This window comes from Bidens hawaiensis, unplaced genomic scaffold, assembly GCF_021521415.1.
Source record: "Bidens hawaiensis isolate Kalapana, Puna unplaced genomic scaffold, B.hawaiensis_p1.1 tig00028866_1, whole genome shotgun sequence".
NCBI lineage: Eukaryota > Viridiplantae > Streptophyta > Magnoliopsida > Asterales > Asteraceae > Bidens > Bidens hawaiensis.
Window position 1 is genome coordinate 52,423 of NW_027494747.1, and position 72,089 is coordinate 124,511.

The 72,089-nt window shown below is 38.2% G+C and overlaps 4 protein-coding genes and 1 long non-coding RNA gene across 6 annotated transcripts; 4 read left to right on the forward strand and 1 right to left on the reverse strand.

Moving 5' to 3' along the window:
- Positions 1-7,177: 7,177 nt before the first annotated feature.
- On the forward strand, positions 7,178-9,285 carry LOC143577881 (uncharacterized). Its single transcript, XM_077061607.1, has one exon. The coding sequence runs from the start codon at positions 7,249-7,251 to the stop codon at positions 8,863-8,865; it is 1,617 nt and encodes a 538-aa protein (XP_076917722.1). The 5' UTR covers positions 7,178-7,248; the 3' UTR covers positions 8,866-9,285.
- Positions 9,286-12,183: 2,898 nt separating this feature from the next.
- On the forward strand, positions 12,184-13,832 carry LOC143577886 (CASP-like protein 4C2). The gene is made up of 3 exons (XM_077061612.1): positions 12,184-12,476; positions 12,746-12,881; positions 13,570-13,832. Exons 1-3 carry the CDS (start codon positions 12,253-12,255, stop codon positions 13,780-13,782), a joined length of 573 nt encoding a protein of 190 aa, XP_076917727.1. The 5' UTR covers positions 12,184-12,252; the 3' UTR covers positions 13,783-13,832.
- Positions 13,833-17,287: 3,455 nt separating this feature from the next.
- LOC143577882 (uncharacterized) lies at positions 17,288-20,742 on the forward strand. Its single transcript, XM_077061608.1, has 7 exons — positions 17,288-17,348; positions 18,497-18,855; positions 18,956-19,092; positions 19,271-19,366; positions 19,664-19,917; positions 20,012-20,232; positions 20,314-20,742. The coding sequence occupies exons 2-7, from the start codon at positions 18,508-18,510 to the stop codon at positions 20,659-20,661; spliced, it is 1,404 nt and encodes a 467-aa protein (XP_076917723.1). The 5' UTR covers positions 17,288-17,348; positions 18,497-18,507; the 3' UTR covers positions 20,662-20,742.
- Positions 20,743-34,746: 14,004 nt separating this feature from the next.
- Positions 34,747-35,328, forward strand: LOC143577880 (secreted RxLR effector protein 161-like). Its single transcript, XM_077061606.1, has one exon. The coding sequence runs from the start codon at positions 34,747-34,749 to the stop codon at positions 35,326-35,328; it is 582 nt and encodes a 193-aa protein (XP_076917721.1).
- A 3,455-nt stretch (positions 35,329-38,783) lies between these two features.
- LOC143577888 (uncharacterized) lies at positions 38,784-52,018 on the reverse strand. 2 transcript variants are annotated; one of them, XR_013143188.1, is made up of 3 exons: positions 51,604-52,018; positions 39,335-39,959; positions 38,784-38,818 (listed from the first exon to the last, which is right to left on the reverse strand). It is a non-coding gene; the product is annotated as an uncharacterized LOC143577888 (long non-coding RNA). The 2 variants fall into 2 exon arrangements; XR_013143187.1 differs by having other exon boundaries at positions 38,790-39,563; positions 39,885-39,959.
- Positions 52,019-72,089: the final 20,071 nt, after the last annotated feature.

Sequence of the window (72,089 nt, forward strand, 5' to 3'; positions counted from 1 at the left end):
TTCCCAAATAAATTTTTTGATATGTTTTGCGCTTGTTTGGGCTAAGGGTTTTGCTTCTATCCACTTGGTAAAGTAATCGATAGCTACCACTAGGAACTGAACGTTCCTGCTGCTGTGGGAAATGGGCCCGTCACATCGATGGCCCACTTCTGAAATGGCCATGAAGAAGTAACTGGAACGAGTTCATTTTTCGGGCGATGCGTGTTGGGTGCGTAGAGCTGACAGGACCTACATTTTCTGATGTATGCCAGCGCATCCGTATGCATCCCCGGCCAAAAGTATCCCGCGTTGTTTAGCTTATCTACAACAGCGCGTGGGCCTGCGTGTACTCCACAGATGCCTTCGTGTACTTCCCTTAGGAGGTAATCAGCATCTTGGTCGTCCACGCATCTTAGGAGTGGGCCAAGAAAATTACGCCTGTAAAGTATGTCATCAACGAGATGATAGTTCAGTGCTTTACAGCGTATCTTTCTTGCCTGTGTTTTTGACTCTGGTAGTATACCCGCCGCAAGGTAATTTATGATTGGTGTCATCCACGTTTCCGTGCCGGTTTGGATGACACAAATTTCCTTGTGCGGGACTGATGGTGTTCCAAGGAGTTCAATGCGGATGTCCTTTCCCAAGTGGGTGAAGGCTAATGATGCAAGCTTGCTTAACGCATCCGCAGATTTGTTTTCGCTTCGCTTGACGTGTATGACTTTACAATCGTTGAAATCGCGCATAAGGGTTTTTGCTTGTGCGAGGTACAGGGCCATTGTGTCGTTCACAGCCGTGTACGTCCCGTTTATTTGGTTGGCTACTAACATGGAATCCACGTGGGTTTCCAAGTTTTTCACTCCCATCTTATGCGCAATTCTCAATCCGCCCAAGAATGCTTCGTACTCCGCTTCGTTATTCGTACTTGGAAAATCCAGTCGAATAGCGTAAGTGTACTCTTGGCCTGCTGGGTTAGTTAGTTTCAACCCTGCGCCTGAACCCTCGTTGTTGGCTGCTCCATCAGTATAGAGTCGCCAGACATCATCAATGTCTTGTGCTGGAGAGGGTTGAGCCTCTTCCTGACACTCTTTTTCCCGTGAAGCGGGGACTTCTGCAATAAAGTCGGCCAAGACCTGGCCTTTTATGGCTGGTCTTGGCTTGTACTTTATTGCGTATTCTCCCAATTCTATTGCCCATTTGGCTAAGCGTCCTGACAACTCGGGTTTGCCTAGAACGTTTGCAAGTTTGAAATTGGTGAGAATGGTGATTGGGTGACCTTGGAAATATCGTCTTAGCCTGCGTGAAGCCTGTACAAGCGCTAAGACTAATTTTTCCAGAGTAGAGTACTGGGTTTCTACGTCTGTTAAGACGCGGCTAACATAGTAGATTGGCATCTTGATGCCTTTCCGTTCTACTAGTAGGACTGCCCCGGTTGCTCTGTCTATGGCGGAGAGGTATAAGATTAACTCCTCCCCCGCTCCTGGTGCTGTGAGCTTTGGGAGTTCGATCAAGCGTGACCGAATCTCTTGAAAAGCTGCTTCCTCTTCTGGTGTCCAGTGGAAGTGCGTTTTCTTTAAACAATTTCTCAATGTTGACACGAATGGGAACGACCTATCCGCGTGATTCGCCAAAAAGCGGTTAAGTGCGACTAGTCGTCCATTCAGTGTCTGAGCTTGTTTGATGGTAGTAGGTGATTCCATTTTGATAATGGCTTCGACCTTTTCAGGGTTCGCTCTGAAGCCATCTTTGGTAACGATGACTCCTAAGAACTTCCCTTCTTCCATTCCAAAGGAACACTTGCTCGGGTTGAGCTTCATGTTTATCTTTCTGAGCGTGTTGAAAGTTTCTTCGATGTCTTTCAACATCGCTTCTAGCTCAAGGCTTTTGATGACTAGGTCATCCATGTAAACTTCCAAGTTCCTCCCAATTTGGGCATGAAACTCTTTGTCCATCAGGCGTTGGTATGTGGACCCGGCATTCTTAAGTCCGAATGGCATCATTTGATAACAAAACGTGCCATCGGGCGTCCGAAATGCGGTTTTGTCCTCATCGTCAACGGCCATGTGGATTTGATGGTATCCCTTATACACATCAAGGAAGCATTTAAGGCGAAACGGTGCTAACGAATCTACCTTAAGGTCAATTTCGGGTAACGGGTAACAATCTTTGGGGCATGCTTTGTTTAGGTCTTTGAAATCTATGCACATGCGCCATTGTTTGTTAGATTTCGGTACCATGACGGGATTTGCAACCCATGTTTGATATTTACTAACGCGTACGATGCCTGCGTCAAGGAGTTCCTTGACTTGGGTTCTACACGCGTTAGCCTGTTCCGTTCCCATTACTCGACGCTTTTGTATGACCGGCGTAAAAGCCGGGTCACACTTGAGCTTATGCTCTGCCTTACTTCGAGGTACACTAGTCATGTCAGCCGGTGTCCACGCGAAGATGTCGGCATTTTTCTGCAGTAAGCATTTGAGTAAGGTGCGTGTGGGGTCGGTGATTGTTGGGCCAATGGTAACAGCCTGGTCAGGGTATTTGCCATTGAATGCCCATTCTTCTGGTTCTGTAATGGTTGGTTTAGCCATCTTTGGTTTGGGTTTAGATAAGACAGATGCGATGCATACCTGGGGAATACCGGTGATCATCGCTACACCCTCAGCTGTTGGCCACCCCATCATGCCGTGGACTGAAGACACCATGGCATTGAATCTTGCCATCCCGTCTCTCCCGAAGAGAATGTTGTATGTGTGGTGTGGCTTCCTCATTACGACGAAGTCCACGTCTTCTGTGCGGGAGTGTTTCCCGTCCGTGAGAGTGACGGGGAAAGATAGGATACCCAGGGGGTGTTTGTGCTGCCATCGAACCCTTCCATCGAGGCGTAGACCGTTTCCAGGCGTTCTTTGTCTTCGTCGTCTAGCTTGTCGAATAACCTGTACATGACCGTTGACGAAGCGCCGTTATCAGCAAGAGTGTGGGAAGTGATGTAGTGCCCCAGCTAGCTTTTGATGACTATAGGGCCTTCTTTGTTGGGCCCTCCTGGCACTCGCGGGAAGCGCACTTTGGCTTCCTTCCACGCACATGGTTCTGTCGTTCGTCGTTTTCTTCCTCTGACGTTACCATGAACCATGTGGATGCTGATGTCGACGGGCTTTCATCCGTTGCCCTTGTACCGATTATCATTTCTCCCTCCATTCTTGATTGATGCCACAAGGTGTGTAAGTTTTCCATCTTTGACGAATGTTTCGACAATATCCTTCAAAGATGTACACTCCTCAGTGGTGTGGCCCTTTGTCCCGTGGAAGTCACAGGATTTGCTCTGATCAGCGTTATGGTGCTGTCGGATCATTGGAGCTTTTGGCCATGGGAGTTTCTCGGTGGCAAATATCTCTGTGACGCTTTTGGTGAGTGGCGTCCATCTAGGGTTTCGGTTTGATGAGTGCGTGTTATCCCTTCCGCCTAATAGAGGGCGAGAGCTGGATGAGGTGTCAAAGTTTACCCTTGACTGCCAAATACCAAGCTTCCTCTTTTTATTTTGCCGGGCGGTACGGACGTTGTTTTCTCTGGTCCTCTGCATGTAGAGGTTTGTACTCTGGGGAAGATTCCTACCCAGTTGCTTTTTCGTTTCGGCAAAGCGCTTGGCTGCCGTCATGATGGCATCCCATGTGGATGGCATGCCGTCTTTACCCGTCAGCGTGCGGATAAGCTCTGGGTATTCGGCGCCCTGGATGAAAGCGGCGCGAACAAGATCTTCACTTATGGTGCCCAGACTCAGCTTCTTTGAGTTGAAGCGAGTGATGAAGTCTAGCAAAGATTCATCCTCCTCTCTAACGCAGTTGAGGATCGTCCACTGCTCTTCAGTATATTTTCTCTGTTGACTGAAGTGTTGGCTGAACTTGTGCTGGAAGTCCGCCCAATCGTAGATGTGGTGGACCGGCAGACGATCGAACCACGCCCTGGCCGCTCCGACCAGCGTCATTTGGAACATATAACACCACGTGGGTTCCGTCCAGTTGCTGACAGTTGCCCCCGCTATGAATCTGTTCAAGTGATCGTCTGGGTCAGATATGCCATCATAAGTGCCGATGTTGAACATCAGTTTGGCACTTTTCGGGGCGATTGCTTCCGCAATGTCCCTTGAAAACTTGGATGTTCCCGCATTTGCAACAATTGGCCTGAAGGTTTTGAAGAAGTCACGTGGGTTTCCCCCCGCTTTCCTTGGTTTAAAGGTTTCTCCAAAATTTCTTCTCGGCTGGAAGTCCGTTTCTTTACGCTTCCCTTTCGCCCTATGACGAGGGTTTGCGTCGCTGTCGGACTCCTCCCAATCATCGTCTAAGTACTCGCAGTCGTTGCTCATGTTTAGCAGTTGTCGAGTGCTTCCGAATTCGTCATTAGCCTGTTGGAGTGAACGTAAACGTTCAACCAACTCAGCTTGGAATTCTTTCTGACGTGCTTCTGCCCACGCTTTAACTTGATCAAGTGTTTGGCGGGGGAGCCTCGTCTGTTGTTTCTCCAACTGGGTATCAATGAATCCCAGGGGAGGATTGTTTACTGCACTTGCCCCGGCTTGGGTAACCGGGGTAGTGTTCGTAAAAATTGTGTACTCGCCGGTGTTCCCCCCAGTAGCTGGGGTTGTGGTTACCGGAGTTTCTTGGTCACTCGTTGGCCTTGGCATCGGAGTAACCTTAACCATCTTTCCAGAGGTTTTGAAAAAACTGAGAAAAAGAATTAGTTCTAACTTTTATGCACGGATGGCGCCAATGAAGAAACACTAAGTGACCCCGGCAGATTACGGATAATCTTAGGGTTAAGTAGATGTTTCCCACGAGGGTTAGGTCCGGCAAAGATGGTTATTCTTAACCTGCAAAACAGACACCGTGAGCTCGTCACTGAGAAGGGGGGGTTCCTCCTTGTGACCACCCTCCGGCGTGAGAATCAGACTAGGTTGCTCTGGATATAAGTGTATATTAAGAGAAATAGCTAGAGAAGATAAGATAATCATACCGTTCCAAGGTGTTGGAGTATTTATAGCCGAAGGTAGGTTTCCAAGGAGGTACGGCCAGCTGTATAATATTCATTTTCCACCAACTATGGGCTATGTACGTGCCACGATGGGAGTTGGTGGGTAGGCAGCGGCTGATAGTGACATGGCCGGCTGTATACTATTCATTTTCCACCAACTACGGGCTATGTACGTGCCACGATGGGAGTTGATGGGTAGGCAGCGGCTGATAGTGACGTTTTGTACTAGAGCGTGCTCCTCCTCGTACTATTGTCGGTGAGCTGTCACCCTGTGATTGGTTCATGGGCTGCTTTGGTCAGATCTTGTCTATTTTGTCCATACCTTGGCAGGTATAGTACAAAAGATCTTCCAGAAGCGTACGGACTGGCTCTTTTGGGCGGGAATATTCCCGCCTTGCTCATTCCTTCAGGTGACATTGCTGAAGTATAAAAGTTAGTGCCTTATGCGTGTAGCCTTACCGTTAGTGCGGGTAGCCTTCCTTCTTGGCTTGTACCCATAGCTGCGGGAACAGGCAGGGTACTATACCAAGGGAGGCTTTCCTGCGGGAACAGCTGGCTTATGCGTGTAAGGTCTTCTCTCTGAGCATGGTGGGTCCTGCGGGGCCAGTTAGTCTTTGCGCAGACGTACCTCTTCAAGGTGTGTCTTGCGGGTCCAACTGGGCTTTGCGGGGACCTACCTCTTCATTAATGCAAAACATCATGCATTGGAATATGATGCTTTGGGAAACTATAGTTTTGTTTTATCTCGTTTCAATATGGTTTATTTTAAAATTAGTTCGTCAGTCGTTTAATAAAAGGTTGTTTTTATGTTGTCAATTGTGCTTGGTGAAGAATTTGCAATCGAAAGATCTAACTAGTCAAAATGACTACATATTACATTTTTGAAAGTAAAGCATGCAAGTATCGAGTTTAATACATGTGTGTTTATTAATAACCACTTAAAAAACTTTTGGTATCATCTTATCCTCTCATAGTGTACCAACAGTTTGCTACAAGTACGTTTGTTTGATAGATTGAACATGTTGGTTAGGCTTGTGTGTTTATTTAGGTCCGTTTAAAACATTCATTTGGTTTATGATGCAAAGAGGGAGATTACAAGCTTTAACTTTAAAAAATGAGCTAAAATAATCTCACTAAAAACTGAAAACTTAAAAGTTTTAAAATAGCGAAAGGGTGCAAAGTTTGGCAATTAGACAAATTCATATATTTTATCGTCAAGTAATCACACATAAGGGTGCAAACAAACCGAGCTATTCGTGAGCTACTCGATCTCTATCGATAAAAAAGCTTGAAATGAGTCGAGCTTTTTCAACCTCGATCCAAGCCTGAACCTCAAATGAAGCTCGTTTAGTTATAGAGCCCGAGCTTGAGCCTTGTGTATTTTTTAAATTTTGCATCTTTTGGACTTCTAGTATTAACTTAACACTTCACAGCCGAGGATCCAAACTTTGGCTCATTTAAGCCACTTTAAGGTACTAAACGAGCTCAAGCCGTGCTTAGGCTAGTTAAATTTTTTTCTTAATTCTTAAAATATATAAAATAATAATAAAAAAAGTGTGTATAAAATAATTATTAGTATACAATAAAGGAGCCGAGTTCAAGTTCGAGCCATCATAAATCAAAACGAGTCGAAACCAAGCCTAGTCAAGCCAGCTCAGCTCGACTAGGCTTGAGATGAGGTCGTTTACACCCCAAATATTGACACATGGTGGTCTCATATTTATCTTTGAAGCAATGACACATGAGAAATAGAGAAGACGGTGTTAGCACATAACGGCGTGAGTATCGGTCTGTGATAGAGTAATATTTAAACCCGCGGTTTCAACTAGTGCAGGCCCATTCTCTTCAGCGCCAAACCAACACACGGCACCATCTCATCTCTTTCTTTCTAGGGTTATTATTATTACCATTATTATTATCATCAATCAGACACAGTTTCCCCTTAATCTTGTCTTCCGATCAAATGCGTTGTCACCACAGGTACCGTTCAATCCTATCCCTAATCTCATCCCACCATCTTCATTCTAGGGTTAGGGTTTCCTTAATCGTCCCCTTATCACTAAATTAACCCTTATTTCATCTTGATTTTTCTGGGTTTTGTGTAATTTGAATTGGGTATCCTGTGAATTGATCTGGCTGAAACTTATTGTATAAAAAGGGGATCTTGATTTAGTTCTTGATATAATTCTTGATTTAGGTTTAGGGTATGATTGTGTGAGATTATTATTATTATTGTAATTTGTAATTCTCATGCTGTTGACTGTTGATTGTGGTGGGACTAACGATTCCACCCAAGAGGGCACGAATACCATTACAAACCACCACTCGAATCATTCGATAATGCTCGTGACGGAAAAACATGGTGGGGATTTATTGACAACCTTATCTATGGATAATAACCATTTATCAACTATGTTATCCATGGATTCGAGCTTATCGGTGCATGACGAGATGGAGCGGGAGCTGAATCGGGCGGTGGATCTTAGTCTACCGCCTGATATTAATCTCCCGCTTTCAGCGGAGCCTAGCCCGCCTCCGTCTTCGTGGAATGATACTTGTGATATGTTCGATGTGGGATTAGGTCCGCAACATTATGAGGTGGAGAATAATATTAATGTGACGAAGATTGGGAAAAAGTGTGCTAAACGGCTTGATAGCATGTGGGGCGCGTGGTTTTTCTTTAATTTTTACTTTAAGCCGGTTTTGAATGAGAAGTCGAAGAACAAAGTGAGTCGGGAAAACGGGTTTGATAAGTCGGATTTGAAGCTGGATGTGTTCTTGGTTCAACATGATATGGAGAATATGTATATGTGGGCGTTTAAAGAGAGGCCCGAGAACGCGTTGGGTAAGATGCAGCTAAGAAGTTACATGAACGGGCATTCCCGACAAGGTGAGAAACCGTTTCCGTTTAGTGCGGATAAAGGGTTCGTTCGGTCTCATAGAATGCAAAGAAAACATTATCGGGGGCTTTCTAATCCTCAATGTGTTCACGGGATTGAAGTCGTTCGGTCCCCGAATTTAACGGGATTGGATGAGGAAGAAAGAAAAAGATGGATGGAGTTAACAGGGCGGGATTTAAACTTTTCAATCCCGCTTGATGCTAGTGATTTCGGTTCTTGGAGGAATCTTCCCAGTACAGATTTTGAAATCGAACGCCCTCCTGTTATTAGAAACAACAGTTCTTCTAACGGGAATCATCATCCGTCAAAAAGATTGATAAACGGTTCGGGTTTGAATCTTTCAACCCAACCGTCGGAGCATGTTAACGGTGAAGCAAACGGGAATTTAAACGGGATGGATCTTACGGTCGGGTGTAACAGTAAACGAAAGAAAAACTTTTTCCCACATGGTAATGATGACGATGCTTCGGATGGGATTCTCGATATTCATCATGTGGAGCCACATTGGTTGACTGAGTTTTCGGGTGTTATGAGAAACGCGTACGGGCCCGTGACGGGTGCCAAAACTATTTATGAAGATGAAGAAGGATTCTTGATTGTTGTAAGCCTACCGTGTGCTGACTTTCAACGGGTCAAAGTTACATGGAAGAACACTTTGTCACATGGTATTGTGAAGATATTTTGTGTTAGCACCGGATGTATGCCGACTTTGAAAAGAAAAGACAGGACTTTTAAGTTAACCGATCCTGCACCCGAACACTGCCCGCCAGGGGAGTTTATTCGAGAAATACAGCTTCCGACGCGTATCCCTGAAGATGCTAAGTTGGAAGCTTATGGTGATGAAAGTGGGACCACACTCGAGATTATTGTTCCCAAACATCGGGAAGGACCGGAAGAACATGAGGTTCGTGTTTGTCTTCGTCCGTATGATCGCCCGTATGTTGACTTGACAGAAAATTTAATCTAAAAATGTTGCCAGTTTCATTATTTTTGCTAACTTTACCAAGTTACCATATACTTCTTTTGTTCACATGAAACCTTTGATTTAGTGTATGGTGCAATTTTAATGAAACTAAGCAATAGGGTTCTTTTGTAAGTCTTTGTTTCTTGAGTCATTTTAAATGTTAAAAGAAAAGAAAAAAATAACTGTAAAAGTGTCACCTTTTGTTTTTTGTAGGACAATTTGGTAGTGATTTGTAATAGATCATGGTTTGTTGATCTATACTTTATTTGAATATAGTGTTTGTTTGCATCATTTAACCTAAGTATGGTTGTGATGCCACATTGGTTGCCTGAATTAATGGCGGTTTGTACAGGAATGATGGACTCGGTATAATCTTTGGGCATGTATGTGTTTTCTTGTATTACAAAGATTACATTTTATTCATTCTAGGCTTTTGAAAATGTTGGTTGGTTTTATGATCTGTTTCATGTGATTAAATAACCTGCTCACTAGAAAAAAAGGTGTTTTTATTACAACCTGGATGCATAATAATAATCCTTAACTCATGAATTTAGGAGAACCTATACAGATAGAAACAATTTGTCAGGTATTGTTCGGGTATTTGAAAATCCAGTTTCGGGTATTGGAAAACTTGGTTCTTGTACAAAATCGGTTCTGGTTTTTGGGTATTACCGAATACAAATCGGGTCTGAATCCGGGTATGGGTTTTGGTACTGAAATGTGTACCCTGAGTAGGGGTAGGGTAGGGTCAGGTAGTAAAATCCTGGGTATAATATAAAAAAACCTGGTTCATTTTTTGTTTTGCACCTCTACAAACAAACATTAAACTTATTTCTCGCCCATACATTTTAACGAATTTCAAAAGATTGATTTAACTCTTCAACTTCTTCCATTTTGTCTTGCTAGTATTTATTTGCCTTAGGCCCCCTATATTGGACGTGTCAATTAGACGTCATGTACTTCATCACCATCCACGTTATAATCTTCAATGAGAAAGAGAGAAGTAACAACAGTAAAGTTGAAAAATGTGTTTTCGCACATGAGCGGCCTACTTTACTTGGTACTAAAACCACCTGGCTGTTTTTCTTTGCCGTCATTGCTTGGATCATGCTATCATGACCTGGTGTGACTAAAAGTTATCTTTTTTCAATACACCAAAAGTGTGTCCGTCGATCTAGTATTTTTGGACTATTTTCCAAAATCCTTGTTTGTTTTAAGAGTTTCCGATGAAGTGGTCGATAACCACATGTAGGAAGTCTGTGTTAGGAGTTCATCATCCACAAATTGTCTTTTACAAGTAGTTGATCTTTCTATATCTATGTTGAATGTTTGTTTACTGTTGCTTGACAAGTGTTATGGAAATTGAGTTTCAACTATTTGGGTGAAGTGTGGTTGGGGATTAGGAAGATTAAGAAATCTCGAGTATCCTTGGCTTGTGTATCCAAAGTTTGGTGGTTTTGAGAATTGGAAAAACTGCAAGAATGGAGGCTATGTGAGCATGAAAAGGTTTTGATTTATGAGAAAAAAATTTGTGAAGATTGAAAGAAAAAATTGTTTTTAAGCATAATTACCAAATAATTTTTTATATAGTTATTTCAGGTTTTTATAAAATAAAGATTGAATTACAAATTTTGCTCTTTAAATATATGCGATTTATAGATCAGGTCCTCTAAAAAGCTTATTTACGGGCGTTGTCCTTTATATGACAAAATATATTCGCTTTTTGTCTTTCACACTAACTGTCATCCAAAAACTCAGTTAAGTCCAAACATGCCAAGACTTAACTGAGTTTTTGTTTAACATATTTTATTTAGTTTCTTGTTTTGATAATATATTTAATCTGTTTTAATTTATAAATACTTAAATGTATGCGTCAAAAGACTTAAATGCCTCACATACCAAGACTTAACGGGTTTTTGGATGCCAGTTAGTCAAAAGGACGAAAATCAAACACACATGACATGTAAAGGACACCGTTTGCAACTAATTTTTTTAAATGACTTGATCTATAAATTGCATATGTTTAAAGAACAAAATTTGTTATTCTTTCTAAAATAAGTGAACTTTCTTATAAAGGAATAAGTTTGATTAATCAAGCGAACTTGTCTGTCAAGTGAACTTGTCCGTCAAAATGAACCTACGAGCACCCAAAACGCATACGCCTTCTCTCGTCATATCTTAATTGGCCTTCAAGTAGAAGAGAGAAGTGTGAGAGAAGAGAGTGAGGGAAGTATGGACTTTTGGACGACGTCCGGACATGAATTATGACTTATGAAGAAGGAGAGATTAGAGAGAAATGGAGGGATAGGAGGTGATGCTGTGGACGCTCTTATGTTAAAAACGAAAAAAGAAACATGAACAAGGGCCATAGTGGGTCGTTACTACCTCCTCCGTCCTTCCCACACCATATAGCAAATGTGGCCCTAAGTGCCTTTGCATTAAGGATGACTAAAGGGAAGACCACCTTCCCTCCTCCACATCGATAACTTCGTAACCCCATCCCAAATAATCGTACCCCTATGGCCCTATCCCACAAAAAAACGATGTCCTTACTACATGAACAATATGTATGAATACACTACTTATTGAAAAAGGATAAGCCTTTTCACAAGTGAGACCAAACATACATACCATATGTTGATCATACCATTTATGACTCAAAATACATAGATGATGTAATGTAATTAGTAATTACCTTCTCCGAGTAAAAGTAAAAGTAAAAAGGTAATGTGACGGATTAAATAGAAGCGTGTAATTTTTATAAGATGATGTAAAGTAGGAAATATGTAAATTATACAAATTATCCGCGTAACTTTTTTTTCACCTTTCTCTTCCACAAGGTTCTTCACCGTCAATCGAAAACGTGTTTTGCCCTCTCATTAGAGGTTGTCAAAGTAAACATGTATGTAACCATTTATACATTAAATAATTCATATCCTCTAATGATTGACATGTAGAATCATATTATATCCGATAATCATTACATTTCGGATTCAAATTTCAAACCATATTACACACCATATAATGATTACCAATATGAACCATTGTACAAAAAATAAAATAATGGAGTAAAAAACTTATAAAATCAGAAAAAGCAGGTAAGAAAAGGATAGAAAAAAGAAAAAAGCAAAGTCCTGATACCAATCATCATCCTTTCCTTCCATTTTCTTCACAGACTTCAGGCTTCACACTTCACACCCTTCTCCAGCTTTCTTTCACCATCCCATTTTTTTATGTTCCCCATGGAAATCATGCTCCCACCCGTGAATGAATAATAATAATAATATCATTTAAGTAACACAGTAGAATAAAATTCATATTTCATACATATATATATACTTTATATATATACACAACACATTACCACTTCTTCATCATATAACTCTTAACATGACTGGGAACGGAGGTGTCGAGAGCCCGACTCATGGGCATCGGATCCACCCGCACGACACGCCTCACTTCCACTCCACGGTATCCGAACGCAAGCTTCGTCGTTTTAATTACTTGATTTTTGTCCTTCGTCTTGCTGCTTTTTGCTTTTCGCTCTCGGCTGTCGTTTTTATGATCGCTACCAAGTCCGATACCACTCGTTGGTATGACTTCGCGGCCTTTAGGTAAATTTCCTCGACTAACTTACACACTTGCTAATTTACTTATAAATGTACACGAATATTTATATAATATAAATATAATAAAGAACATCTTTACTACACATCTTATTAATATATTTTTTTTACGGTGCACGCTTTATTTAATACCTTTTTATTTCAAGACTGTTTTTTATTTTTTTTAAAGACAAACTACACTGCTTCTAAAATACATTATTTAATCTAAACTAATAAGTACATTCTTTTATTGATGCTAACAAAACAAAACTCGACAGATTCGTTGTGGCGGCAAATGGGATCGTCACTTTATATTCATTATTCGAGATGGTTGCTTCTGCTTGGGAGATTACTCGAGGCTCCACTATTTTCCCTGAGTTCTTACAAGTCTGGTTCGATTTCGGTCACGATCAGGTTCTCTATTTTCATCACTCACTATTCATAAAATTATTTAAGCGTGTCAAAAAAAATATATTGTGTTATTTATACGCTGAAATCTCAATTACCCCATCAAATTTTGGTTAAGCCTCCAATCACCCCATAAAAAGCATTTGGGGACCGCAAATAAAGTACTTTTTCTCAAAATCTTTAAAAACTTCATCTTGAAACATTCAAAATTTTCACTGCCACTAGTGGCGCTATTTTTAAAAAAATATATTTTTATTTTTTAAACGGTTGTATGCATTTAAATATTTGTTAGATGGTTGTATGCATTTAAAAATTCAAAAGGGGATTGCGGTGCAGCTTGTTCGTTTGTCTGTCACTTTATTGTAATCGTTTTATACTTTTGAAACTGAAAACGGTAATGCTTTAATGATTATCACAACGATCACAATAAGTGACAGATAAACAGAAAACAAGTTGTACTGTATAAGTGTATATTGTTTAAGGGGGTGTTCGGGATTCCTTATTTTGCCTCCTTATGACTTTTCATTAAGTAAATAAGTTACAAAAGTGTAACTTATGGAACTTTTCCTCTCACATCAAAAGCAATCCCAAACACCTTATTATTTTTCCAAAAGTTTATAAGTTATAAGTTGATGAAAATACGCAATCCCAAACACCCCTAAATGTATTTTTAATTGAATGTATGTGTCTATAGGTTTTCGCATATTTGCTATTGTCAGCGGACTCAGCAGGGACAGAGATGGCGAGGCAGCTTAGACGTGTTGCGACGTGTAACGCGTTTTGTGTGCAGTCGGACATCGCAGTGGGCTTAGGATTCGCGGGGTTTTTGTTTCTGATGATGTCGTCGTTACTGTCGGGGTTTAGAGTTGTTTGTTTCATAATCAAGGGGTCTAGATATCATGTGTAGGAATATTGTTTTGGGTTTTAGAGACATCAAATTATTGAGCGGGTAAATTATTATTAGACAAAATAACAAAACTAGTCATTTATGTTTGCACGCTTTTTCAATGGTTGTCCTTTAGCAAACATAATGACAGATTACATCTCTTATGTTTAAAAATTCTATCACATTATATCCTTTGGTCCTAACCCTGTTAACTTTTCTCGTTAAGTCTGGTCATGTGCATTGCATAAGAAGGTAGTTTTGTAATTTAACATAATTAATTTAACAAATACAATTAAAAGAATAAATATATTATAAACAAAAACAAAAACCATCTGTCTCTCTCACCCTTTCCAATCCATCCCCCATAATTCCAAACCCCCCAAAATCAACAGCACCACCGTACCCGATACATCTCACCGCCGACCCGCCACCAACAGGACTGCCGCTCCTATTGCATCCCACCATCACGGACGGCCACCATAGGCATCTCAATCATCATCGTCTTCTGCTAGCAATCCACCATAGCTGACCACTTCATCTTCTTTTCCAAATGTAATACCAAGAGTTTGATTAGGAGTTTTAAGAGATAAATCGAGGATCATAGACTGATAGTGATCGCATAGATCTACCTTAGCTAAAAGTCGAAGTTTCCGGCGACCTCCAACACCATCGCCTGAAACCGAAGCCTCCGCCGCCGCCATCAAACCAACCCATTCCTCCTCGGCTAGATCTACAATGATCGAAACCCTAGATCTATGCTAGAACAAACCAAAATCCACCACAAAACCCTATTTTGAATCAATGGTAGTTTGTTGTGTTCTGATTGTGGTGTCGGGTCGTTACTGTTAAAAGGTGATGCAGCGGCGGTTATGGTGGTGGTTATTTGCTTGTAGAACTTTGTATTTACTTGATTTTCCGGGAAACCTTTGATTCTTGTTCATAATTGGTTTTGAGAAATAAGAATATTGATAGAAAGAAGATGTGGATACTGGACATTGATGGTGGATGATTGGAGAGGGTGAGAGAGACAGATGGTTTTTATTTTTGTTTTTAATATATTTATTCTTTTAATTTTATTTATTAAATTAATCATGTTAAATTACAAAACTACCCTCATGTGCAATGCACATGACCAGATTTAACGAGAAAAGTTAACAGGGTTAGGACCAAAGGATATAATGTGATAGAATTTTTAAACGTAAGAGATGTAATCTGCCATTATGTTTGCTAAACGACAACCATTAAAATAGCTTGCAAACATAAAGGACTTGTGTGGCTTGTGTGAGGACTAGGAGTGGTTTGGTTTTGTGTGGCATGTTTATTCGTTTGAATGACTTTATGCCTCGTGGATGATGTACGGTTTTTGAGGTTTCCAATGCTTTGACCAGAGGAGGTTTCAGTCAATTATTACTTCTCTCTTGTGTTAAAAAGTTATAAATTAATATGAAAATAAAAATTAATGTATTCAAGTAATTGTTTATTCTAACGTGACCAATGTGCAGAAGAATATAAGATTGACTAATGAGTGATTTTGTTTTCGAAAATACTAATGTTGATTGATGTTTTAAAAAATAAGTGCTTAAATTTTATTTAACAAAATAGGAAAAAAGGTTCTTCATTAATGCAAGTACTCGTAGATAACCATACGTATAATAAAGGCTACCCGGTGAAAAGATTTGAGAGCAATATTAGATAAAGAGTAGACATGCCAACCAGATGAATAAGAGTAATCACAATTGCATAATTGATTATAAAATTATGTCTTATATACGTTAGGTACCTAATATCGATATGGCTTAAGTTAATCCATTGAAATGAAATGTGACTTCTTAAACTCATCTAAAATACGACCTTAAATATCAAACTCTCAACCATACTTTTAATAATTTCAGGTTTTTAACAAATATAACATACAAATTGTTGAATTTTCATTGTTTATATAATACATTAATATATTCGTGTAATCACACGGATATCACCTAATCTTTACTGCCTCAAAACCAGAAAATTTTAAAATTAATCTTATATGTGGTCTTGTACTTGTCTCAAGTATTCTAGATATCACGTTTTTATGTCATACTCTCTCTCTCTCTCTCTCTCTCTCTCTCTCTCTCTCTCTCGTAACAGCAAGAGATATATCTTTAGGTGACGCCACATATGTCACTGAACCCTGGAATGATGTAGTAACACTAATTTTTATTAAATTAGTTGTTATTGATTCCAACGTTTGATCGTAAAATTGTAACCATTGTCAATGAATATGAATCCAGTCAATCACGGTGTTCAAAGTTAGGTTGAGCTGATTGATTGACAACATTGAATGCTTAAATGCGTAATTAAGAATTAGCAATGTGCATTAAGACGTCCTAGTTACAACTCAACAAAATAGCATTAAAGCTAGGGATATATTTAGTAACCATGTCCCTCACAACATGTAGTTAGGCCCTTGTCCCCTTGAAATTATTTGTGTACTATCATATTCCCACACAGCCACACTCAAATAATTAGCCTACAAGCATGTTCTCATCGTAACATGTATGCATACACACACGTCACTTTGCAGATAACCCACGTCCTAAATGCATAAGCATCATTAATAAAAAAAATGACATTCAATTGAGAATAATTGTTAAATACTGATGTTGGTAATTGATGAAGGCTCAAGTATTGAAGAACGGGCCCATGTTATATTTGAAGACCCATGATCGTATCTCCAATGGTGGCCCACGAAAACGAGTATAACTTGGCCCACGAAGCTCCCCTTGACCTTTGGGTGGGATTTGGGAGTTGTGTGAAGTTCTTCACGGGTATCCTTAGAATCAACGTGAATCGATCTTCGTTATCGTTTCACCGCTGCATTAGTAATGTTTTATTAGGTTTGTTTTATACATCTAGTAAATATAAGTGTTACTGGGTCTGAATCACATTTAAACGTATTATTTGTTACTTTTTATGTACTATTTACCCATCATTTGACATTTTGACTCTTCACGTATCATATAGTTTTCCCATCCATGCTTATACTAATTGAGCTAATTGTCCAAATTATCGCCAATTTAGCGCTAGCTGCCGCGCGTTTCTTTGGCCCAATTTCATCAAATGAAGTTCAAAGAAACCACGTGTTGAGGTCTAGAAGTGAAAAGGAGTATTATAATCTTTCTCATACAACAACTAAATTTTGTTGAATTATGTCTTTATTATCCGAGTCCCGTTTATCTTTTACATGTCAACCCATTTTACTACATGAAAACACTAATATTACATATTTATAATCTTTTTCATGTTACATTTTAGATAATGTATGAAAATATCTTGAGATGGACTTATATTTCATTTTCAATATCCGATAACGAAAGAACCATGAAAAGACGATCTTACCCATCGTTAACCCGGAATAATTCATCAAAGAGTTGCCAAAGTGGACTAAACTAGAAGATCCGACTCGTATTAAAAATGGGTCGGGACCCAAATAGTTATCTTGATCCACACGGATTCTCATTATCAAACTAGTCATAATAATAATAATAATAATAATAATAATGTCCGAATAAATCGTACACCGCCATTGACGACAAACTGCTCTCAAGGTAACAACATCACTGCACCTGTTATCAATTATTATCTATCTAGGTTTCGTGTAATTATTTGAACAATAATAATAATAATATTCTTCCATTATCCGTAATTCACTCTCCAATCTACGTGGAATATTAATTTAATTTGCTAGGTTTTGCGAAACGGACCTTCGTAATTGAAACGAATGGAGCAATTAGGGCTACTATTCAACATAGTTTCAGATTATTATTATACGGATAATAATCATGATAGAGATAATAGTCAGGATGTGATTAGACTTGTTGTTGATGCAAATTTTACCTGTGATTTCTGAGAATATGTTTCTAGTTTGTAGAATTGTTGGATTTGTGTTGTTTACTTTGATACATTTATTCGAACCAGGACGAGTTAGGGAAAATTAAGGCTGTAAACGGAACGAACCGAACAAGGCCTTGTTCATGTTCGTGTTCGCGTTTGTTCATTAAGAAATGAACTTGTTCGTGAACGGTTCACAAACACAGGCGAACCTACATTAATGAACACAGCACTGTTTTATTTGATTTGGCTACCTGAGCATGGTCAGTGGTTCGGTCCGGCTAGCAAGTTTGTGTTGGCGTTTTTTGTAACATTCGTATATGTTAATTTACATATACATTAATCACATATAATAGTCATGTATATTTTTTATTGTATAGTTAGTGTTTTTGCTTAAATACTTATAATGAGATTAAGAAAGCCATTAAAGAATATTAAGAACTTTTAATGAACAACATTAACGCGCATAAACGGATGCAAACGAACACATGATCGAACGCTCGCGAACACAATCGGACGAGCATGGCTTCTGTTTGTGTTCGTTCATTTAGCTAATCAAACGGAATTTGTTGTTCATTTCCGTTCATTTATTAAACGAGCCTGCATAAACGAACTTACCGCCAAACAGTTCGTCTAATGTTTGGTTTGTTTACAGCCTTCGGGAAAATTATTAGTCTTTGGTGAAAATGAATAATGTACAATTGTAACTAAATAATGTTAGAATTGGAATCTATGATGCTAGTCATGCCAATGATGTTTATTAGTTAAAAGGAAACATGTGTGCTATATCAAAATATTATGTGATATATTAGGTTGTTGAATTACTAACATTGATTGTGTGAATGAAGTTTATGGTTTTATGAAGGATGTGAAGTGATGGGGGAGACATTACGCCTTTTGAATACAAATAAGAAGGTAGAGCTGAGAGTAACAGCTACTCAGAATCTGCCCAAAAGTCGTTTATTTGGTTTGGTATTAAACAAGTATTCAAAGAAGACGATTAAATGTGCTACTTCATTGAAAGTAAACTTGGTGGCCAATAGTGCTGGGGATGTTGGAGTCTTTCTTTTGACAACCGCAACCCTAGAGATTGTTAGAAGGTTCTCATCAGCCCACTGCCCGTTTATCTGGCGTGGGCTTCAGGCCCTGCAAATTCTCTGTTGTCCACCGTTTAAATGGATCCAGAAATGGGCCCCTTTCACTGGTTTGGTTCAAGGAATGCAGGTTAGATTTTTTTCATATATTTACACTTTGGTACCATTGTTTAAATTTAATAGACTGATATTGATTTGGGTCATTTGATTGCTTAATAATCTCCTTTCAGACGTTATCAAAGCCATTGTTGTTCCTCTCACTGGCAACTGGTTTATTTAGTGAATCGGACTCCCCAAAAGGAACACTCAGTGGTTCAGGTGCCGAGCTCAGGGAGTTATCTTCACAATTGGTCACACATGACACAAGGTATGCAATTCTTAGTTTTTAGTTTTCCAGCTGCTAAAAACGGCATCAAATTAGTTAGTTTGGTGATATGATATTGGTTTAATTTTGATTTTGAATATGTATTGTGATCAGGATAAAATGAAACTAGGATTGTGCGTAAGTTTAAAATCTTACATATCTCATATGTTTGAGTACACAGGCCTGCCGAAAAGGTTTCTAGAAGTGTTGTTGTGGAAGATTGGTTGATGGAACTCTATGCAGAACTTGATAAGGACGGTCTTACTGTTCCAGAAAGGTACCGTGACTTTTTTAATAAAGTTTACATTACGTGTTTTAGTTCATGATTGGTTTTGAAGAATTAGATCAATTAGCTTCTGAATTAGCTTCTGATTAATGACTATTTAGAATAAAATTGTTATTTATCAAAATTCACATAGCTGCGGACTACATTATTACAGGTCCAATTCCATTTTTTTTTCAGTTTGACTTGTATTCCTGTAGTCTCCTAATGCTATAATGAAACACTGTAATATCTCATAATGTATTTTGGTTGTGAGATGCTTTTTTCTCATATGTTGGATGATTGTTTCAGGATAACTGAGGATGATCTCCGTAGGTTCTATGCCGTATCTGAAGGTGACTTTGCATTGTTTATATCGTCAGTTAAGAAGACTATTCGTTGGAGGCAGACATATCGCCTCTTTTCACCACAAGAGCTTGAGGCTTGGGCCAATCTCGTCTTTTGGCATGGATCTGATACAATGCAACGACCTTGCCTCATTATGCGCATTGGACTAGCAGCTGATTTGGCTTCAAGTGGCCAAGAACAGTTTGTTAGAGCAGTTGGTATGCAGTTCAGTGGATCATATTGCCTTCCCTTTAATCCTATTTCCAACAAGTTAGGTGGTTAACAAAAAGTATAATATCATATTTATTTCAGTTTCCCAAGTGGAATATGGAGTATTAAGCTTGCTTGACACGGAACATTCGCAAATTACCGTTTTGATGGACTGTGATGGACTCTCGCCTTTTGGAATCCCGGTAAAAACATTCAGATCCTGTGCTGTACTTCTTCAAGATCATTACCCAAACCGGCTCGGGTCTTTACTCGTTGTACGCCTCCCCTCTGTTGCCCGAGTCATCACTCAAACTCTATTCCAAGTAAGCATGTTAGATTTTGTACCTGTTCATAATCATTATCACAGAAAGATTAAAATAAAAATGTTTGTATACGGGTTTCAGGTTTTGAAGCCAAGGACACAACAAAAGTTAATGATTGTGGGAGACGACTACCGAGAGGTTCTTGCCAGATACCTTGAACAATTACCACCTTTTCTTGGTGGCAACTGTTCTTGCCCTAAATGTGCAAATGTGGTGGCGACTGTTGGTGAAAAGACTCACGTTGACCTTCATCGAAACGGTGCATCTTCCGATACTGAGCTTTATGTTGGTTCCAGCTTAGATACTAATCGGGAGCATACGAAGACTGTCATGGGTGGTTTACTGATATGGGTATGTGTTGTTTTCATTTTAGCAGTTTGTTATCACCATTCTATGCTTCCTCACTTGTACAACAGAAGTGGTTCTTGAAACCACTTTTGTCATCTAGGCTATATGGTGTTTGGATATATTTTACAATTGGTTTCAGTACCAACATATTTTGCGGTTTTCTATGATATGAGTCATATGACCTAACTGATGCAGATAAAAAGACTGCCCCCATTCGACCCATAATATACGTGTATAAAGACGATCTCTCTTTGAAATGCATATACATTTTCGCTTTTACTCTTGACCTATAACTTATCCGGGTGAGTTTCAATTCTTATTTCCTAACTCGGTTCATTGAACCCAACCATTTGATGACATTTGACTACATCTTAAAATACCTACAAAACGCGTAGTGCGGATTAAACGTTTGATAATGAATAATCAATTTTTTGAGCTATAAACTGAGGCATGTGACACATGGACTCTTGTTTTGTTATACTATATAATGGCAAGTGAGGCACCGCTCATTTAATAGCATCTTGTGAGTCTGCAACGTCTATTTGGGTACTCATTTGTATGGCGCAAATCGCCTCCCACCCCTCGAGTTTGCTCGGTGGTTGAAATGTTAGGGAAAAGCACCAAATTTTGGATCATACTTGGAAGTTATATAGTGAGTTTTTTGACAAGCAGGACGATCTTATAATGCTGGATTGGACAAAATGATATAATTTTAGTTTTGATGATTTACCCATATAGAAATCTTTTTAGAAAGGGTGTAAACATGATTTTCAGCTCTTGCTGTATTATATTATTATATTGACTTTTGTTTAACCGCTAACTTATACAAATTCTAAACTTACTCTTACCTAATCTTTCATTAACCACAAGACTCAAAACTCAACACTTGAATAGGACATGTTTTTCTAACACTGTGATACTAATAGGCTAGAAGCCATTTAATAAGTATTATATTAGTAATATCTGGGTATAACATAAGTCTTAGTATGCTTTGCAGACATTTGATCATCACCCTCAAGACAAACATGGTTTAATTTATGTTTACTGTTTGCTGTATATACTCTTTATTTATGTTGTAGTTAAACTTGTCAAATGTCATCATGCAACTAGCCCACATGGTAGAGGTGCGAGACTTTTAGATAGGAGGCCTTGGGTTTAATCATAAGCAAGGAGTAAATTTGGTGTAATTTAGGAGTGAATTAATATTTGCATTTGGAAAAAAAGAAAAGTTGAACCTGTCAAATACGGAAGTCTAGTATGAAGTCCAAGGAAAATAATCAAAATATTCAAGTCATCTAAAGTTTGGTAAAAGTCTTTTAAGGTTGAATATCCTTCAAATACTCCACAGTACATTGCATTCACTTCCTCCCTATTTATAAACGAATACCGCTTCCTTAATATCCACAAATAACCCCTTCTTTATTAACACATCAAATTGTTTTCTAAAACATATATCCATGATGACCCGAGATTCGGGTCACAAAAGGCCGGTAAACATGGGTAGGAACAAAAGACCAGTAAACATGGGGAGGATCATCAAAGCACCCGTAAGAGCTATATCCAAAATCCTTGATCTATACGTTAAAGGTGTGATCAACTTCACAAATGCGTACAATAGGCCTTTGAGGACCATGGTGGAAGTCCTCCCCAATTCTCACCGGCTTCCTAGGAGCTTCACCACAGGTATTCTACCCGACTATGACCCATCGCCAGAGGGACCCCTCGTTAGATCTATATCCGCTCCTGCTATAGGTGGCAAAGCCACTAATGTTAAGCTAACCAACTTTGAGTTGTACATGATTCAACGCATGCAGTCAAGTGCATCGCGGCCTGGGAGTTCCAGTGTTGGGATGGGGAAAATTGACGAAGATAGAGTTTCTTCTTTTAGATATGATGATATTATTCTTAAATGCAAGCGATGTGTCGATAATGAAGATTCGTCAAAGACTCATAGTGATATTGATTCAATGTTATTCTTAGAATAAGTATTTAGTTCTATACAATAATACAAACACATGAACTTATGGATGAAGTCTCATCATAAGTTTTGTTCAGATAAATTCAAGTTCCCTACTTGATTTATATAAATACGATACTCTAGTATGTTTTTTTTATATGGATGAGTGTCTAACTATAATTCACTAGTTTGCGTAAGTTACTTTGTGCCTGAGCTGGTATTTTTCCGACAGTTTAATTCTCAATTCATGACAACTCATTGAACTCAATCACATGTTTAATTCTCAATTCATGACAACTCATTGAACTCAATCACATGATAACATTCAACTGAGTATTAATATGCTATGCATACTAGAAAATTGGATTTGGATTACACATTATAACGTTCAATAATCAATTATAATGACTCGTCTCTTTTCTTTTTGCGATACATGAAGTGAAACAGGCAAATGCGACTCTTGTTTGGTTTTACGAAAAAGTAGCACAAAAACTTCAGCGTGATTTGCAAATAAGTTTTGACCATCTCCCATAGCATTGCTCTAAGACCACCTGTAGTGGTGGAGAAGTAGAACAAAATTGGAGGGAGAATGGGGAGGAACAACGTCCCGCACTTGAGAAGTGGACCATGAAGTGGGTGGAAAGAGAAATATTTCTTGGTGGAGAAATAATGGGCCCATCTCAATTTTATTCATATAACCACTAAAATTGTAACATATCTTTTTCAATTTCGCTCACACCACTACATCTCTAAAATACAATTCATCTTCTAACTGACTGGGCGACACGCGACTAGGGCTGTCACCTTTACCCGAAACCCAACCCAAAAAAACCCGAACCCGAGAAAAGACTAACCCGAACCCAAACCGATGTAATTCGGGTTGGTTCTCGGGTTTGATATATAACATTTGGGTCAACCCAAAAAACCCGAATAAAATTTTAATTTTGAAATTAAATATATTTTTATTTATAATAGGCTAAGTTTTAACCACTAAACTTATTAGAATCTGGCTCTAATCGACTTTTGTCATTCTAACTATTATGGATCGATTGTTTATTATTAATTTATGTTATCCGTTTATTACTAATAGCAACCGTAATCGAACAACCAAACATGGCCGATTGAATACGATTGTGGTTCTAGTTGGTTTTACTCTTCTTTTGAATTGTTTTATCGAGTTAGATTAGTTTATTATTTGATTTTTTATGTTATAAGCAAAGAAGAATATATTGTTTTAATTTTAGCATTGTAATTAAAAAAAATTGGTTTTGTGTTTTTTTTCTTCTAGGATACTCGAAATCATACAATTGAGGCTAATCTAAGTTGAACATCAACTAGGGAAGATAAGGCAGCTGCCTATAAGGTCAAACATAGTTTTGTTGTGTAGCTTTTGAATGATTCTTGAATGCATGTTAATTTATTTGATGAAGTATGGAGATGGTAGTTATTTAAGTTAGAAAGGGTTTACTTAAATGCATATTGTAGCTAGAATCACCAAAGGTTCATTAATGTTGAAGTATGAAAATATAAGAATTTGAGGTTTTAAGTAATTAAGCAAGTTTATGTCATATGTTGAACTAATTAATAAGCAAAAAATATTGGTAATGGGTTAAAGATGATTTAGATGGATTAAATGATAGTGTCAATAAAGTTGTTCATATCTAATTGTTGTGGGGTTGGGGTTTGGGGGGGGGGGGGGGGGGGGTTCACGACGGAGCCAAGTGATTAGGTGGTGATCACGGAATACCACCCCAAGTCCCCAACCACATCTATCACGGGAAGATGGGTGGTTTTCGTGATGCGGTGATCATGAATGCGATCGAAAAGAATAGCGGGAATATTTCTTGAGAAGTAGCCAAGTGATCAAGTGATGATCACTTACACCGTCCGCGGTCCTCTCTTAGTTCTTATCAACTTTGAAACTACATGTAAATACCTTTATTAACTTCATCCTTTAATAACAAAATATAAAAACACCAAACCAATTACAAGATCAGAAAGGTATGCAACTTTCATAATAAGAAAAAATCAATACGCGTTTAGTTGTTTTTAGTGAATAGAATTTTAAGTATTGTAAGTAATAATAGCGTAATATTATTACAGTTTAAGATAAAACAACAAAAAGTTATTATCAAGGAAGGTGCCTAGAAGAAGCATGTAAGTAAGACCAGGTGTAGTGGCACGTTGTGTCGGACGTTATGGGCTATAACGCGGGGGGTACACCGCCCCCCTGCGTTATGTTGAATTTTTTTTTGCGCGTTGTATCTAAAACGCGAGAATGGCACGCGGATCAAAAAAGTTACCGTTGGTTTGGAGCCGTTGGAGTTTAAAAAAAAAAATTAATTATATTTATACTATATAAACAAACCAAACTTATATTTTTTAACACATTCCTTCCAATCTACCAATTTACACAAATATTTATATCTTTTACACTAATATTTCTACCATCATGTTTCCAAACAACAACCAAAATATTCTCGGTTTCGGTCAATATGCCCTTCAAGCCAACCAAAATCCACAACCGAACCAATCTACCGCCCCGACACCAACCGTACCCGTCCCGCAAATGTATGACCCGCAAATGGCCGCGTACTTTGCACTTCAACAAAACTCTATGCCAAATGCGGTGCCCGGTTTCCAAAACCCAATGACAAACATTTTTGCGGGTTCGGGTTCCCAACCCGCCCCGGAGACCCAACCCGAGGTCGAGTTCGTGCCGAAGACACAACCCGAGGGCGGTTCGAGCCAACGCGGACGTTCGAAAAAACACGCAAAGAAGCCCGCCGGCGAACCTCGGATTAAAAAGATGGTGATATCGTGGAGTATCGACGAGTGCGTACTATGTGCTCGTGCTTGGTGCCAAATATCGGAAGATGCCAAATGCGGTAGGTTTTTAAAATGCATATATATTTTTTTAAAATTTCTTATAACAAACATTAAACTTGTAATGTTTTTATTTTTTTAGCGAACTATCAAAAAATGGGGGGTATTTTGGCACAAAATTATAGAGAGGTTTCACAACCTTGGCGGGGACTCGCGTCGAGAAAAAGATTCGTTACTGTCGAAATGGGGCGACATAAACACCAAATGCATGGCTTTCCATACGGTTTTCTCTCAAATGAATCGAACTAGGAGTAGCGGTGTCTCGGACGCGGAAGTCATGGATAACGCATTGGTTGAGTTTCAACATAAGGTCGGCGGGACCTTCAACTACTTTGGCATTTGGAAAGACCTCTTGAGGTTTCACCCAAAATGGGGCTTGGTGTTGGATGCCGAAGCCAAAGCCGAAGGTGGTCCGCGTAAAAAAAAGTCTAAAACATCATCTTCGGTTGATCCAGACACGCCCCGTTCCGACGCTCGAAACTTCAACTTAAGCGATAATGACCCCGTGAATACTACCGACATGCCTCGGCCGGGGGGGTAGAAGAACCAAAGGCAAAGGAAAGGGGAAAGGGGCCGGTTCGTCGTCGGCAACGGGTTCGAATCCCGAATTGGAAAGTCAATTCCAATTAATGAACTCTCGACTCCAAGATTTACACCAACTTGGAACCAACGACTTCAAGTAAATTTGGACGCCATCGACCTACTTCGAAGGAATGAGATGGACAAAGACATCGAGATTTTATCAAACGAGCTATCCGAAGACGACCCGATAGTCCAATATCTAAAAGCCAATCGACGAGCGGAAATTTTAGAAAAATATAAATGAGTTTTAGTTTTATTAGTATTATTTATGTTTTTTTTATTTTAATTTGATGTATTTTTTTTTAATTTAGTTTAATGTATTTTTTATTTGGAAGTTTAATGTAATTTTAATTTTATGTTAATTTATTTAAATGAATTATTATTTAAAAAAAACAAATAAAATTATAATGACTGGGCGCCACGTGGCGCATAACCCCTGGATGTGGAGAGTTATGACTACAGCCTGTTTTGTACAAAACCATAACTCTGACTGGGCGCCACGTGGCGCATAACCCCTGGATGTGAAGCTTTACGACTACACCTGGTCTAAAATAATTGACATAAGTTTGTGATTGTTATTTTTCAAAAAGAAAATATAATGTGAAATTACAGGAAGTTGCCCACCGAACACGTAGTTTAAAAAAGTGACTTTTTAAAATTAAATATTTGCTAAATATTATGAAAAACATCAATAAGAACACTCGTACACACTTGAATATATACATTATACACTAACATGAATATGTGAACTCTTGAATTAACATTTAATCATAACCTCATCTTTAAGTCTAAAGAATCAGAATCTAGACCCATGGCAAACACATTTAAGCGTCAACAGGCGACAGACGAAAGGGAGAGAATTAACTTATGCGGTTAAACACACTTTAAAGAAAATTAGAATAACAAATAAGAAACCGATGTCAAAATATGTTTATGCATAGCATGCCTATTAATTGTATCTTGTTGTAAAGAGAGTTTCGGACAATTTTTTAAATACTTTTATTGTAATTTTAGAATTTTTAAATCAAGCAAAATATTTATAGAGTTGGTTACAACGCCAAGGAATAATCGCTTTTAATCTTGTTGTCTATAAATAGAAAAACATTATTAAAGGAATCAGTGGTACCAGTTAGTTAGGTGGATGCACACAAGAGTTCAATAACTACATAAATATATAGAAACAAAAACAACCAGTAGCTGATAGTACAATAATTGTAGAAGTCATTTTCATGGAAATGCATATGCATCTAGCTAGTCTTTTTCATGTTATATTATTAATAAAATCCATAAATCATATCAAGTTTGTGTAGCTTTAGATTTTTAACGATGCTTATATGCGCGTTTATCTCATCGCTATAGAGACTTAGTAGTACATAATTAAGTTGAGCAATACAAATGTTGTTAATGTTATCATTTTGTTGATCTGAGCTTAAAATTCTCAACCAAAACAAGCGAGAGCATGAAATTGAGTTTCAAACTTCATAATTGCTTCATGCATGAAGTTGATTAGACTCGCCTTCGTTCGCTTACACCATAAAAAGAAGATGAACAATACATACAACCCAATAAATTTTAATGGAATGTCACCTATACACTTTCAAAATTTAATGGATTGAGTTTCCTTATGACTATTCTAATATGTTGTTATAGAGTTGAAAAGATTTTAAAATTAGAAATAAGCATTAAAAGGTTATAAGTTATATAAACTAAATAAATATTAGAGCATCTCACATTTTACATTACATTAAAATATAATCTCTATATACAAAATATCATGAAACCGGATCAAATACATTTTATCTTTAACATGAAAATAGTGAGAACCAATTTGCTGTTATCATTAGGTTTATTTTTATAGGTGTTTGCTGATATTTTTTATTCGTATTTGCTAATTTTCGATTATACGTTATAAGTATGTGTTGATTTATATTTTGTTGTTGTTATTAGATTTTTTTCTTTTGCTGTTATAAATATTTGTTGGTATTTGCTGTTATTATTTTGTTCTTGATTTTGATTCTTTTGTTGTAATTTTTAGATTTTTTTTCTTTGTTAATATAAATCATTGTTTATGTAGATTGGTATTGTAGTTGGTATTATTCCTTACGTTCTCATATTTTTATAGATTAATGTTATTTCCTACGTTCTCATGTTTTATCATGATATAATGGTTTAAATAATGTGGGTCCCCCAAACACCATAGTGGTGTGTGGTCGTATAATGTATACTATGTTTATATATATGACAACTTTCTTTCCTTCAGAAGTACATCTTTAACTTTTAACTTCCACTTCTTCCTTCTTGCATTTTTTCTTTCTTCCTTAACATTATCAAAACCAGCTCCCTCAGCCTCTCATCGACATTAGTAGATCGAAGATGCAGGCTTCATATATTTGGTGCGTGTCGGTTTTCGGTATAGATCTTGCAGTTTTTGGATTATGATTCTGGTTATGTATAAAATTAAAGCATAACGCTTAGAATAAGCTTAGGTTTTACTATTTTACGTTTAATTACATCTAAAAGTTACACAATTATTTAGCGTTTTGCTTAGATGGTTAGATCTTTCAATAATTCAATATAATTTGGTATTCTGTTTTAGATGAAATTATATTCAGTGTTTTCCTTATTGATTTCTATTATGAATTTTATCTAGGGTTAACTAATTTTATTGATATGCATTATGTGTGGTGGATGATGGACTTGTGAGTTATTAGTTGTCATGTCAGGGTGGTTTAACCATTTTGGGAGCTTAAAGCAAATACAGGACCTTAAAAAATTGGTTTCTATTTCTATTGACAGATAAATTATTAGAATAAAACTTACATGACAACTAATTTTATTATAAACTCCGAAACTAAAACATGATACTTTACACATGAATTACATCAATAACTAAAACTCTAAAGAATATACATAAGAAACTACATGTAAATTATGATAAGAAATTTGGCACAGTCCATTAAAGTTAATTGGAAGTTCTTGACCAAGGGGGCTAAAATCCTACTTTGGGTTTACTCTCTCTTGGGCAGTTGGGCCGGTTTTTCTTACCAAATGACAATATTGTCCTTGAAAAGTGTCTCCATCAATATTGTTTATTAATGTTAGTTGTGTGTGTTTAAGGGTAAATTTAGAAATTGGCTAATAAATTTTAAAACTGGACACTTGTAATGGGACAAATAAAAAAAGAAATGTGAAAACTTATAATGGGACGGATGGAGTATTAGTTACTAGCAAAAGTTGTTTATATTTATTGTTAGATTAGTTAAATTTATGTGGAGATGCTTAATGATTGCATATATATATTCTCAGCGAAGTCAATGTTGGTTACAAGTTAGCAAAGTTAGTATAAGTTACTAGTAATTTGCAAAAGTTGTTTAGATTTATTGTTAATAGTTTGTTAGATTAGTTAAAAGTTATGTGCAGAAGGTTAATGATTGTATATAATCTAGGGCTTGTGAGAACTTGTCATGTTAAGTTACGTATTGTCACTTTTATGCTTTTCAACAGTAAGACTCTTACCGGTAAGAGGGTAAGACCATCACTCTCGAGCAGGGGCATAGCTTAGTGTAACACTGGGGTCCAAGGCCCCACTATTTTGTTACTAACTAGTGTAAATTTATTCGTCTTCGCTCGTTATTTTTTATACGAAGTGTAAATTTACCCGTTTTCGACCGAAATTTGACACGTCCCCATGCTTTATGTTTTTTTTAACTACATATTCAGAACCAACCCCCCCCCCCCAAGTCGACGACGCATTTTCATTCAAGCTTTGCCAATACTCTTAAGGTTTGGAGTTCAGACACCATCGACAACGTCTAGGCTAAGATCCAAGACAAGGAAGGAATTCCTCCTGACCAACATCGATTGATCTTTTCGTTTATATCAACAAGTATAGCAGAAGACTATACTCAGATCTTAACCTATCAGAAAGGACAATACCAGATTCAGTGCTTTGTCATACCGTAGCTATACAAACGAGAGTAATTTTGATTACATACGAAATGAAACACTCACCAACTTGCCAAAGACCAACAACGGTCGGGGGTTTTACAAATCCTCACATGGAGAAGGTAACGACACGGCGCACACATCTACATTGCGTTTACCTAACACCGAGGCAAAATTTTGCCAAAGTTGTGTGCGTGTGGACATTCAATACGCAACAGCTAGCTACCCAACCACGATCACTTAAGATTGCCAACTCACATTTTACAACATGGTTGTTGGAAATAATCACTCACAACCGAAAGGGCATTTTAGTCATTTATTATTTATATTATGTTTTAGTTTAATATGTTAATGTAAACAAACTATAAGGGTCAAACATGTCATTTGTCTATAGTTGTATGTATGCATAAACAGAAGTCTGTATGTATCTTCATTCTGATGTAACGAACCCACAATATTCATTATCAATATACAGATTTTGTTTGATCAATTCGTTGATATAATCGATCTTGTTTATCAATTCCTGTCAAGAATTGGCATCAGAGCATAGGATTATCAACAATTGTTCAACCCCTCGTCCGTTACCCTGATTGCACGCACAAAAGATTGAAGAATCGTCTCTGTCCCAACCGTTTTTCAATCCCAGTTATTGAAGGAAACCCAAATCAATTGAATTAATTGGTGATTTCCCACTCGCGATTGTTAATTCCCAGACTCGTTTCAACAATTTCAATTTATTGTTGGAATTAAACCCTACAATTACGGTTAATTGGAACAAGGAATCGTTAGTCGGAATCCAGAATCAAAGAGGATCGTTTTTTTTGTGAAACCCACTGTTCATCGCTGGTCAAAGTCAAAATTGGAATTAAATCAGAAATTGGCTCGGTGATCATCGCTAGTTATTTTGGAAAGTCAAAATTGGAATCAAGATCACAAAGGAAATCATAATTGCATCAGAATATTTTGTTGAAGACAAAATCCAAATATCTGCATCAGAATCTGATTTTTTTTTCTTCACATCAGAACCCGACATCATCATCATCATCAGGTTTATTAATCCATATTTTTTAATTCTTTGTCACAGATTGTTAGACAATAGAATTTCGTTTGTTGTTGGATTATTATAGAAACCAGTAGTTTGTTTGGAAAACATAGTGATTTATAGGATTCCCCGTTAGAATTGAATTGTTGATGAAAATTGTTAGTATGTCAAACACAAATCAGAGTGGTCCCGTGATACATTACAAGGAAGTGGCAACACTTTCTAGTTTTCAATGCCCAATCTTAAAACCGACAAATTATACGGTTTGGGCAATACGTATCAAGACCATATTAGAGGCAAATGGCCTTTGGGAAATGATTGAACCGCTTGAAACCACAGAACCCGATGTGAAGAAAGATAAGACGGCCACCGCCTATCTTTTTCAATCATTACCCGAAGATTTGATGTTGCAAGTTGCAAAGTGCAAAAGTGCAAAAGAAATACGGGACACGTTGAAAACTAGACACGTAGGAGTAGATCGTGTGCAAAAGGCACGGTTACAAACCCAAAATCCGAATTCGAATTGTTGCAAATGAAAGAAGATGAATCTATTGATTCATTCACCGCTAAGTTGAACGCCATAGTTTCTAGAGCAAATGGTTTAGGATCAACTTTTGATGAATCAACCCTAGTACGTAAGTTACTTAACTCCGTGCCCGAAAGGTTCATCCAAATAGTAGCATCAATAGAACAGTACTCGGATTTAGATGAAATGACTTTAGACGAAACCATCGGAAGACTTAAAACTTTCGAGGAACGAATCAAGTCAAAGAAAGGAAGTCTAGTTGAAAATCAGGATAAGTTGATGTTCACACGGCATGACGGTAATCATGGCCGTGGACAATCAAATGCAAGACGAGGAAGTAGGGGGTTCAATCCACAAGGCCGAGGCCGTGGACGGTTTACACCATCATCATCCCGGGAAGATTCCACTCTAGACCTGTCCAAAGATTCTAACCAAAATAGAAGGAAGTTCACTAGTGACACAAGTAAGGTTAGATGTTACAAATGTAGCAAACTTGGACATTATTCTTCAAATTGCTCTCAAAAGGATCATGCACAAGATCAGGCCAATCTAGTGCAAGAGGACGAAGAGCCGACCCTTTTAATGGCAATCCGTGAAGACCGTATTGATACTCAAGTAGTTTTCTTAAACGAAAAGGAGATCAAGCCCAGTAACTATAGGTTAACTGATGAAAGCATGTGGTATCTCGACAATGGTGCTAGCAACCATATGACCGGTTCGCGAGAGCATTTCACTGAATTAGATGAGAAGATCAGTGGGAATGTTCGTTTTGGTGATGGTTCGTATGTAGATATTAAAGGTATGGGCTCAATATTGTTGGAATGCAAAAACATGGAGCAAAGAGTTGTTACCAATGTTTATTACATTCCCATTCTTAAAAGCAATATTTTGAGTCTAGGGCAACTAACAGAAATTGGATGTAAAGTCGTTATGGAATACAATCAGTTACGTTTGTATGACATAAAGGAAACACTTCTCATGAAAGTCGAACGTTCGAAGAATAGACTTTACATAGTTAATTTGAAGATTGGCACGCCCATCTCACTGTTAGCAAGTATGCAAGATAATGCATGGCTATGGCACGCACGACTTTGTCATATGAGCTTTAACACGATTAAAGACATGACACGGAAGAATTTAGTTAGAGGAGTCCCGCGGATTTCACACTCCTCACAAGTCTGCGATGCATGTTTGCTTGGAAAACATAGTAGATCTCCGTTTCCAAGGCAAGCCGAATCTAGATCAACTGAACCATTAGGTTTAGTTTCAGGAGATCTTTGTGGTCCTATCTCGCCATCAACTCATTTAGGAAAGAAGTATATTTTCTTATTAGTCGACGACTGTACAAGGTACATGTGGGTATACTTTCTCGAATCAAAAGATCAAGCGTTGAGACGTTTAAGGAATTTAAGTTAATGACAGAAATAGAGTTAGGAACCAAACTGAAGATGTTTAGAACTGATAGAGGTGGAGAATTCACGTCCAAAGATTTCTCCAAGTTCTGTAAAGAAAATGGAATAGCAAGACAACTTACTGCACCATACTCCCCGCAACAGAATGGCATGGTAGAACGAAGAAATAGAACAATACTATCTGCTACAAGGAGTATGCTAAAGGCAAGTAATATGCCTCAGATATTTTGGGCAGAAGCAGTAAGACATGTTATCTACATCCTAAACCGAACACCGACCAGATCTTTAGTTAATAGCACACCTTTTGAAGCGCTTAAAGGTGATAAGCCAAATTTGAAGTATCTTAAAGTCTTTGGTTGTAAGGCATATGCAAAAGTGTTACTACCACACTTAAAGAAGTTGGATGATAGAAGCACTGAAATGGTATATTTAGGTAGTGAACCAGGATCAAAAGCTTATAGACTATTTGATCCTAAAACAAATAGAATTTGTATTAGTAGGGATGTACATTTTAAAGAAAAGGAGTTTTGGAATTGGAAGGAGGATGCTAGAGGTAATAATTCAGAAGAAAACGAGTGGACAGAATTCATAGTTGAAGATGGTTCGACAACGATGCCACCCGATAATCCTGAACCTCAGTTTGAACACATTGAAGTTAACAATCATGATGAAGATGAAGAAGCACCTCATTCACCTGTTAACCCACCAAATTCACCAGTCACTCCACAATTGTACAGCCACGAACCAAACTCTGAAACATCTGCAAGCTCCTCTAGACCTTATGATCATACACCATTAAGATTTCAAAGTTTAGAAGATATTTATGCTCGAGCACCGGAAATAATCTTAGATGAAAATGAATTGTTACTAGTTGAAGAAGAACCTAGAACGTATAAGGAGGCAGCAGAAGATGAAAAATGGATTGAAGCTATGAAAGTTGAATTAGATTCAATCAATAGAAACAAGACTTGGATCTTGACCGATTTACCCAAGGATCATAAAGCAATAGGTTTGAAATGGGTATTCAAGACCAAGAGAGACGCAAGTGGAAATATAATAAAACACAAGGCACGTTTAGTAGCAAAAGGTTATGTACAACAACACGGGATAGATTTTGACGAAGTCTTTGCCCCGGTAGCACGAATAGAGACTGTACGTTTAATCTTAGCCTTAGCTGCTTATAACAAATGGGAAGTACACCATCTAGATGTTAAATCAACATTTTTACACGGAGAATTAAAGGAAGAAGTGTACGTTTCTCAACCTGAAGGCTTTGTGAAACCACAAGACAAAGGAAAAGTTTACAAACTTTCTAAAGCTTTGTATGGACTACGACAAGCACCACGTGCATGGAATGTAAAGTTAGACAACACGTTGAAGTCACTTGGATTTCAAAAGTGTTCGTTAGAGCAAGCAGTCTATATCAAGGCAAGTTTAAACTCTAATCTGATAGTTGGAGTTTATGTTGATGATTTGATTGTCACCGGATCACCGAAGAAAGAAATTGACAAGTTCAAATCACAAATGGAAGGAAAATTCGAAATGAGCGACTTAGGTTTATTAGCCTACTACTTAGGTATAGAAGTCACCCAAACAAGGGGTGATATCTCAATTAAACAAACTGGTTATGTGAACAAGATTCTCAAGGACTCAGAAATGCTTGAAAGCAATGATACAAAGACACCAATGGATCACAAAAGTTGAAGGCGGAGAACCAGTTGATCCCACCAAGTATAGAAGTCTAATAGGATGCCTAAGGTATCTCCTTTACACGAGACCAGATTTAAGTTATTCAGTAGGATTACTTAGTCGATTCATGCAAGAACCAAAGGAGCATCATCTCAAAGCAATAAAGCAAGTTATTCGTTATATCAAAGGAACAAAAGATTATGGTACAACTTATCAAAGCAATGGAGGATGCAAGTTAATTGGTTATAGTGATAGTAGCTATGGAGTTAACACTGAAGAAGGGAAAGGCACAACAGGAATAATATTCTACTTTGGAAACTCTCCTATCAGTTGGTGCACTCAAAAGCAGCCTACCGTAGCATTATCATCATGCGAGTCAGAATTCATGGCAGCAACAGCAGCAACATGTCAAGCATTATGGTTAAAGAGACTGCTCAGCGCTTTAACCGGATGGAAAGAAGAAAAGGTCACATTGTTGGTTGATAACCGATCAGCAATAGCCTTAATGAAGAATCCCGTGTTTCATGGTAGAAGCAAGCACATCGATATACGTTATCACTTCATACGTGAATGCATCGAAAATGAACAAATAACCGTGGAGCATATTTGGAGAATCACAGAAGGCAGACATCTTAACAAAGGCGCTACCAAGGATCAAGTTCGTCATAACGAGGGAACTACTCGGCGTCAAAGACCTACTTCAAGTTGATCGTGATTAAGGGGGTGATTGTTGGAAATAATCACTCACAACCGAAAGGGCATTTTAGTCATTTATTATTTATATTATGTTTTAGTTTAATATGTTAATGTAAACAAACTATAAGGGTCAAACATGTCATTTGTCTATAGTTGTATGTATGCATCGTCTATATAAACAGAAGTCTGTATCTTCATTCTGATGTAACGAAACCACAATATTCATTATCAATATACAGATTTTGTTTGATCAATTCGTTGATTTAATCGATCTTGTTTATCAATTCCTGTCAAGAATGGTAGTAGACAAAATGGTGGAGTTTGTTATCATGGATAATCAGGTTGTCTTTCACTAATCCACTCATCTTGCTTTATGTTGAGGCTGCTGATTGCATTAATCAAGCAATCAAAGCAGTCTTCGTGTGAAAAGTCCGGCCTGCACTCCAGGGAGCTAAACGAGTCCGGCTTGCTATAACTAGAATTAAGTTGAGCTTAAACGAGCTCGAGCCTGAGCTCAAGTAAAAAAGAGTGTATAATAAACGTGCCCAAGCTCAAGCATCATTTATCAAGCCTGAGAAGGCTCGCACGCCTAAACGAGCATTTTTTGGTCTTCCAAGTTGCGTCTAACAAAATGTTAAGACACTTGCTTTGAAGTCGCAATTGACCACACTTTGGCATGAATCTTCGTGTAGATAGCGTAGTCCATTAATTTGTGATATCTACTATTATCCCTCTTCTAGTGTTCCGGTCAAGAATTGATTTCCTATCTTCATGAATCATTATTGGGGTTTATTAACCTACAACAATATTCATATGGTTCTAGGTTCCTAAAAGATAATTAGTTACCAAATATATATCGGTCAAGACTTCCATTTGACACTGACTCTTAAACCAAAATGGGTCTGTTTCTTTCCCTGCAAGACCTGTGAAGTTGGGCCACATATCGTTGATGAATGTTCTTGAGTGTAGAAATCGTTTTGGAACATCTCGTCACCTTGGTTTGAATCCGGTTTCAACCTTTTAACAGTTATCCCTTTGTTGTTTCCCCGCATGCGCTAAATTAAATTACCACATATTAAAATACCGTACAGTAGTACATATAACAATGTTAAAGTTACATCACCAGTGGTGTATGAAGCCAGGACTTTTTGTGCATACCTTGTATACTCTGCCATATCCACCTTTTCCTAAAACATTGTCGTTGAAAAAACATAACTAGTTAAGAAAAATAGAGAGTTAGCAATTAGTAGTTAACATTTAACAAAAAGTGTTGGACATGTATATGAAGTTTGAGTTTCACAAATAAAACTCACTTTCAACAATGTCGGGAGTATCCTAGATAACTTGATATGAAAAGCAAAGACGTAGGAACAGTTTTGACCTCGTAGTTATATAGTTTATGTTGAAGAAACAGAATTTACTTTGAGGATGCGTCTTCTTCCTCATTCTAAAGAAGACAAGGATGGCGACTATCCTTATTACAATAAGGGCAGTCACAATGAAAGTTACTTTCATCGACGACACACCTGAAAGTTTCTTTTTTGCCCGCCAAAAAGAATGTGTTACGAAACACACATAATAATTAAATATTGAAGACTTTTTAATTTTCAATTTTTTGAATTTAATTTTTACCACAAATTTTTGTTTAATTTAAACAATATGTATATTTGACAAACATATTTTATAATTATAATCATTTTATTAGTTTATATTCTTGAATATAAAACAATACTCTCTAGTCTAAGATGAGGGACACAATTGTAAGTGTTTGGATCATTTACAATCAAGTGCTCTCATTTTGGGCAAAGATATATAGTATAGTTATAAAATATGTTATAAAATATGTCATAAAATAGTTATAAGATATATAGTATAGTTATAAAATATGTTCGTGTGTCATATGAAAATATAATAAAACAATATTTTTTTATAGTTTGAAATCTATAAAAATTGTGGTAAAAAGGATGAAAACGTGAAATTGAATAAGTCTATTCATATTATGTTTGTTTAGTAGCACTTTCTTTTCGGCAGGCAAAAGTTCAAGCACGTCAGGGGTGATATTAACATTCACTATGAATGTTGTTATCATAATAAGTTTTGCCGTCATTTTTGTCTTCTTTAGAATGACATAGAAGACGCATCCTCAAATTAAAATTCGTTTCTTCGACTTTAACTTTATAACTACACGCTCAAACCGTTCCCAATTCTTTGCTTCTCTTAACCAACCTTCCTGGATGCTCTCTCAACATTGTTGATAATGAGTTATATTTATTGAGCTCAAATTTCATATAAAAGTCCCAACACTTTTTATTAGTTATTGATTGCTAAGCCTCTATTTTCCTTAACTAGTTATGCATTTTTCCACGGTCAGATCAATATGTTTGTCCTTCGAGTCATTAAAGATAGCAACACATTTTCTTTCTGAGAACAATGTCTTAGGCGGGTATGGCACTGTCTTAGGAAAGGCGGGTATGGCACTGTCTACAAGGTATGTTGAAAATGTTGTCGCTTCTTACGCCACTTGTGATTTTAGTTTAACATTGTTACAGGTACCACTACAAGAAAATTGCTCTGATAAGACCACCTTTACCGACCACATGTCGTCGGTACAGGTTTTACCGACCACATGTGGTCGGTATAGGTTGGTCAGTACAAAACGGTCGCAACAAGTTAAATTTGTGGTCGGTATAAAATTGGTCGGTATACCTATACCTTTCCCGACCACAAGTGGTCTCAAAAATTCTGTCAAATATTTTTTTCTCATTTAAAGAAAATGTAAAATAAAAAACTAAATAACCATTTCTGACAACATGTGGTCGGTATAGTGTTTTTTTTAAAATACCTTTAGTGACAACTTGTGGTCAGTATAAGTATTATGAATTTTCAAAAAAAATATTATAATTAAAATCTAATTGTAAAGCTGTAAATTTTCTAAATATTTTAACAAATAAAACCATAAATCATCAAATTACAAAACGTTAAACTAAATAGTTTAAATAATTGTCAAACAAGCACACAATAATTATATCTTTATCCATATCGGTTTCTTCATCATCTTGACTCGGCCTTCCTTTGTTTTGCTATTCACTTAATTCTATCATCCTTAGCGCGCAATTGTGTCAATTGTTCTTGTATGTTGTTTCATTGTGATGGTATTGGTTGTTGGTGCACGCACGCCACATTGGTGGTTGTAATTTTCATCTTTCGCCGAATATCCTGTTCCCAACAACGGCGTACCTAGACCGAGTGAACGTCTAAGACACCCGACCACATCAACCGACAAATCACCCGCTTCACTTTGCATCCGGGTGAGCTCGTCTTGAATTTTATTCCTATATTAAAGATACAAAAAAGCATGTTGGGTCAAACAGGTAGTGTTCATAATATTAACATAAATATGCTTGGATGAATTATAAATGAACTCTGCGTGAAGGACCGTTCATACCTCAGATGGATAAGAACATAGAAGGGGATTAAATAAAAGATCGATAAGTAAAAACAACCTGCATTATGAACAGCAAATAAAAAACATAAAGTAACTCTATATAGCAGGTTATCTATTACACACACATATCTTTATTCATTTATGATGACTATATTATGTTCTTGACTTTCAAGATAAATCCTAACACTTTTAACATAGTTACGAATAAAAATGTTTAATTGTTAGAGCTGTAAGAGAGCTGAGCCAGGGTGAGTTCAGTCTCGGTTCGTTTAAAACCCGAGTCGAACAACTGGCTCGTTTATCTTAACAAGTTCAAAATGTGGGCTCGGGATCAGTTTGTTAACAAACGAGCCTAGCCCAAGCCGCCTTGCAAGCCAACTTATTTAAAAAAATATATATGTCACCATCTTCCCTTGTCGATGGATGACCTGTATCACACTAAGTGTGAAGCTTAATATTATGAGACAACCCTACTTCATTAAAACTCTTATGAAAGCCACAAAACCAAAATTCAAAATGAAATAATATATACAATAGACTATGGTAAAGTAAAATCAACATGTATAACAATTACCTCCGGTAAATATGAGTTGTAAAAGAAATGGCAGGTATATGCATTATAATCTTTATTGAAAGCCCATTTCCGTGCTCCATATTTTGATGTTATTTCCAGTTCTGCCCCTCTGCTAGCAGCTGTGGAGGTTTCTATTCTTGTTTATTTGATCAAGTAATAAGATTCACATTTGTTTTAGAGGAGTAGTCATGACTATTTCTAGTGCTGCAGCACCAAACGACATTCCCACCTGCAACAAATATGACCAGGACCGTCTTAGAATATCAACTAGAAAGAAGCTTAATCATTAATAGCAACACGGATGAAAAAAGTGACATTATTAAATAAAGAAAATAAATCAGCACGATCAACAACTTTTTGTATTGTTTTAAATAATATTATTATTACTTTTTTTAATCAATAAATGTTGTTAACTAGTAATTTGAAAAAATACATTCACATTGAAGTTACATTATTGACTTGTAAGGGTCAACAAGTAACGTCAGTGCATTCTAAAATGAAAGAACTAAATGTATTTAAAACAATGTTAATATTTTGTCGAGTTTCTTACCTACAAACGAAAGGCTCAACTTTGGCGCGAAATGTACCTGTGAATGTCTTGACTGCAGCACCAAAAGTACATGAACTGAACAAATATTATAAAAGAGGTTAATACATGAAATACATAACTATTGTAAGTGTAGGGGTATGGTACTAAACCCGGTTTTACGATCCTAAATTTATTATGTTTGGCTTATTTTATTATATGGACTAATACAATGTTATTGGGCTGAGGGGGTTTTGTGGAGGTAACCCTAATTGGGCTAGGCCCGTTAGGGTACCATGATGGTGGCCATGAGACTCTCTATATAAGGAGGTCTCCACCTCCTTATTAGAGGTCATGCTCAATAAGAGCCACCACCACTTTTTTGTGTCTGTAAACAAGAAATCCTCAGGATATCTTAGCAGTCACCTCCACTCCCCCAAAAAGCCATCGCAGGTCTCAAGCACAGCCGAGAAGAAGATCAAGACGTGGTCCGTTCATCTCGAAAATCCGTGGAAACATCGTCATGGATCAGGTCAGATTCATTTCGTGCTTCGACATTGGCGCCATCCGTGGGACGGCAACAAACTACCCTTCGATCTTCATCTCGGCTGTCGGATCCCTCCCAGGAAAAACCCAGATCTGGAAGTTTAGAGAAAAAGGCTTCAAGGCTTGTTCTATTAAAGCTCAAAAAGATCCATAGATCTAAAAAGAGGCTTCCAGATCTGGGCAAGAGGAAATGGCCTGATTCAAATGATCAGGTCTCCGGATCTGTGTTGGTTTTAAATCTGCTCCGGGCTTCAGATCTGTCCAGATCTGATTTACAGATCTAGGTCTAGATTACAGACCTGGATTTTAGGTCTAAAGTTGCAGATCTGACTCTAAAATTGCAGATCCAGAAAGTATCAGACTTCCGCCGCCATGTACGCGCGCCCGCGGATTCTCACTCCACAGCCGTGCATGTGCAGCCGCGGAAACCACCATCTGGGCTTTGCTCAAGAGACCTCCGCCATGCACGCGCGCACACGAGTCACCACTCTATCGCCGTGCATGTGCGCATCAGGCCTCGCGCCAAACTTCAAGGTTGGGAATCCTCATTATATCCCATATGGCTACGCGCCAAACTTCAAGGTTGGGAATCCTCATAACATCCCATATGGCTACACGCCAAACTTCAAGGTTGGGAATCCTCATAACATCCCGTATGGCTACGCGCCAAACTTCAAGGTTGGGAATCCTCATAATATCCCCTATGGCTACGCGCCAAACTTCAAGGTTGGGAATCCTCACAATATCCCATATGGCTACGCGCCAAACTTCAAGGTTGGGAATCCTCATAATATCCCATATGGCTACACGCCAAACTTCAAGGTTGGGAATCCTCATAACATCCCGTATGGCTACGCACCAAACTTCAAGGTTGGGAATTCTCATAATATCCCATATGGCTACGCGCCAAACTTAAAGGATGGGAATCCTCATAATATCCCACATGGCTACGCGCCAAACTTAAAGGATGGGAATCTTCATAATATCCCATATGGCTACGCGCCAAACTTAAAGGATGGGAATCCTCATACCACATGCTCACGCATCACATATGCTCACGCATATCACACATGCTTACGCATCACATGCTCACACATATCACAGTCTACGCGCACGCGCATGCAACATCTGCGCGTGGCGCATAACACAAAACCAAAGTCTGCGCGCACACGCATGCAACATCTGCGCGTGGCGCGGGACATAAAGTAGCTCGTAAGCCGCCTCACGTGCAAGCTCCACTATTATTACAGCTCGTAAGACGCCTCTCGCGGGCAGGCTATATCATTCTCTTCGCGCGCAGGTTATTATTCATACAGCTCATAAGACGCTTCGCGCGCAAGCTGTTATTATTCTTATAGCTCGTAAGCCGCCTCCCGCGCAAGCTTCATTATTTTTACAGCCCGTAAGTCGCCTCACGCGCAGGCTTTATTATTCATGCAGCTCATAAGACGCCTCGCGCGCAAGCTGTCATTATTCTTTTAGCTCGTAAGACGCCTCGCGCACAAGCTCTATTATTATAGCTCGTAAGCCGCTTCACGCGCAAGCTTCGTTATTCTTACAGCCCGTAAGTCGCCTTACGCGCAGGCTTTATTATTCATACAGCTCATAAGACGCCTCGCGCGCAAGCTGTTATTATTCTTTTAGCTCGTAAGACGCCTCACGCGCTAGCTCAATTATTATTCTCAAAGCTCATAAGACGCCTCTCGCGCGCAAGCTTTATTATTCTTAGCTCGTAAGACGCCTCACGCGCAGGCTTTATTATGCTACAGCTCGTAAGACGCCCCTCGCGCGCAGGCTTTATTATTCTCAGCTCGTAAGTCGCCCCGCGCGCCAGCTTAATTATTATTCTCAAAGCTCATAAGACGCCTCTCACGCGCAGGCTTTACTATTCTCATAGCTCGTAAGGCGCCTCACGCGCAGGCTTTATTATTCTTATCTCGTAAGACGCCTCTCGCGCGCAGGCTATATCATTCTCAGCTCGTAAGTCGCCTCTCGCGCGCAAGCATTATTATTCTCATAGCTCGCAAGTCGCCTCACGCGCAAGCTTCATTATTATTATAGCTCGTAAGCCGCAACTCGCGCAGGCTCTATTATTATAGCTCGTAAGCCGCCTCACGCGCAGGCTTCATTATTTTTACAGCTCGTCACCATCATGAAGAAAATCTCCCAAAACTCAAAGACAATAAAGACAAGGCCAAAGAACAGGGAAAAAACCGCCTCATAGCCTAACACACCTCTTAAAGTCCAGCGCTCCACCTAGACGCTTGCGCGTCCAGGAGCAACACTGGACTTGGGGGGGCTTGTAGGGGTATGGTACTAAACCCGGTTTTACGATCCTAAATTTATTATGTTTGGCTTATTTTATTATATGGACTAATACAATGTTATTGAGCTGAGGGGGTTTTGTGGAGGTAACCCTAATTGGGCTAGGCCCGTTAGGGTACCATGATGGTGGCCATGAGACTCTCTATATAAGGAGGTCTCCACCTCCTTATTAGAGGTCATGCTCAATAAGAGCCACCACCACTTTTTTGTGTCTGTAAACAAGAAATCCTCAGGATATCTTAGCAGTCACCTCCACTCCCCCAAAAAGCCATCGCAGGTCTCAAGCACAGCCGAGAAGAAGATCAAGACGTGGTCCGTTCATCTCGAAAATCCGTGGAAACATCGTCATGGATCAGGTCAGATTCATTTCGTGCTTCGACATTGGCGCCATCCGTGGGACGGCAACAAACTACCCTTCGATCTTCATCTCGGCTGTCGGATCCCTCCCAGGAAAAACCCAGATCTGGAAGTTTAGAGAAAAAGGCTTCAAGGCTTGTTCTATTAAAGCTCAAAAAGATCCATAGATCTAAAAAGAGGCTTCCAGATCTGGGCAAGAGGAAATGGCCTGATTCAAATGATCAGGTCTCCGGATCTGTGTTGGTTTTAAATCTGCTCCGGGCTTCAGATCTGTCCAGATCTGATTTACAGATCTAGGTCTAGATTACAGACCTGGATTTTAGGTCTAAAGTTGCAGATCTGACTCTAAAATTGCAGATCCAGAAAGTATCAGACTTCCGCCGCCATGTACGCGCGCCCGCGGATTCTCACTCCACAGCCGTGCATGTGCAGCCGCGGAAACCACCATCTGGGCTTTGCTCAAGAGACCTCCGCCATGCACGCGCGCACACGAGTCACCACTCTATCGCCGTGCATGTGCGCATCAGGCCTCGCGCCAAACTTCAAGGTTGGGAATCCTCATTATATCCCATATGGCTACGCGCCAAACTTCAAGGTTGGGAATCCTCATAACATCCCATATGGCTACACGCCAAACTTCAAGGTTGGGAATCCTCATAACATCCCGTATGGCTACGCGCCAAACTTCAAGGTTGGGAATCCTCATAATATCCCCTATGGCTACGCGCCAAACTTCAAGGTTGGGAATCCTCACAATATCCCATATGGCTACGCGCCAAACTTCAAGGTTGGGAATCCTCATAATATCCCATATGGCTACACGCCAAACTTCAAGGTTGGGAATCCTCATAACATCCCGTATGGCTACGCACCAAACTTCAAGGTTGGGAATTCTCATAATATCCCATATGGCTACGCGCCAAACTTAAAGGATGGGAATCCTCATAATATCCCACATGGCTACGCGCCAAACTTAAAGGATGGGAATCTTCATAATATCCCATATGGCTACGCGCCAAACTTAAAGGATGGGAATCCTCATACCACATGCTCACGCATCACATATGCTCACGCATATCACACATGCTTACGCATCACATGCTCACACATATCACAGTCTACGCGCACGCGCATGCAACATCTGCGCGTGGCGCATAACACAAAACCAAAGTCTGCGCGCACACGCATGCAACATCTGCGCGTGGCGCGGGACATAAAGTAGCTCGTAAGCCGCCTCACGCGCAAGCTCCACTATTATTACAGCTCGTAAGACGCCTCTCGCGGGCAGGCTATATCATTCTCTTCGCGCGCAGGTTATTATTCATACAGCTCATAAGACGCTTCGCGCGCAAGCTGTTATTATTCTTATAGCTCGTAAGCCGCCTCCCGCGCAAGCTTCATTATTTTTACAGCCCGTAAGTCGCCTCACGCGCAGGCTTTATTATTCATGCAGCTCATAAGACGCCTCGCGCGCAAGCTGTCATTATTCTTTTAGCTCGTAAGACGCCTCGCGCACAAGCTCTATTATTATAGCTCGTAAGCCGCTTCACGCGCAAGCTTCGTTATTCTTACAGCCCGTAAGTCGCCTTACGCGCAGGCTTTATTATTCATACAGCTCATAAGACGCCTCGCGCGCAAGCTGTTATTATTCTTTTAGCTCGTAAGACGCCTCACGCGCTAGCTCAATTATTATTCTCAAAGCTCATAAGACGCCTCTCGCGCGCAAGCTTTATTATTCTTAGCTCGTAAGACGCCTCACGCGCAGGCTTTATTATGCTACAGCTCGTAAGACGCCCCTCGCGCGCAGGCTTTATTATTCTCAGCTCGTAAGTCGCCCCGCGCGCCAGCTTAATTATTATTCTCAAAGCTCATAAGACGCCTCTCACGCGCAGGCTTTACTATTCTCATAGCTCGTAAGGCGCCTCACGCGCAGGCTTTATTATTCTTATCTCGTAAGACGCCTCTCGCGCGCAGGCTATATCATTCTCAGCTCGTAAGTCGCCTCTCGCGCGCAAGCATTATTATTCTCATAGCTCGCAAGTCGCCTCACGCGCAAGCTTCATTATTATTATAGCTCGTAAGCCGCAACTCGCGCAGGCTCTATTATTATAGCTCGTAAGCCGCCTCACGCGCAGGCTTCATTATTTTTACAGCTCGTCACCATCATGAAGAAAATCTCCCAAAACTCAAAGACAATAAAGACAAGGCCAAAGAACAGGGAAAAAACCGCCTCATAGCCTAACACACCTCTTAAAGTCCAGCGCTCCACCTAGACGCTTGCGCGTCCAGGAGCAACACTGGACTTGGGGGGGCTTGTAGGGGTATGGTACTAAACCCGGTTTTACGATCCTAAATTTATTATGTTTGGCTTATTTTATTATATGGACTAATACAATGTTATTGAGCTGAGGGGGTTTTGTGGAGGTAACCCTAATTGGGCTAGGCCCGTTAGGGTACCATGATGGTGGCCATGAGACTCTCTATATAAGGAGGTCTCCACCTCCTTATTAGAGGTCATGCTCAATAAGAGCCACCACCACTTTTTTGTGTCTGTAAACAAGAAATCCTCAGGATATCTTAGCAGTCACCTCCACTCCCCCAAAAAGCCATCGCAGGTCTCAAGCACAGCCGAGAAGAAGATCAAGACGTGGTCCGTTCATCTCGAAAATCCGTGGAAACATCGTCATGGATCAGGTCAGATTCATTTCGTGCTTCGACATTGGCGCCATCCGTGGGACGGCAACAAACTACCCTTCGATCTTCATCTCGGCTGTCGGATCCCTCCCAGGAAAAACCCAGATCTGGAAGTTTAGAGAAAAAGGCTTCAAGGCTTGTTCTATTAAAGCTCAAAAAGATCCATAGATCTAAAAAGAGGCTTCCAGATCTGGGCAAGAGGAAATGGCCTGATTCAAATGATCAGGTCTCCGGATCTGTGTTGGTTTTAAATCTGCTCCGGGCTTCAGATCTGTCCAGATCTGATTTACAGATCTAGGTCTAGATTACAGACCTGGATTTTAGGTCTAAAGTTGCAGATCTGACTCTAAAATTGCAGATCCAGAAAGTATCAGACTTCCGCCGCCATGTACGCGCGCCCGCGGATTCTCACTCCACAGCCGTGCATGTGCAGCCGCGGAAACCACCATCTGGGCTTTGCTCAAGAGACCTCCGCCATGCACGCGCGCACACGAGTCACCACTCTATCGCCGTGCATGTGCGCATCAGGCCTCGCGCCAAACTTCAAGGTTGGGAATCCTCATTATATCCCATATGGCTACGCGCCAAACTTCAAGGTTGGGAATCCTCATAACATCCCATATGGCTACACGCCAAACTTCAAGGTTGGGAATCCTCATAACATCCCGTATGGCTACGCGCCAAACTTCAAGGTTGGGAATCCTCATAATATCCCCTATGGCTACGCGCCAAACTTCAAGGTTGGGAATCCTCACAATATCCCATATGGCTACGCGCCAAACTTCAAGGTTGGGAATCCTCATAATATCCCATATGGCTACACGCCAAACTTCAAGGTTGGGAATCCTCATAACATCCCGTATGGCTACGCACCAAACTTCAAGGTTGGGAATTCTCATAATATCCCATATGGCTACGCGCCAAACTTAAAGGATGGGAATCCTCATAATATCCCACATGGCTACGCGCCAAACTTAAAGGATGGGAATCTTCATAATATCCCATATGGCTACGCGCCAAACTTAAAGGATGGGAATCCTCATACCACATGCTCACGCATCACATATGCTCACGCATATCACACATGCTTACGCATCACATGCTCACACATATCACAGTCTACGCGCACGCGCATGCAACATCTGCGCGTGGCGCATAACACAAAACCAAAGTCTGCGCGCACACGCATGCAACATCTGCGCGTGGCGCGGGACATAAAGTAGCTCGTAAGCCGCCTCACGCGCAAGCTCCACTATTATTACAGCTCGTAAGACGCCTCTCGCGGGCAGGCTATATCATTCTCTTCGCGCGCAGGTTATTATTCATACAGCTCATAAGACGCTTCGCGCGCAAGCTGTTATTATTCTTATAGCTCGTAAGCCGCCTCCCGCGCAAGCTTCATTATTTTTACAGCCCGTAAGTCGCCTCACGCGCAGGCTTTATTATTCATGCAGCTCATAAGACGCCTCGCGCGCAAGCTGTCATTATTCTTTTAGCTCGTAAGACGCCTCGCGCACAAGCTCTATTATTATAGCTCGTAAGCCGCTTCACGCGCAAGCTTCGTTATTCTTACAGCCCGTAAGTCGCCTTACGCGCAGGCTTTATTATTCATACAGCTCATAAGACGCCTCGCGCGCAAGCTGTTATTATTCTTTTAGCTCGTAAGACGCCTCACGCGCTAGCTCAATTATTATTCTCAAAGCTCATAAGACGCCTCTCGCGCGCAAGCTTTATTATTCTTAGCTCGTAAGACGCCTCACGCGCAGGCTTTATTATGCTACAGCTCGTAAGACGCCCCTCGCGCGCAGGCTTTATTATTCTCAGCTCGTAAGTCGCCCCGCGCGCCAGCTTAATTATTATTCTCAAAGCTCATAAGACGCCTCTCACGCGCAGGCTTTACTATTCTCATAGCTCGTAAGGCGCCTCACGCGCAGGCTTTATTATTCTTATCTCGTAAGACGCCTCTCGCGCGCAGGCTATATCATTCTCAGCTCGTAAGTCGCCTCTCGCGCGCAAGCATTATTATTCTCATAGCTCGCAAGTCGCCTCACGCGCAAGCTTCATTATTATTATAGCTCGTAAGCCGCAACTCGCGCAGGCTCTATTATTATAGCTCGTAAGCCGCCTCACGCGCAGGCTTCATTATTTTTACAGCTCGTCACCATCATGAAGAAAATCTCCCAAAACTCAAAGACAATAAAGACAAGGCCAAAGAACAGGGAAAAAACCGCCTCATAGCCTAACACACCTCTTAAAGTCCAGCGCTCCACCTAGACGCTTGCGCGTCCAGGAGCAACACTGGACTTGGGGGGGCTTGTAGGGGTATGGTACTAAACCCGGTTTTACGATCCTAAATTTATTATGTTTGGCTTATTTTATTATATGGACTAATACAATGTTATTGAGCTGAGGGGGTTTTGTGGAGGTAACCCTAATTGGGCTAGGCCCGTTAGGGTACCATGATGGTGGCCATGAGACTCTCTATATAAGGAGGTCTCCACCTCCTTATTAGAGGTCATGCTCAATAAGAGCCACCACCACTTTTTTGTGTCTGTAAACAAGAAATCCTCAGGATATCTTAGCAGTCACCTCCACTCCCCCAAAAAGCCATCGCAGGTCTCAAGCACAGCCGAGAAGAAGATCAAGACGTGGTCCGTTCATCTCGAAAATCCGTGGAAACATCGTCATGGATCAGGTCAGATTCATTTCGTGCTTCGACATTGGCGCCATCCGTGGGACGGCAACAAACTACCCTTCGATCTTCATCTCGGCTGTCGGATCCCTCCCAGGAAAAACCCAGATCTGGAAGTTTAGAGAAAAAGGCTTCAAGGCTTGTTCTATTAAAGCTCAAAAAGATCCATAGATCTAAAAAGAGGCTTCCAGATCTGGGCAAGAGGAAATGGCCTGATTCAAATGATCAGGTCTCCGGATCTGTGTTGGTTTTAAATCTGCTCCGGGCTTCAGATCTGTCCAGATCTGATTTACAGATCTAGGTCTAGATTACAGACCTGGATTTTAGGTCTAAAGTTGCAGATCTGACTCTAAAATTGCAGATCCAGAAAGTATCAGACTTCCGCCGCCATGTACGCGCGCCCGCGGATTCTCACTCCACAGCCGTGCATGTGCAGCCGCGGAAACCACCATCTGGGCTTTGCTCAAGAGACCTCCGCCATGCACGCGCGCACACGAGTCACCACTCTATCGCCGTGCATGTGCGCATCAGGCCTCGCGCCAAACTTCAAGGTTGGGAATCCTCATTATATCCCATATGGCTACGCGCCAAACTTCAAGGTTGGGAATCCTCATAACATCCCATATGGCTACACGCCAAACTTCAAGGTTGGGAATCCTCATAACATCCCGTATGGCTACGCGCCAAACTTCAAGGTTGGGAATCCTCATAATATCCCCTATGGCTACGCGCCAAACTTCAAGGTTGGGAATCCTCACAATATCCCATATGGCTACGCGCCAAACTTCAAGGTTGGGAATCCTCATAATATCCCATATGGCTACACGCCAAACTTCAAGGTTGGGAATCCTCATAACATCCCGTATGGCTACGCACCAAACTTCAAGGTTGGGAATTCTCATAATATCCCATATGGCTACGCGCCAAACTTAAAGGATGGGAATCCTCATAATATCCCACATGGCTACGCGCCAAACTTAAAGGATGGGAATCTTCATAATATCCCATATGGCTACGCGCCAAACTTAAAGGATGGGAATCCTCATACCACATGCTCACGCATCACATATGCTCACGCATATCACACATGCTTACGCATCACATGCTCACACATATCACAGTCTACGCGCACGCGCATGCAACATCTGCGCGTGGCGCATAACACAAAACCAAAGTCTGCGCGCACACGCATGCAACATCTGCGCGTGGCGCGGGACATAAAGTAGCTCGTAAGCCGCCTCACGCGCAAGCTCCACTATTATTACAGCTCGTAAGACGCCTCTCGCGGGCAGGCTATATCATTCTCTTCGCGCGCAGGTTATTATTCATACAGCTCATAAGACGCTTCGCGCGCAAGCTGTTATTATTCTTATAGCTCGTAAGCCGCCTCCCGCGCAAGCTTCATTATTTTTACAGCCCGTAAGTCGCCTCACGCGCAGGCTTTATTATTCATGCAGCTCATAAGACGCCTCGCGCGCAAGCTGTCATTATTCTTTTAGCTCGTAAGACGCCTCGCGCACAAGCTCTATTATTATAGCTCGTAAGCCGCTTCACGCGCAAGCTTCGTTATTCTTACAGCCCGTAAGTCGCCTTACGCGCAGGCTTTATTATTCATACAGCTCATAAGACGCCTCGCGCGCAAGCTGTTATTATTCTTTTAGCTCGTAAGACGCCTCACGCGCTAGCTCAATTATTATTCTCAAAGCTCATAAGACGCCTCTCGCGCGCAAGCTTTATTATTCTTAGCTCGTAAGACGCCTCACGCGCAGGCTTTATTATGCTACAGCTCGTAAGACGCCCCTCGCGCGCAGGCTTTATTATTCTCAGCTCGTAAGTCGCCCCGCGCGCCAGCTTAATTATTATTCTCAAAGCTCATAAGACGCCTCTCACGCGCAGGCTTTACTATTCTCATAGCTCGTAAGGCGCCTCACGCGCAGGCTTTATTATTCTTATCTCGTAAGACGCCTCTCGCGCGCAGGCTATATCATTCTCAGCTCGTAAGTCGCCTCTCGCGCGCAAGCATTATTATTCTCATAGCTCGCAAGTCGCCTCACGCGCAAGCTTCATTATTATTATAGCTCGTAAGCCGCAACTCGCGCAGGCTCTATTATTATAGCTCGTAAGCCGCCTCACGCGCAGGCTTCATTATTTTTACAGCTCGTCACCATCATGAAGAAAATCTCCCAAAACTCAAAGACAATAAAGACAAGGCCAAAGAACAGGGAAAAAACCGCCTCATAGCCTAACACACCTCTTAAAGTCCAGCGCTCCACCTAGACGCTTGCGCGTCCAGGAGCAACACTGGACTTGGGGGGGCTTGTAGGGGTATGGTACTAAACCCGGTTTTACGATCCTAAATTTATTATGTTTGGCTTATTTTATTATATGGACTAATACAATGTTATTGAGCTGAGGGGGTTTTGTGGAGGTAACCCTAATTGGGCTAGGCCCGTTAGGGTACCATGATGGTGGCCATGAGACTCTCTATATAAGGAGGTCTCCACCTCCTTATTAGAGGTCATGCTCAATAAGAGCCACCACCACTTTTTTGTGTCTGTAAACAAGAAATCCTCAGGATATCTTAGCAGTCACCTCCACTCCCCCAAAAAGCCATCGCAGGTCTCAAGCACAGCCGAGAAGAAGATCAAGACGTGGTCCGTTCATCTCGAAAATCCGTGGAAACATCGTCATGGATCAGGTCAGATTCATTTCGTGCTTCGACAGTAAGGTATAACTCTATTCAAAATTGACCCACAACGCAATGTCATTTAGTGAATACAATGAAACAGAGGTATTTTCTTAAATATATGCTTTAAATTTACACATCCTCTAAGTTGAGACCCTTAATTTAAGCGCATGTTTCATATTTCATGAAAAAAACACAATTCATACTACATATGTTAGTCACAAATACAAAACCACCAACAATGCATAGCTTCGCGAACACTGATATGCGATATATACATGTGTAAACCAAACCATTGCCTAGTGTAAACATACATCAAACAATTAACCTACCCACAAAGTCCAACTATTAGCAAAACACAAAGAGCACAAATGTAATTCAGCTTGATCTTTTCTTAACAAAATAGGCAGGTAAATACAATTAAATTAGCAGAAGTATTTAACCTATGGTTCAGCAAACCAAGTAATGGACTTGAGTGTAGCAACCCCAAATTTGCACATAAATCACGAACCTACGAAAGAACTAAGCCCTTAAATCGAACACAAAATCCTAAAGAAACAGAAATTAATCGATTACTTAGGAACAAAGATGATAGCATATACCTAATCGATGGTGGTGACAGCACGACCCAAGACGGTGGATGACGATGACGACGGGGTTAGCTGCGGCAAGACGAGAGCGAGATACAAAGAGGGTGAAGACGACTAAATACGGGGGATGCGGCTTGTGGGAGTGGAACACGGTGGCTGGTAGTGGCTAAAATAAAAAATTGGTCGGAGGGGGTACTGCAACCAGTGAGAGATGTGAAATGAGGAAGAAAGGGGGAGACGGCGTTGTTTAGAGAGAGGGTTTTCACATGGCGCTTAAAATTTCAACACTCCCGCCTAAGGTATAATATATATATATATATATATATAATCAAAATTATAATAAAAACCAACTTATTCTAATTAGGGGTGTGCATCGGTCGGTTTTGAGCCAAACCAATAACCATAACCGATATGTCGGTTAATGGATAGTCATATCCATAACTGACCCGCTATGGCGGTTTTGGCTAATCGGTTTTATAGGTTATAGTGAGTCAGTTATGGGACGGTTAACCATAACCAAAACAATGTAATTGGGCCTAAAAGTTTTGCACCAATAATTAAAAAAACGACATATCAATACATATGTCCATACACATACAAATACATAGTTATCCATAATACTCATACATATGCATATACACACAAATACGCACATATACGGATACGTTAATATGTATATACACCCACATATGCATATACTCATACATACACAATTATATGCATATGCACACATACATGTACATACACACACATACAAATATCAATACGTATGTGTATCCATACACATACAAATACATAGTTATACACAATGCATAAACATATGAGTATACTCATGCATATACATTCATATAGACAACATACATACGCGTATCAAGACATGTATTCATACACATGACATAGTTATACACAATACACAGACATATACAATCATATGCATATACACACATACATCGAGATACACACATACACATATCAATACATGTATGGGTACACATACACATACATAGTTATACACAATACATAGACATATGCATATACTCATACATATACATTCATATGCATACACACTGTAAGTCTCGAAGATGGATCTTTCAGTAGCAGAAACTATGTGATGATTCAAGAACATGAATGAAAGTAAGAATGAAAAAACACGATTATACGACTTCAAAGCACACGTATATTACATCGGGTACTTAAATCCCTTGATGAGAACTGATTACACAGAATGATACTAGTTATTATGACCCTAATCGATATTAAACATATCTATATGACCATATATAGGGTGTTTAAAAGCCACATAAGGCCAAGCCCATACAAAACCTAAGGCCCAAAAGCCCACCGAAGTCCCTCATAGAGATGGTTATCATAACAAAACCGTAAACCCAAACACAAAAGCATAAATCATAAATATATCTCAACACACACACACACACAAATGACCTGTAACACGACAAAAAAAAAAGACGGTTATTTGTTTATCCACCTTTAAACACATACGATGTCGTATGAAAAATGAAAAAGAAAAAATAAAACAAAAAAAGGACTTGCCATTTCGTTTAACTACTATTAAGAGAACATTGTCATTTCGTTTAACTGCTATAAAGAAATATAAGATATATAAAGGACTTGTCCCGACATGTCGTTGGGGAAATGGGTAACCAAAATGTTGTCATTTTATTTAATTTATATAAAGAAAATCAAAATGAAAAAAACCTCGATGATATGTTGTTGGATAGAAGTTATCAAAACAATCTCGTTTCTTGCTTTCAATAGTTCAAGATAAAATAAAATCAAAATTAAAATTACAAGCAACCTATCCCGACCAAATGTGGTCGGAAGAAAGTTTTCAAATGGCCCCAAAAAATTTGGTGATCCGGCTAACTTAAAATAAAATAAAATTAAAATAGAAAACCTATCCCGACCACATGTGGTCGGGAAAAGATTTTTAGACGGCGCCCAATTATTTAGTGTTCCCGCTAACTTAAAATGAAAAAAAAAATTAAAATAAAAAATCAATCTATCGCGACCACATGTGGTCGGTATAGGTTACCCAAACTATGTCATCCCACTTCATAATTAATAAAATTAAAAAAAACAAATACTACCAACTCTATACCGACCACATGTGGTCGGTAAAGGTGTTGCGAAAACATTTTCACACGATAAAGGATTTAAAAAAATTCAAAAATAAAATATACTTACTTTTTCCGACCACATGTGGTCGGGATAGAATCTATCCCGACCACATGTGGTCGGTAAATTGTTGGTCATAAGTGAAATTTGGCCAAACCCTATACCGACCATATGTGGTCGGTACAGGTGTTCTATAGCGACCACAATTGTGGTCGATATAGGGGTGGTCCTGTCAGATCAGTTTTCTTGTAGTGTACCACTATACAGGATTTTAACTGTGTGATATTTTAATTCAAGGCATGCAGAGAAACGACAAAGGGATAGTTGTTATATGGTTGAATCCAGGTTACGACCAAGTTGACGATGAGTTCCAAAACAAGATTTCGACACTCAAGAATGTTCATCACCAAAATGTGATCAAGCTTCATGGGTCTTGCACGTAAAGAGTGTTTTACAAGTTGGTGCCTAATGGAAGTCTTGGCCAATATATATTTGGTAAGTGTTCATCTTTTAAAATCTCCTTGTGAATATTGTTGTTTGTTATTAAGAAACTGATAATGATTCATGCAGATAGGAAATCAGTGTTTGATTGGAACAATGGAAGAGTGATAATAGTAGATATCACAAATGGATTGCACAATCTAAAACTCGCAGAGTGTTGTCAACCACCACTTCAAACAAGCGTCTTAACATTTTTGCTAGATGCGATTGTAAGTCAAAAATATGCTTGATTAGGCTTGCAAGACGTACTGCTCAAGCCTGATAAGTAAAGCTCAGGTTCATGTATTAAGCATACTCATTTTTAGAATTGATCAAGCTCATGCTCGAGCTTGTTTAAGCTCACCTTATTTCGAGAATTTAGCAACACGATCTCGTTTAGCTTGTGAAGTGTTAATCACATCTGTCACCCGAAGAATTCTTTGATTCCTCAATTAATGCAATCAACAACCACTATGTAAACAAGAATAGTGAATTAGTGAAAGACAACCCGATTATTCGTGATTACAAACTCCATTGTTTTGTCTTCTACCATGTTTTTAAAATGCGAGCCAACAATCTTGAGAGATTGCATATGCCCCTCTTTGATTGGACAGCCAGTTGTTACATATTGTATGGCCACACACTGACACACACAAAGTTGGCACAATTTTGCCCCAATGCTAGGTGATTACAGTGCATATGTGTGCACTGTGTTATTACCTTCTTCGTGTGAGACTTTGTAAAACCCCGACCATTGTCTTAGGTAGGTTGGTGAGCGTTTGATTTAGGTTGTAAGCAAAACTACTCCCATTTGTGTAGGTATCGGTATAAGACCGCGCCAAATCCGGTACTGGTCTTTTTGACCGCCTGACCGGTTAGGATCTAGGTATAGCTTTCGGCTATGCTTTGTTGATATAATCGAGAAGATTAATCGCGGGCATGATACGATCGATGTATAGTTTTCAGTACAACATGTGGCTGTTTTCACAGGCACAATCCAGAACATGGGGCATGATACGATCGATTGTATTTTCACAGACGCAATAGCAGGTTGTATTAACGATTAAAATCTATCTATTTATTATAATAAAAGACTACTTGATTTTGCCACTTGTCAAACTTATAGCTTTCCTCATCTTTTTTTCAATCTATTTCGACAGAATTACAAATTTTGTCCTTTAAAAAAAGCCAAAAACCGGTTCGTGTCCTTTTCTAAGTTTCCTTGCAGGCGGTGTACTTTAAACTTTTTTTTTCTACACGTTATGTCCTTTACGCTAACTGGGTTAGAAAAACTCAGTTAAATGCCCTCACGTGAGACGCATGTGAGGGCATTTTTGTCTTTTCATCTATACCTGCAACTTCTTCTTCTTCAGTGCATCTGGTAGCATCAAACCCTAACATCAATGGAGAAACACATTCAAATCTTCCTCTTCCAATTCCAATTCCAATTCCCACAAACCTGCAATTCACCAAACCCTAACCCTAACCACCATCCCAAATCCTCCTGCGCCGCCGGCCGCCGTCCAACCACCACCATCCACCGCAAAAACCACCACCGTCATCGGAAAACGAGTTCCGGCCGGCAGCCATCAAACACCGGCGCCCTTCGTCATCAACACTGACCTGCTAACCATCACCTTCTTCATCACACCACCACAACCCCCGCCGTTCATGACCTTCAACGGATACAGGCCATCGGCCATTTGCCGGAAAACCATATCAGCCGTCGGCAATATTCGCCGAAGCATCCATCCATCAACATTGCCACCACTCAGATCAGTGGTGGCAGGTCATCACCCTTAAACACTGGAGGTTAACCCACCGGAAAACCGTTAACCGGAGCTCGTTTTTCCGGTGAACTGGGCTGACCTTATCTGTTCATATTCCTTCCGTTGTTAATAGATAGAGTTTCGCAGATCTAACAAACAAAGAAACTCAAAATATAATATAATCGTCGGAGGAAACTGTACCGGATGATAATAATAATAATATTATTACTTCCTCCTCGGTGTTTACGAGCTCGATTGACGGTTTATTAGAGACGAGGAGTGACATGAATTTGGTGAAAGATGAGCCGGTCGATTCGGAATTGGTGCGGAATACGTCGTCACCAGATACGTTTGATCCAGCAGGTGATGGGTGGTGATGGCGGTGGTGGCATGTGGTGGCTGGTTGGTGATGGTGGTAGTTCTGAAGATGATGAATGTTATATTGAGGAAGATGAATGTTATATTGAAGAAGTTGCAGGTATAGGTAAAAGACAAAAATGCCCTCATATGCGTCTCACGTGAGGGCATTTAACTGAGTTTTTCTAACCCAGTTAGCGTAAAGGACATAACGTGTAGAAAAAAAAAGTTTAAAGTACACCGCCTGCAATGAAACTTAGAAAAGGACACGAACCGGTTTTTGGCTTTTTTTAAAGGACAAAATTTGTAATTCTGTCATCTATTTCAATTGTGGTCCCTTATCTTTAAGTCATTTCAATATATGAATTCAAGATTATTTTTATTCAAGGTAAGTCCAAATCAATTCATTCATTAACATTAATGATGAAATAAAGAAATTTCAAAATTGAAGTTGCATGTTTGTTAGCATAAAATTTTCAAGTCATATGTAATTGCAAATTAAAGAAAAAAAATGCACATTATTGTCTAAGAATTTAGATTCATATGGTAATAAACTACAAATTGTTTTTAAAGTGGGATTCGAGCAATAATGCATAATATATTACATAAGATTGGTTTCAAATTTTGATTTAAAGTTTTCTCATATGTATTTGAACTCAGGAAAATATGTATTTTCTTAATTTTCTTCGAACATTTTATATAAATATTGCAAACATAGAGAATATATATTACATAAATCTTAATGTTTAGTTTTAATCAATTGATTGACTTTTTGGGTAATATAAAAGGTTTTAGCAATAAAAAAATCAATATTTAGTTTTCAATATTTTCTTTCATAACTCATACCAAAATGTTTCAAAACGTATATTTTATAACTTGATTTATATTTTTTTATACATTTAAATATATTTTTTTAATATGCCTTATAACACAAATTACTAACTAAAGCATTCAAATTCAAAATTTTAAACCAATAAATTTGTTTCAATCTCATTCATTGTTTTCACTTTCCAAAAATTATTTAGGATATTGAAACCAAGATTCATAGAATATCGTTTTTGTTAGGCTTTTACATAATTTCAATATTATATTAACTTATTAATTTTATTCTTATATAAATGCAACGAATTGGGGGTTATGTTAGTGTTTTCAGTTGGTTAGTACATAATTTAAGTGTTTTTATTGTTTATATTCAAAATAATAAAGCTATACATAAAATTAAAAAAAAGAAAATTACAAACATAACATTTATTATTCAAATATTTTATAAAAATTCAATAAGATTCACACCTTAACTATAATGCAACTTAATAGAAATATTTATTATTTTTCTTATTATTTGTAGCTTGATCATATTCTTCATTACTTTTTAAGGATATTCCATTTCCATATTAATTGTAAAAAAGTTGTTAATCATATTAAAAGTCATTTACCATGCTTTCATAAAATCGAAAATCTTTATTTCTTCTTCCTCTTTCTTTTTTTTTCTCTCTATAAGTTGTTAAAATTTATACATATATATCGATTAATTAAGTATTCCAACAACTTTTCATAATATTAACTAATAAGTAATAACACGAGATTAGTATTAAAACTTAAACATTCCTTATGTAATACTTTTAAATTATTTTAAATAAGAATCACTACCTTCACTTTATGCAACTTTAAATATTCGAATATTCTTCTAACTCATAATAATCATTGTTATTTGAACAATGACTTTAAGTTTAGTATGTTTTTGTCATTTTCCTATGAATTACATTCATACGAAATACAATAAATCGTTTTATTATATTTTAATTTCGGTTATATATGTTGTGTGATTATACAACTTTTAATTGTAAAATATAAAATCAATTAAAAATTTGTCATAAACACAATGTTAATGACAACACATTTATCATAATCAATCAATTTCAAATTTTAAAGATTCTAAGGATGATTATATCATCAAAGTTCAGGTAATCAGTTTTTGAGATAATCATGTTTTTCGGATAAACATGAAATATTGATTTCAAATGACATAATATTAATTGTTTAAAAGGTATGTATTTTTATGTTTATAAATATTTTTTTTGTTAGTTTCATTGATATATTTATCATTATTTAGGGTTGGTGGTTTGGTATGTACTTAAAAGGACCTTATTTGTCACACGAGCAACTATATGTGACTATATCAAGAGTTGCAAGCAAACTTATATGTTACATTATCAGAGCTACAAGTAGACATGGACTAAAGAGTTTGATTTTTAATAAATAATGTATACCAACCAATACAACAAATGTGGTGTACAAAGAAGTTTTTTTTACTTATTTGTAACATGTTTGTATAACCTTAATTATGTAATTTTATAATTTTAATGTAAATTGTAATTATATTAACAATATAAGATCATTTTGTTAACTGAAATTTACATAATGGCTAGAGTTTAAAGTTTTCATCAATTACCTGTGTAATACACGGGCCTCAAACTAGTATATAAAATAAAAACTAACAAAGTATGTACCTTTGAATGTATATGGGCCTAATCAGGCAAACCATGGTCTATATAGCCATATAGACCAGAGTGTACAAATCGGGTTTTCTCTAATAATCGTTTTCGGGTGTGGAACCCTATTCGAGTATGATCGGGTATTGGAAGACTCGGACACTGAGAGTAATCGGGTAGGGTATTGAGGATAAAAACTCAACCCTATGCACTCGGGTAGGGTATGATTGGGTTCGGGTATAACCGAGTATTGGAATCGGGTATGTGTGTGGGTATTTTTGAATTTGTAACATTTTATACATATTTAAATTCATTTAAAAATTAAACTTGCTTTGTAGTTTATATATATAATTAAATTTTTTTAAAAAAAACCATAAATTCACTCATGTACAAATTATTTACGTTATAATATGCATTTTAAAAAAAACTTAATTATAAAAGTTGTGAAATGAACAAAAAAATAACTATAAAAACTCATGTATTATTTCAAGTATTAAAAAAATTGGTATCAGCTATCGGGTATAACCGGGTATGGGTATAGGGTATGACCGGTTCCGGGTATTTACGAGTATTAAGCTCTAAATGCGTACTCTATCCATATCCTACATATAGGGTCGGTTTCCGGCTTCGGGTATAGAATACCTAGGTATAAAAAAACCAGTTCCGAGTATCTTTTTCGGATCCGGTTTCGGATACAATTTTTTTTTGCACCTCTAATATAGACTAGAGGTGCAAAAAAAACCCGTACCCGGAACCGGAACCGAAAAATACCCGAAACCGGGTTTTCTATACACGGGTATTCTATACCCGAAACAGGAACCGACCCTACCCCGTAGGGTATGGATAGGGTATGCTTTTTGAGCTCAATGCCCGTACCCGATTTATACCTGAAACCGGTCATACCCCATACCCATACCCGGTTATACCCGATACCCGATGACAGTTTTCTAATACCCAAAATAATACATGAGTTTTAATAGTATGTTTTTATATTTACTTCGCAACATGTTTAAGTTTTTTTAAAAATGCATGTTATTAAGTAAATAATTTGTAGTTAAGTGGATTTATGGTTTTTGTAATATAGTTTATTTATTTTTATAAATTACAAAGAAAATTTAAATTTTAAATGAATTTAAAAATGAATAAATAATTACAAATCAAAACCGGGTATTAATACCCGGTCGTACCCGGTTCCAATACCCGAACCCGATTATACCCTACCCGGGTACATAGGGTTGAGTTTTTCTCGTCAATACCCTACCCGAACCCTACCCGATTTCTCTCAATACCCGATTTTCCAATACCCGATCATACTCGAAACCGGTTTCATACCCGAACTCAGGTATTAGAAAAACCCGATTTGTGCACCTCTAATATAGACAGCCTAAAATTTGGACCTTCGGTCCATGGCTCCATGCCACTTCCATCAAATACAATGGCCCAAAACCAATTTATGTCCAAAGCAGTAATTGCAGTTGACTTTCCCTAGTCAAATTTTTAACCCCGGAATTTATAATTCGTTTATAGACTTGAGTTGTTTAAGCTCAACTTAATTATGCCGGTCTCAAGTAGCTCATGAATGATTTGACACATTTGCATCCCTACTTTTGTCTAATTATTTGATACATAACTCACTAAATATTTCTATGTACCTTTAGAACATTATCTTCTTACCATTCTTATGCCAATTCAGCATATTAACATTACTCCATCTCTCTCGTGCTTCAAATATGTTATATATATTTAACTTTCAAACATATTTTTTTAATTTTTTTAATGTTTTGCCTATTTTAATAATAATAAAACAAATACATCAATAAGCGTCCAAATGGAGAGTGGCCTACACGTGGAGTTTGTCACGGCAGGGACACAACCTAGCCTATAGAAGTATGTCTAAAACGGCAATACATTTAAGAAAACGATATTCTTTAACATATTTTAGAAGAAAAAGTTTATAACGATTATTTTGGTAACAATTACTTTTACACTTTACATAACTTATTTAACATATTAATAAATTTCTTATGCCTTTTATTTGCAATTCTCAGTTGGAACAAATTGGTTCCTACAAAATTTTCATATTTTAGTGTGACGAGCCGAAATTAAGAAACTACCATCACTTACATCTTTATCGAGGTGGAATGTACCTGTGGAGACGTGGAGTCCACCTTGAGTCTGATACGTGGTGAGTATGCAGAATCCGCAAAACACTTGTTTGTCTTGTGTTTTTTTTTCTCAATCGGTATGGCGTGTTGTTACAACTTGGTGTAAAGTTCCAATGTTCTTTGCCTTTTGCACTCGGGATATTCTAGAACTATATAGGTACTCAAGTTGTTCAAGCGAAGAGCAAAGGTATTTTCAAGTCCTGATCGATAAACAAACATGAACTAAACGAATAACTCTCGTTTATTGAATTAGTAAATATAACTCGAAAAACGTATTACAACTTTCAAACCCTAACTCGGTTTGACTCTTGATGAACCCTAACTCAGTTGCATCTCGTGTTCTCTTTGATGAACCCTAACTTGGTTGCACGTCACATTCTCTATATGTCTAACCGTGACTTAGTTTATATAGATTAACCTAGTACGTTTGCTAGCCAATATATTATCGATTATAATTATAAAACAATTAGAAAACATAACCAACTATGACTTACTTATCAATATTGGTTGTTCAAGTTCACCGACTTGTGACTTGGAACCTGAAATTATAACGTCCAACATAAATCGCACGATGTGTCTTATAGAAATTTGGTGTATTTGGAAAACACGAAACACAATGGTTTCTTACTCTAAGCCAACCCGGTTGGATTCCGTGATTGGAGAGATCAAGTCTGTTGGTTTTTAAGGTCCGAAGCAGGTCCAAAGCGAGTTTGACGTAGGAAATAATTAGATAATTAGAAAGTGATTTACAAGTTAACACTTAACGTATAGGACGGAGTCCAACGAAAACATCCAAAACTCATTATTGTGGAGTCTTTCTAACTTTGAATATTGAATATTGACTACTTATTGAAAGCAACATAACTAGTTTTTATATTATAACGGGGTTACACTTCAACCATTAAATAATTAACAGACTCCCATCTCATTCACCTCCTCACCCTTGTATTTATAAGTGACTTATTACCATTTCCTTCATATCCATAACATTAAAGCCTTCTACAACAAATTAAAACATATACATATACCCCTCAATCCTCCCTTAACATAGATCCATGAGGACTCAAGAATCGGGTCACAAAAGACCGGTAAACATGGGTAGGATCGTCAAAGCACCCGCACGAGCTATATCCAAACTCCTAGATCTATACGTTAAAGGTGTCATGAACTTCACAAATGCATACAATAGGCCTGTGAGGACCAAGGTGAAAGTCGCCTCCAATTCTCACCGGCTTCCTAGAAGCTTAACCACAAGTATTTTACCCGACACTGACCAACCACTAGAGGGACCGCTCGTTAGGTCTATATCCGCTCCTGGAACAGACGGCAGACCCAATAATGTTAAGCTCACCAACTTTGAAACATACCTTATTCAACGTCATCGTAACCAAATAATATCAAGGAAAGGTGTTCCTAGTAACTGTAATGTTGGGATGGGGAAAATTGATGAAGATAGAGCTTCTTCTTTTAGAGATGACAATATTATTCTTAAAGGTAAGTTATGCATCGAGAATGAAGATTCAGTAGGTTTAAAACGTCGCAGAATTGATGTTTGATTCAAGGTTGTTGTTAGAGTAACATATTATTTGTAGTCAATTATACAATAATGGTTGCTAATACATGTCATTTTCGTATGTACGATTCAAGTCATATGAATACAAAACTCTATTATATATGACTTTCTTTTTATATTAGTTACATTTAAGTATTAGTATCTGAAGTTATAAATTTTTGGTCGACGTGTGTTTGCCTGGATATGTGATTTTAGTGTTTAAAGTTATTCTAGTTTATCGATATTTGACGAGAAAACGAATATAGAATGATACAAGATCACTGTGATCGAAGTGCATGCGTTATCATGTCTATTCTTGTTTCTTGCACCCAGGGGCCTAGGCAGCTTTAGAGGAACGGGTTCAGCCGTCGTACAAAATTTTGGGTTAGTGTTATATATTAGTGTATTTTGACATCGAATCCGTAGAAATTTCAACATACCCGTAGAAAACCAAATCGAAGTGATAAACAATCGGCCGTCCGTCCCTTAAAAATTTTCCACACTAAGAAAAAAAAATTGGCTACGCCATTGCTTGCGCCAATAAATCTAGAGTTTTCGTCATGATTTACTGAAAGCAAAGGGCAATACGAGTATATATTGATACAAGATACTAGATGTGTTGTCCAAGCTCATTACTATTCTTATTTCACGCACTAGCGGACCATGAGGGCTAGAGGTGAGCAAATAACCGAATTAACCGAACCGAACCGAACCGAACCCAAATAACCGAAAAATCTGAACCGAAGTATAAGTAACCGACGGTTAATTTTTTCGTTTTTCAAAAAACCGATTTTTGGGTTTAGGTTCGGTTATCCATTTTAAAAAAACCGAAAAAAACCTAATCGAACATATGTTTTCCGCATGTGTTTTTTAAGATGTTATCACCGGAAACAAAACACCAAAAGAATCTGCTATTGATAGTGATGAAGATTATGAAGATGATGAAGATTGAGTCTAAACTTTAAAGATTAATAAATTAATGAATGAAGATTCGGGCCAAAATTTTAGTGCTTTTTTGATTAAGAACTTTGTTTAATTTTAAATTCTACTACTAAAACAACTTTGTATTTGTTTGGTTCCACGTAACACGTGTCTATTTTTGTCTTTTGAATTCAATATATAATTATATATGAGGCATTCTATTTTTTTATTTTTTTGTAATAACCAATCGGTTGGTATTCTAAAATAACCGATAGCTTTGGTTTCGGTTTGGGTTTCACCCAGTAAACGAACCGAACTGTGCTCACATCTGACGAGGGCTTTTAAATTATATAATTATCCAACTTTCAACAATAATAACTGTTAACCGTCAACTATCATGTAGGATGTTTTATCCATTATACGAGAAAGATCTATGGTATATCGGTGCATGTTTAAATAAAGCAGGAAGCCAATTGGAATGTGAGATTGAGTTTTGGGTTTGGATGAAAGCAAGTATGCAAATCAACTTAATAGAATACGTTTGTTTATATATGTTTAAATTCGAGATTTGAGTATTAAATCAAAAAGTATCGGTAGATAAGTTAAGTGGCAAAAAAATGATTACTCATGGTGCTTATAAATACTTCTCTTTAAGGTAGAATTAATCCACAAAATATTATATGTTTTTTCATAAAATTTTAAGCAATTAAAGTATACATTATGACACTAAGCTAATAAAATTTTATGTCACGTCACTAAAATAACGAGTTAATGCAGGAGGGGGGACACAGTCAACGGAAATATTTAAAAGAGGCTTAGAAAAGTCAACAAACGCGACTACAAGCTACTAACTAATTAATTAATTGACATCATTGTTTTATGCTATTGCATCATACGTGGCTTATGGCAACGCATCTCAGTGTAGAGATGGTAATGAGACGAGATTAATAATTAATAATCTCATATCAGGGCTGACCCACTAGTATGATATGGGGTTGGTCGACCCTTATAAAAAATTTCTTATGGTTGTATATATGTGCTAAAATTCCGATAAAATTTTGACATCGATTTTCTGTGGAATTGTTGTTGGTAAAAACAAAGAGTATTTGAGATGAAAAAGAGAAAAGTGAAGCTGATAATCAAATTTTTGTTCATTTGGTGAAGGCAACTGTGTGAATTGTTTCAGTTGAAGCAATTTCAAGGTAGAAGACGACCTAGTATTTATCTACAAAGTCCTAGGCCATTTTATAAACTATAAGCCACGGCTCAGTATTTTAATTTTCCATCGGACCCATCAAACTTCAAACTAAAAATACATAATACATTCAATTTGCTATGATCACCAAACATAATCCAATACTCTTATATTTTAGTGGTGAATGAGTGAGTCTTTTAAAAGTAATTCTAATCATATATTCGTTTATTAGTTAACTAGGTTAGGATCCCGTGTACAACACGGGTTAGAATAAATAAATTTCAATGACAACACAATGTAAAACACAAATAATGTGTTAAATTATTTATATAAATATGCAGTTTACAGTATAATAAATTACATATTAAACAACATGGTGTATGTGTATATACATACATACATGTATATATATATATAGCTTTATATTCCTAAATCTCTAAATATTTATATGTATATAACATTTATAGTTTTACATGTAACTTAAACATATTTGTCTCTACATGTATTTCATGTCATCCGTTTTATCTTTGTGTTCTTAACAACGGATATAGGATATTAAACTGTACAACGTTTATAGTCCGGATAACATGAAATATTTTTAAAACTAAGCAACCATACATAATATATCATGAAAGGGCAAATGACAAGTTTAATGACACATGCATTTTATAAAGTCATTGGGTATACTCTAACCCCCAACATAAATTAAGATTACATAACACTTTAAAAATGAATTAAATCACTCCTCACTTGTGTTAAATTTGTTAAAAAAAGGGGTCATGAATTATATGCTTTTAACGGGTTAAAAGACAAAGAATAATATATTAAATTAACAATTAATAAACCATTTCATTTGGGTGAGATGGAGTGAAAGAGAGAAAAATAAGTGATGTGGTGTTTATATGGAGTTAAGATGTGTTAGAGTATATCCAATGGCCTAATAGTTGGTTTCCTTATTAATTTTTTCCTTAATATGGGATGTGGGATGGGATTAATATAGTTTTTTATTTTTTTTAACTTTAAAATGTGTTAAGTGACATAATATGGTCTAATTAGATGCTGACACCACCACATTTTTATTTATTATGTTAAAGATTAGTTATAAAGAATACAAAATTGTTGAAATGATAAAAACGAGTACTTATTCTTTAAGCTAAAGTTATTTTATTTTTTATTTAAATAATAATAACAATGATAATAATAAGTAAACATAGTATTTCATTTATTATACATGGAAGAATAATATGCACTCTCACATGTCCATGGAGATACTCTCATTCTTGAAGTTTTTAAATTAAAATTATAATTTACAACAACACACATTTATTTTTGACATTTATTACTAATTACTAATTAATTAACTCATAATAATATGAGAATCATATTTAAAGAAGGATTCAATTACCATTTAACAATTTTAATTAATTTAACAATTTTAATTATTCTTTTTTTAAATAAAGAATAAAGGTTTTAATAATTAAATCGGGCTACCTTTAGCCAATGGAGGCAGCGTACGGAGTATCCGGCGTTACTTAGTTGGTCGTTAAAAAAAAAGATAAAACTTGCCAAGTGGCATAACCATGGTAAAATTAGATGACAAGTGGATTTATTTTGGTTTTAAATAAAACTTAATATACAGAGAGAAGTTTACTAGATGTTTTATTTTGGTTTTAATTTACTATTTTTACTCACAGATATTTATTTATGGGAAATTGGATTTTAATACTCCTAACTTTCGCTTATTGGTCGCTGACACTCTCAACTTACAAATTGGCCGCTGACACTCTTAACTTTTCACATATTTTCCTATAACACTCACGTCGTTAAAAAATACTAACGTCGTTAGTGTTTGGGCAAAAAGTGTAAAATGACTAAGTTAAAAGTAGTGTTTGGGCAAAAAGTGTAAAATGACTGAGTTAAAAGTAAAATCAATTTTTTTTTTAAAATATATATATTCTACCATCATCACCTCCCTCCATCGCCACCTATTGCCACCACCTAACACCACCACTACTTACACCGCCACCACAACCACTCACCACAACCACCCACCACCGTCACCGCTTACCACCACCACCATAACCACTGTCCCACTTGCCATCACTTGCAACCACCCCCACAACCACCGCCGCCGCCTACCACCACCAAATACACGAACCAGGTGATGGTTGTGGTGGGTGTTGCAGTGGTGATGGTGGTAATGGAGGCTGTTGAGGGTAGGGCAGTGGTTATGGGTGGTGGGTGGTTGTAGTGGTGGTGATAGGCGTTGGCAGGAGGTGGGTGGTGGTAGATGGTAGTAGGTAGTGGCTGGAGGTGGCGGTTGGTTGTGGGTGGTAGTAGTAGTAGCGCAGCGGAGGAAGGTGATGGTGGTGGGATATATTTAAAATAAGTTTTGATTTTGCCTTTAACTTAGCCATTTTACACTTTTTGTTCAAACACTAACGACGTTAGTGTTTTTTAACGACGGGAGTGGTACAAGAAAATATGTGAAAAGTTGGGAGTGCTAACGGCCAATTTATAAGTTGGGAGTGTCAGCGGCCAACAGGTGAAAGTTGGGAGTATTAAAATCCAATTTCCCTTTATTTATTAATCATTTTTAACTTGAATAATATTTTTTACTCCATAGATATATCCACTTTAAATTTTCTTGTTTCGTAATAAAAAAAAAATAACATATGTACAAATATGATTTTGTTTGATTATTTTTTTATATGACTGAGCCGATTTGACATGAACGGAAAGGCTGAATCAGAACAGTAAAATATATATCGAATATACCGACTTGACCCGATCAAAACGGCCGAACCAAACCGAAAATTTTCTTATACCGATAGTCAACCGATCCAAAAAATTTCCGACCCCTATGAGAATTTTTTGGGTCCGCCACTGAGTCATAGCCGTCTCGTACCCCCGAATATTTGTTCCAGACTTTCGGTACCCATCTCACATGTTTAGTGTATTCTCGTCTCTCTCAAGTTTTGTTAAACACTAAGATAAGTTTTTTTCTGGTGCCACGAAGATATTAGATAAGACCTTGTCCTTTTCAAATCGTCAGATAAGACTTTTTCTTTATAAATCGTAAGAGAAATGAATATTTCGTACAGTGTGTTGGAACCTAGAGGGATAGACCCAAAATTTAAAGGAAAATGATTAAAATGGTCCATATTTTTTAAAACCGACCATTTAGCTTTGGTGATGATCGTTTAGTTTTGGCGCCGACAATTTAAAAAACCAACCGTTTAGTTTTGGCCCTGACAGAATATATGCGAAGGCCGCCAGAATAGATAGTTGGTCAACGGAGTAGATATGAATGCCCGACGGAATAGATCTGTTGGCCGGCGTTTATTTTACCGCCGGACCGACCGTTATCAGACCGTAGGATCAACCGTTTATTAAACCGTCAGACCGATCGTTTATTAGACCGCCATACGTTTAATAAACAATCAGCGCGAAAACTAAACGGTTGGTTTTTTAAAAAACTGTTGGTGTAACATCCTCAAAATTTTGATCCAAATTTGACAACTTAGGAAAGTTGAATGATCAAATTTATTCTTAAAAATAAGTAATTGAAAAATCTAAATAAAGAAATATAAAGGAAACAAGGAATGTAAAAATATTCCATAAAGAAAGGATATGGAAAAAAGAAAACTCATCCCACATGGAAAGATGTAAGAGAGTGAAAGCATTTTACAAGCGTACAAATAAGGAATATAAATCACATCCTAGAAAAGTGGTAAATAAATGGAAGCTTTTTATAATGAAAATATTTTCCATACTAATATTCTTTTATGCTAAGCATGCACCAATGGTCCTAGCGGAGAGTGCGGAGCACCAGACGCGCACGGGCTCAGGCGAGGACGATGGCGACGGCGAAGGGCGTTGGGCGCAATATGGCGCTTTAAGAGCCGCCTTAGTATTTTTGGACAATGAGAGTTAGGCCAGAAGTGATAAGCAACCAAAAGATGAAGGACCAAAAACAAAAAATAGTATCTAGGGAACCATCACGATACGCGATAAGCCCCACCATAAGGCCATCGCGAAACGCGATGGTCCTTGATGACAAGGCAGAGATGTAAGACCACGTGTCACCCGGAGATGACACGTGGCACTCCCTGAGCGTAATGAGTCATCGCGTATAAGGAAGGGTCCATCTCGTATCGCGATGGGGCCAGTTATCAGCTATAAATAGGAGGGTTTTGACACATTCATTTTCACACCAAAAACCAAATCACTTTTCTCTCTCTAAAATTACTTTCTCTCTCTACCTCGTTTTGCGTGCCAATTATTGTTTGGCGTGCCGAACCTTATAATCCGTGCCAAATACCCGACGTTTTCTCGAAGTGCGTGCCAACCTAAAATAATCCGACATTCTGCCTCAAAGTACGTGTACGACTCGGCGACCCCGAACGTTGCCTCGATTTGCATGCCGAGGAGTTGTTGATCAAGATTCTCAATGTACGTGCAAGTGTCGAAGTACTGCACGAGAATCTATAAAATAGTAAGCTAAGTAAGGTAGGGGTTCTGTTCAAATTAAATATTATTATTTAAAGGCTTAGACCGTAGTCAGGGGTATAGCCTAGACCTTGATCGAATTAAAAGTTAATAATAAAATTTCTGTATAATTAAGAAATACAAAATTATATAAACAAATGTTATAACTTCTTAATGGTAAAGAAATATAAGCATTTACATACATGAGGATACAGTTAAAATATTTCTTAAATAGTAAGAAATATAAGTTTTACCTACAAGAAGTATAGTGTTTATTTATGATTAAGAAACATAAGATTTTATATACAAAGATTGTAGACAAATAACATTTCTTCTTGAAGAAGAAACATATCATAGACATTTCTTCTTGAAGAAGAAACGTAGCACATGATTAGCAAATAAAGAGAAAGATTTCATATCAAAAATATTTCATTCAAACAAAAGATCAACCAAGGTTTAAGCTATCAAAACTAGACTAAAGGTCAGTAGCCGGATTAAGAGACGATCCGGGTATTTATATAAACCTATTTTATAGGTCAATCATTCATTCATTTACAAAGGTTTTCAAACGAGATCACCACATCATTCAGAAAAGACAATCACAGCTGAATACGTTAAATCTTTTTCAGTCAAGATAAACGGGTTATTTATCTTAAACAAAGACAGTCAAATAAAGATCTTGGGATTTCATGATCCCTATTAAAATACAAGATAGAGAATAAAAACAAAAATCAGACCGAGTACACATGTGTCTGTATCCAAACATAATAAAGCTAGTCTATCAGTCAAGGCTACGTGGCCGCATAGTAGAGGTCATAATAAAAGTTCTCCAATGGGCATCAGTTCCCGGAGAACCGTAATTGTGTGTGTGTGGAAAGTTGTACAAATCCAAAAAATAAGAGACGTTTCTGCTGAGGTTGTTCCAGAAAACTATCTTTTCAGTCAAAGAAAGATTTATAAAATGTTTTTAGAGTCAACGATTCACCAGCATATCGCTGACGTATTCCCCCCCCACCCCAATGTTTCAGGAATTAAAGTTAGCACATGTATCAAGGAATTATAGTCATACAAGAAGATAGATTCTCGCAAGGTAGAGATGACTCAGTTTTAAATCATTAAAATATTATAAACAATATTTAAACATGATTTGTAAAAACAAACGAGGTTTATAAATCAAATTCTCGGATAATTATTATCCTAGAAGCTTTCCAAATAAATTAAATATTTTTTATTATTATTATAATAAAAGTTTACAATTAAATTTTCGTTTCAAAAATATATTAATATTTTATTATAAATTAAAGACTTCCGCTAAACTCTGATATATTTACAAACAGGTACCAACTGTTGATCACGCGCCTAGGGCGTAAGTCGGGGTGTGACAGTTGGCCCGACCGTTTTAGTGTATGCGTGTCAAGATATGGTTGGTTTAAAAACAGAAGGGTGTCAGATAGATCCGTCGGATGTCAGGTCTATTATGGTGGATCATTCCTTTAAAGAAATGGTCATTTTGGGCATTATTTTACTTGAAGGGTTAGTTTAGGAACCTGTATTGTCAGATATAATCATTTTAATTATTTTCCTAAAATTTAGCAATTAAACACTGTACATAACTTTTTGGGTCATCCTAATAATATATACGAATGTTAACTTTGGGTCAGATAAAACTATACTTTATTACATCCATAATATTACTATTCACGGGTGCAGTTACTGTACGCTAATGCCTTAACGTACGGTAGGTACGCGAGACGCTTAAAGGAACAGAGGCAAAACCTAAAAACGCTCACAAAACTTAAATGCTTAGCAAATGCTCAAAAAACGGTCTTCGTGAAAAAAGTGAAAAATTGATCGATTAACCATCCAAAACTGTTTTTCGGTAAACGAATGATTGATTGGATATGTATTGATGATTCCGAGATGTTTGGATGTGATTCCATGGATCGATTCGTGAACAAACGGATTTGCGTACTCAATGTACGCTAGTGCATTAGTGTATTGAATCTTTCACAATACTTAATTATATTAGTTTATTCCAGATATAAGGACGCTCGAAATAGATACTACATAAACTTGTTTCTTTTAACCGACACGAGTTCACCACTACGACTCTTCTAAATTACTAAATATTCATCCTTGATGCAAAACTTGCCTTCAAGGGTGATATTGTCCTCTCTAAAAGAAGAAACCCTATCTTCATCAATTTTTCTCAATCCAATACTACAACTCCTAGGCTCACCTTTCCTCAATACACTTGATTGCAATTGGTGGCAGGGTTGCTGAATCATGTACATTTTAATATTAGTGGCTTTGCCGCCTAATGCATAGTCGGATATAGATTTAACAAGGTTTCCTTCCTGTGGCTGGTCATTATCGGGTAGTCTAGTTGTAGTCCGAAGAGGCCTGTTGTATGCGTTGGAGAAGTTGGTGACACCTTTAACGTATAGATCTAGGGCTTTGGATATAGCTCTTATGGTGCTTTGATGATCCTTACCATGTTCACTGGCTTTTTGTCATGAGCTGATGCATGTGTCCTCATTGATCACTCAATGATTTCTTTTTGGTTGGATAAGGGTTTAGTTGTGGATATTATGGAAATGAGAGGTTATATATATATATAGGAAGAAGTGATCTTGAGGCGTTGTATTGCATAAAAATATCTAATGACGCTGACAATTAGCTAATTAAAAAACAAGAGCCAGCTTGTAGGACCGTTTGTAATAAATATTGAACACTTTTTTGACTTTCGAAGCCATTTGTGTGTTAGATATTTTCGTTGGAATG

Bases quoted from the DNA above. Each gene is read 5' to 3' on its own strand.
- LOC143577886 (XM_077061612.1), top strand. From the start codon at position 12,253: ATGACTGGGAACGGAGGTGTCGAGAGCCCGACTCATGGGCATCGGATC. The intron at 12,477-12,745 runs GTAAATTTCCTC...AAAACTCGACAG, and splicing joins TATGACTTCGCGGCCTTTAG to ATTCGTTGTGGCGGCAAATG. The intron at 12,882-13,569 runs GTTCTCTATTTT...ATGTGTCTATAG, and splicing joins TCGATTTCGGTCACGATCAG to GTTTTCGCATATTTGCTATT.
- LOC143577881 (XM_077061607.1), top strand. From the start codon at position 7,249: ATGCTGTTGACTGTTGATTGTGGTGGGACTAACGATTCCACCCAAGAG.
- LOC143577880 (XM_077061606.1), top strand. From the start codon at position 34,747: ATGCAAGAACCAAAGGAGCATCATCTCAAAGCAATAAAGCAAGTTATT.
- LOC143577882 (XM_077061608.1), top strand. From the start codon at position 18,508: ATGGGGGAGACATTACGCCTTTTGAATACAAATAAGAAGGTAGAGCTG. The intron at 19,367-19,663 runs GTACCGTGACTT...TGATTGTTTCAG, and splicing joins GGTCTTACTGTTCCAGAAAG to GATAACTGAGGATGATCTCC. The intron at 19,918-20,011 runs GTATGCAGTTCA...TATTTATTTCAG, and splicing joins ACAGTTTGTTAGAGCAGTTG to TTTCCCAAGTGGAATATGGA.